The sequence below is a fragment of the Silene latifolia genome, chromosome Y, assembly GCF_048544455.1.
Source record: "Silene latifolia isolate original U9 population chromosome Y, ASM4854445v1, whole genome shotgun sequence".
Lineage (NCBI taxonomy): Eukaryota > Viridiplantae > Streptophyta > Magnoliopsida > Caryophyllales > Caryophyllaceae > Silene > Silene latifolia.
In genome coordinates this window covers 383,384,768-383,443,541 of record NC_133538.1, presented here as the reverse complement: position 1 = coordinate 383,443,541, position 58,774 = coordinate 383,384,768, and the positions used below count along the sequence as shown (strand labels likewise).

At 41.1% G+C, this 58,774-nt stretch overlaps 1 pseudogene; it reads left to right on the top strand.

Moving 5' to 3' along the window:
- The first annotated feature begins 9,573 nt into the window (after nucleotides 1–9,573).
- Nucleotides 9,574–40,991, top strand: LOC141631976 (U-box domain-containing protein 45-like; annotated as a pseudogene).
- Nucleotides 40,992–58,774: the final 17,783 nt, after the last annotated feature.

Below are 58,774 nucleotides of genomic sequence, written 5' to 3'. Positions count from 1 at the left end.
GAACCCATTCGGGTCATCGCGACACAGTTTTGAAGACTCATGCAATGAACCTCTTTATGAAGACTATTATTTCATTACCCTCTCCCCTTGAGACATGCCGGATGAATACACTTCTTGATTTGATGTCTCTCCGACTTGTAAAAGATTTCCACATATTATTTATATTTACTTGTATTTGTCCTTTTTTGTTTGCAGGGATGCAACTCGCAATGGACCTGACTCGTCGACTCCAAGAGAGTACGAGTCACTCCTGGATGGGTCATCTTGGGTTCCCTTTGGAGTTACCCTGCAATGAACTCGCTCGTCGATTGTAAGGAAGTTCCAAGCCTTTATGTGCCAGATTGCTACATCATTTCATCACCTGTATGCGATGTGACCCTCTTTTTTAAAGATCTATCCAAGGCTAATCGTGAAGCATATAGTGTAAAGACCGTGCTCAAGCAGAACTCATCGTCGATTAACATGGCCTTGCTTTTACAACCTTGGTTGATGATTGACTGTAATTTTAGCCGTACACAGTTTAAACTCTTGCGGGCCAGGAGTAATTATTTTGCTGTAATTTTTTTTGGTTTTTTTTTTTTTTTTTTTTTTTTTTTTTTTGGGTGTGGCTGCACTTGAACAAAGTGTTTGCTCAAACTGCCTACGTACTCGCAAAGCTACCAAGATGACAACTTGCAAGATCAAGCCAACGTAGTTCAAGAGAGGGATTTTTTTTTTTGGAGGGGTGGCTGCACTTGAGCTACATGTTCACCCAAGTTGCCTACGTACTTGTGAAGCACAAAGTGTATTTCACAAGAGCAAGCCGACGTAGTTCATAAAGGAAGGAAGGAGTATTTTTTTTTTGTTTTTTTTTGTTTTTGTTTTTTTTGTGGAGTCTTTTTGTGGAGTCTTTTTTTTATGGAGAATTTTTTTTTTCTTTTTTTTTTGACTTGCAGTTTAATCTCTTGCTTAGGAGCTTGGACTTGCAGTTTACGCTCTTGCTTAGGAGCCTTGACTTGCAGTTTACGCTCTTGCTTAGGAGCCTTCACTGTTGGGATTTAAGAATAGTAACGCTTCAAAAACTTCCCATTGATTGGGCCTACTCGAACGCCGTCTTCATCCACAATTTTGTAAGCACCATTTGTGTAGACCTCCCGTACCACGTATGGACCATCCCACTTAGAGGTGAATTTACCAACTTGCTTGTGAGAGGAAGTGATTGGTCTTCGTACCGCAAGGACAAGGTCTCCTACATGGAAAGAACGAGGGCGCACCTTTTTGTTGAATGCGCGTGACAACCTTGCTTGATAGCACTGGAGTTTTTGTTGAGCTTCTAATCTTTTTTCATCGAGAGCCTCTAACTCTGCTAAACGCAATTTGTCATTTTCATCTTCTGTGAGCCCTTCCTGAATGGCAATGCGCAAGGAAGGGATATGCAATTCTAATGGCAACACGGCCTCTACTCCATACACCAATGTATATGGGGTTGCCTGAGTTGGTGTTTTGTATGTGGTACGATATGCCCACAATGCCTCACCAATTCTTTCATGCCAATCTCGTTTTGACTTTGCTACTACTTTTCTCAACAAGTTGCAAAGGGTTTTGTTGAAGGCTTCAGCCAAACCATTTGCAGAAGCATTGTACATGGATGACTTGTATTGTTTGAACTTGAATTTTTCTCCGAGACTTGTCATCAGATGGTTGAAAAATTATTTCCCATTGTCAGTTGTGATACGCTGAGGTACACCATATCTGTAAATGATCTGGGTTCGAATGAAGTCCACAACATTTTCTTTCTTCACTTCCCGTAGCGTGATGGCTTCCGCCCATTTTGAGAAGTAGTCAGTGGCAGCGAGGATATAATCGTGTCCATTTGAGGCCTTTGGAGTAAGAGGTCCCACAACATCAAGTCCCCAAGCTTCAAAGGGCCATGAAGAAACAGTATGACGCAACGGCTCCGACGATTGGTGTATGAAGTTTGCGTAGAACTGACAGGGTTCACATTTTTTCGCAAAGTCCATACAATCTTGCACCATGGTTGGCCAGTAATACCCCATTCTCTTTACACGATCATGAAGTTTAGGCCCAGATTGATGAGCAACACAAATGCCAGAATGAGCTTCATGCATTGCTTCAGTAGCTTCGTCCTTGCTTAGACACCTCAACCATTGGCCTGAGAAAGAACGTCTGTAGAGTGTCCCTTTATAGTGAATGAACTTTGTAGCACGTCGACGTATTTCTACCTTGTGTCTGGGATCATCGGGTAGTTTTTGGTGGTCCAAAAAATCAATGATAGGTTGACGCCAGTCATCTTCATCAACTGTGTAGACGCATATCATGTTGGTTGTATCTACATTTTCCTCTCCTTCAAGCAATGATACTACCCAACGATTGCGGATCGGGACTTGCATAGACTCTTACGCCCTTTGAGTGCCAAAGTGGCTGCAAGATTAGTAAGCGCGTCAGCCAACTTATTGGCACTCCTTGGCACATGACCAACATGGATATCCTCAAGTTGATTCAGCAGTTGTAATGCCTGTTGATGGTAGGGAATCAAGTCTTCCTTTTTCACTTCATATTCACCAAGGACTTGGTTGACCACCAGCTTTGAGTCTCCATATATGTCCATATCCCTGACACCTATTTCGATCGCAATTTGAAGACCGAGTATGAGAGCTTGGTATTCTGCCATATTATTTGTACACAACTGAGTGAGTGTAAAGGCATATGGCATAAGATGATTTTGTGGAGTTACAAATACAACTCCAGCTCCAGCTCCATCTTGCCTTGCAGCACCGTCAAAGTACATTTGCCATGGAGGTAGGACGTCCACATAGAAAATTTCTTCTCCTGGGAGGTCATCTGAAATTTCCCACTCTGCTGGCACTGGATGATCAGTAAAGAAGTCGGTGATAGCTTGACCATTCAAAGCCTTTTGAGGCACGAACACCAAGTCATACTGCTTAAGCAACATTGCCCATTTCGCAAGTCTTCCAGACAAGACTGGTCTTGAGAGTATGTACTTGATTGGATTAGCTTTTGAGACCACATGTATGGTATGCGCCTGCATGTAGTGCCTCAACTTCTGGATGGCAAACACCAAAGCAAGACATATCTTCTCTATGGGCGCGTAATTCAACTCAGCTCCAACTAAGGTACGACTCAAGTAGTAGAGTGCTCTCTCCTTACGGTCTTCAATTTCTTGAGCACACATTGCCCCCAGTGAGCGTTCTTGTGCTGCAATGTAGAGGACAAGTGGCCTTCCTGGAATTGGTGCCCCCAGCACTGGCGCGCTGGCCAAGTACTTCTTGATGCTATCAAAAGCATTTTTGCATTTTTTATCCCATTGAAATGGAGCATCCTTTTTCATGAGATGGCTAAACGGCTGGCAATGCCCGGCGAAGTTAGAGATGAACCTTCGGATGTATGCCAAATGTCCTTGCAATCTGCGCAACTCTTTCAATGTCTTTGGTTCCGGCATTTTGTTGATAGCTTTGATTTTTGTTTGGTCAATTTCAATGCCTCTATGCCTGACCACAAAACCTAAGAACTTCCCAGATGTGACTCCAAATGCGCACTTGAGTGGATTCATCTTGAGTTGACATTTTCTAAGTCTTTCAAATACGGTTCGAAGGTCTTTGATATGGTCTTCTCTTTTCTTTTATTTGACAACCACGTCATCAACATAACACTCTATTGTTTTATGCAGCATGTCATCAAAGATCTTTTGCATTGCGCGTTGGTACGTAGCGCCAGCATTCTTCAATCCAAACGGCATGACTGTGTAGCAGAAGATCCCTTTTGGGGTTCGAAAACCTGTTGCTTCTTGATCTTCAGATGCCATATGTATTTGATTGTAACCAGCAGTACAATCCATGAATGAGAGGGCTTCATGACCAGTGGTTGCGTCAATCATCAACTCTGTAACTGGCAAAGGGAAATCATCCTTTAGGCATGCATCATTAAGGTATCTGAAGTCGACACATATGCGCAGTTGTCCATTCATCTTTCTGACTGGGACAATGTTTCCTATCCAGGTAGCATATTTGACTTCTCGAATGAAACCTGCTTCAATGAGTTTATTGACTTCCTTTTCAATTTCAGGTACAAGCTCCGGCCTGAAACGACGTTGAGGTTGCTTTTTGGGATTGGTGCCTTTCTTGATTGCTAGACGATGAACTGCAATTTTTGGGCTGACTCCAGGCATCTCCTTATAGCTCCAAGCAAAGACATCCTTGTACTCGACCAACAACTTGTAGTACTCCTCTTCTTCTTCCTTAGTCAGCAGAGCACTGACATAAATGGGGCGAGGATCTTCAGTAGTTCCCAAATTGAGTTCCTTGAGTTCATCCACAGTCGATTGCCCCCTGCCTTCAAGTGTTTCAGGGGCCTCATCGGCCTCAACTTCTTCATTCTTGTCAGGTATCTCTTCTACTATGATGTGATATGACGACGTTGTAACTTCTATATCTCCTGGCTTCTTTACACCAGAAGGACGTTAAGATGAAGGAATAGGCTCAACATTTTTTGACTGGCCTGTGAGAACTAGTACGCGCCTCCTTGCTTTAAGTGGCTCATGCTGGATGATATCCACTACTTGCATACGCTTCATGCGAGATGGTATTGCGCTTCTCAAGTCATCGCTTACTCTTACTTCTTCTTCATTTTGTGTTGTAGAAGTTGAGAGGGGACGACCTTCACCGCTATTCTTCTTGGGAGCCCCTAGTCGACTGAAGACTATTTTTGATGGACCGCCCAAGCGTTCATGTATTGCACCCTTCTTGTGTGTGCGCAACGAAAGTGTTGATACTTTGACTTTACTTTCTCCTTGATTGCCAAGCCTGGTAAAGACAGAAATGTGTTTGGTTGAAGCACTTGGTCTCCCTAGCCTTGTAAATATAGAAGGACGACACTTCTCTGCAGGTGGACTTATTCGATCGAAGACTGAAGATGGATGCATCTTTTCCTCTCCTTCATTTTCTTCGACCTCTTCTACTGTGATTTGCTGAGAAGACGCAGTAGCCCCTTTTCTACGAGCACCAATCTTCACAGGCACAGGAGACTCATATCCGAGCCCGGCCCTGATCACCATGAAGCTCCCATCTTCCTTGAACATTTCATGTTGCGCTTTGTTAAGACCGTACGGCTCAACTTCTATAACTTTGCCGAGAGGAGTCGGATTTGTAAAGTCATATCCAGCCTTCGCAAGTAGCTTGTAAGCATTGGAATCAAATATCCCCTTGTTTCCCTCCCTTGATAATTGACTGGATGAACAGACGAAACCATTCAGAGGAGGTCTCACAATCTTCGTTTGAGATGAACTTGGTACAGGTGTAACGACTTTGGCCACCCATTCCTGCTTGAACACCAGACTTGACTTTTTATCCTTAGGCTCTATCTTTGGTGTTAGACACTCTGCAAAAGGACTCTCCCCATCTTTGCGGTGAGACTTTGGGATGTAGCGTAGTACTGGTTGTGTAGTTTTCTGCGGCGTCTCTTGCTTCTTGGGTGACGCAACAGGAGTAGTTGTTTTGCTGGCCTTGTCTACATCTTTCTTAACATCATTTTCTTTAGCAGGACTTGCAGCACTATCTTCTTTGATGATGTTCTTTTCCCGCTTACCCCCTTTTCCTGTTGAAGAGATGGTGGTTGGCATGAACTCACTGGAAGTACCATTCTCTTAAAAGAATTTTGCATCAGCGAAGAAAGAGTCGACCTTAGAGAAGGGTTTGGCGTCTCCGTCTATCTTCCTTTCACCACCACGATAATATTTCAAGCATTGATGGAGGGTTGAGGCGACAACTCCATTTTCGTGCTTCCAAGGTCGTCCCAACAATAGTTTGAACGATGTCTTGCCATCCATGACATGGAACAATGTGTCGGAAGAAATATCACCCATGGTAAGGTTCACACGGATCATGCCAACCGCACGCTCCCCATTCAAGTTGAAACCATGAATCATTGTTCGACTACTGGAGAGTTCATCCATCGTGATCCCTAATTCGTTCATGGTAGCTTTTGGCATGAGATTGACTCCTGAGCCTCCATCTATTAAAATGCGCTTGACCTTTTGCCCCCGGATGTACCCAGACACATAAAGTGGCCTATTGTAAGGTTTGGATCCAAGAAGTAAATCCTCATCTGAAAAACTCAAGGCTGCGTTGCAGGAGACACATCCAGTTGATTGCTCAAGAGGCTCAATTTTTTCTTTCATCTTGCCCGCATACAACTCGGGCTTCTCAAGTCCTTGAATTATCAGCTGACGCTTCTCTTTAGGTAGATGAAAGATTTGCTTCCATCCCATGTTTGTAGGAAGGGCGTCAAGAGCAGCCACTATTTCGTTCTCCTTTTCAGAACGCAACTGTTGTGGCAATACCGCATCATCTGGGCCTCCTTCCTCTATCTTCTTTTTATCATCACCACCTTCCCTAGCTGAGACGGTGCACACGGTAACCTTTTTTAAGAAGTCTTGTGGGAAGAATTCTTTTAAGGTGACGGGACTCGGTGGTTCTTGCTCAAGTACATCGATAGGCAAGACATGTGGTTTGATCACTGTTTTGGGCTTTTTCTTTCCCTTCGTCTTGCGAGGTTTAGTCTTCTTTGATTGTTTTCTTCGACGGTGAACAGGTTGCGCTATCTGTCTTGTTTGTTTCTTTTACTTCTTGCGCGTAACCAAAGTCCAACCTTCATCGTCATCTTCATGCTTCTTTTCCTCATTCTTATTCTGAGGAGGTAGTTTTTCTTCCAATGACATTGGAGGTAGCGACGGCAATGACCCTTGGATCTGTAATGCCACAGGCTCAAAACTTCCGAACTGCAACATATACACACATTGTCCTTGCCATATAATTGGCTCGTCAAGTTGCTCCAGGACTACAGCAGTTTGATTTGTGGTTACTGTGTCCTCCAAGTCAAGAATGATCTTCCCTTCCTTGGAGAGCTGCATGATCTTCTCCTTGAGTGTTATACACTTTTCAATAGGATGACTCACCAGCCTATGATAACGACAGTAATTGGGATCGTTTGTCTTGTTTGCTTGCTCAGGGCGCTTGGACTCTGGCAATTGTATAACCTTCTTTTCCAAGAGGTCATCAAGCATTCCGGACAAGTCAGAATCTGGGAATGGATATTTCTTAGCCTGCAACTCTTTCAATGTAGGCTTGTCTCATTGGTAGTTGTAAGAGAATGACTCTTTCTTCTTTTCATACTTAGGCTTTGACGAGATTTTGACAGGTGCACTGCTGGTTTTGACGACCATTGATTCCTTTGTCGACGATTTGGAGTTCTTATCAGTTTTCTTGAACTCCTTCTTTTCACTTGGCACCTTAGAAGAACTTGGTCGAGCACTACCATGTTCTTTGATTGTGATCTCCATATCATGGGCGCGGGTAGCCAGCTCTTGGAAGCTCTTTGGCATGATCCCTTTCACGATGTAAAGAATGTCCTATTTCATCCCGTTGACGCACATTTCAACTGTTGATGCTTCACTTAAGTGATCCTTGCATTCCAGACTCAGCGCACGCCACCTGTTGATGTAATCGACGACATGCTCATCTTGCCATTGAGCTGTCTTTGTTAATTCGCTCATGCTGACGACACCTCTGGTGCTGTAGAATCTGTTAAGGAATTCATCTTCCATGTGACCCCAGCTGTCAATTGACTCAGAGTCCAGATCTGTGTACCAGTCGAATGCGATCCCGTTGAGCGAACGAACGAACTGCTTCACCAAACGATCACCTTCTGTTCCAGCGTTGTTGCATGTCTCGACGAATTGGGCGATGTGTTGCTTTGGGTTCCCCTTCCCGTCGAACTGTTGAAATTTTGGAGGCTGATAGCCAGATGGCATGCGCAGACTGTTAATCCTCTTAGTGTAAGGCTTGATGTAGCTTCCAGTACTTGTCGAGCTATCATCCAACTGACACTTGATCGTCTTGGCTATTAAATCCTGCAGCTTCTCTTCAGTGAAGTTGCTGATCTCATTCTTTCGCTTTTCCCTATCCTCGCCAACTTCTCTATCGCTATCAACATCCCTATCGATGTCACCATGCTCGCTCTCGGCCTTCCTGTCACGGAGTGCCACCACCTCTTTTTGGAGCTCATCAATTTTCTTGTTCATTTCTTCACTCTCCTTCATCATCTTTTCAAGGAGATCATTCATTTTCTGCATTCGATCCTCAAGAGTATCGCCACTTATCACCATGACTGAAGCAACGTTAGGAGTTGAGGTTTCTTTTTTCTTTGGCGACGCTTTGGGTTTGCATGGAGAAGCCTTCTTGTCAATCTTAACACTTCTAGTCTCCTCGCGTGAAGGAGAAGAGGCGGCCAGGAGCGCTATAGCAGCAGCAGCTATGGAGGCGACATAGAACTTGCGCGGCCTAGTTGGGACGTGTGCAGAGCGTAGACTGGCAGCAGCAGCATTGACAGCAGCCTTCTTCGCCATTCCTCTTGTGGAGATGCCAACTGACTGCGTAGCAGGGGAGGTAGCAGCAATGAGGGTACCCTGTAGGATATCTGCGTAGGTCTTCTTGGATGGACTGGAGGAGGTGCTTTGCTTGGTAGACATCTTCTTATTTTGGTAGACTTGAATAAAACAGCAGTAGAGATGAGAGGTAGAGATTTTCACGTCGGGTTCACCAAAATTTGTAACAGCAAATTTTGTATTACGATAACTGAAATACAAAACAAGGAAACAATTAAATTTAATTAATAAATATAAAAAGTACGTGTACAATCTCTAATATATCCTCTGATTCTAATGTGCCGTAAGGGGTACGTGTACGGGGTACACGTGAGGGGTACGCGTGTAGACAAATTTAATTGCTCTACGCGCGATGTAAATTTGATTTCTTGAGAGGGTCGCGATGACTTGAATCTCTCTTGAAGGTTTGAACTTGTGATTGAATCTTCAACGCAGGCGGCACGATTTGATGTGCTTGTTGACTGCTTGCAATGATTTTGACAGAGAGGATTTGTAGGAATTTGTACCTTGTTCTCTCTAGCCCCTTTGCAATTATGAATTTCCAACCCTTTGAATGAATGAGGAGAACTCTATTTATAGAGTTTCAAATCTCCTTGTTGGACTTTGGTGGTCACAGGCCCATTTGTGGGTTTATTAGCAACCTTGGCCCAAGTTTGATTCTTTCTGGGTTTAGTGATCCGAATAACTCCTTTTGTAATCCGAATCGACCCACATTTCATTTAATCGGGACAAATTAATTAAATTAAGTTAAAATTTGGTATTAACTCAAAATAATTAATTCATTTTATTTATTCGGCACATTAATAAATTTTCCGTGCCTACAATTGGTTGTTTCCTTATCTTCTAGGATGGTGACAATATTATCATACGGCCATAGATTCGTTTAGCAATGGAACCAACCTTCTACTTCTAGCTTTTCTTGAACCTTCTCCTTTCACAACTCAATAAAATTATGGATATTTTGTGCACGTAAATGTCAATTGAAAAAAACTATAATGTGTTTTATTAGATTGCGAGAGAAGGTAGAGGGAAAAGGGTGGTAGCATCACTCCAATTCGTTAAAGCAGAGGTTGTTCGATGATGGTGGAAAACAAGTCTTTTGCTTTTTAAAGATGATGGCAAAATTTGCTTTTCATGCTGAATTCATCTATTTGTCTCGTAAGGGACAGACTCCGTTTAACTATTAACCTTCTCCATTTACCCATTATTCCACGGAGTTGAAGAGGAACTTCCTCAATTGTTTCACTTAAGGGCTATTATTAACCTTCTCCATTTACCCATCATTCGTCTCATGCGATTTTTTTTTTTGTAAATTCAGGATTTAGTGATCTTATTTTAGTCTTGAGGACTTCATTGTATATTTCTATGTGCATAAACAAGGGATTTTCTCGTGATTATGTTTTGTTACTCTAGATAAATCGATCTGGTGCTTATATTTCTATCTTCGTCTCCCAGCTGAGCTGGGCCTGTGCAAAAGTTTATCCCAAATATACGGTAAAGTAATGAATATCTTTCCTGCCCTGGAAGCAGCAGGCCCACGAAGTAGGTCAGGAATTCAGGCATTATGTTCATTGCACGTAGCTCTTGAGAAGGCAACAAATCTATTACAACATTGTTTGGAGTGCAGCAAACTGTACCTGGTATGTTTTGTTGAGGCACATGAAGGTTTTCCATTATTTTGGGCTGGGAGATATTGATGGTGTGTGTTAGATATTAGCTTGTTTGAACGAGTCTTGTTTGTTTCATATTGTTGTTAGATAAGTCCTTGTCTTTAGGGAGTCTAGTTTGTTTCCTATTCTATTTCCTATTTACATGCTTGTTGCTAGTTAGACGTAAAGTTTGTTGCTGGTAAGGCTATTTATAGTCCATTTCTTTGATGAATAAGGTATTCCTTCCACATAATATATTTACTTGGAAAATTTTTTGAGGAGCAAGGAAATGTGGAGTTTGGTGGAGGAAGGGATCCCTGCTGCGTCAATTGGAACATCACCGGCGAGTGGGACGCAGCGAAAGTTAGTAGAAGAAGCTAAACTCAAGGATCTAAAGGTAAAGAACTATCTGTTTCAGTCTATTGACAGAGAGATTCTGGAAACGATCCTTGACAAGAAGACGTCAAAGTCTATAGTCCATGAAGCAGAAATATCAGGGGTCCACAAAGGTGAATTGAGAAGGGAGTTTGAGTTGCTTGCCATGAAAGAGGGAGAGAAGGTAGACACCTTTTTGGGACGGACCTTGGCTATGGTAAATAGGATGAAGTCCAATGGTGAGACAATGGACCAAAGTACGGTGGTAATTAAGGTACTTAGATCATTGACTAGCAAATTTAATTATGTTGTTTGATCTATAGAAGTGTCTAATGATTTAAGTACTTTGAGCATTGATGAACCCCTTGGGAGCCTGCTTGTCCATGAACAAAGAACACAGGGCTGCCCAGAAGAGGAGCATGTATTGAAAGTAGTACATGATGATAGGACAAGTAGAGGAAGGGGTCGAGGCATGAATAGAGGAGGTCGAGGCAGGGGTAGAGGGAGACAACCTGTCAACAAATCTCTTATTGAATGTTACAATTGTCACAACTTAGGACATTTTCAATATGAGTGTCCTAACTGGGATAAGAAAGCAAATTATGTTGAAGAAGAGGAACTTTTATTGGTGTCCTACGAGGAGCCTCTTCAAACAAATCAAGAAGAAGTGTGGTTTCTTGATTCGGATTGTAGTAATCATATGACAACACTACTGCAGATACAGGCTATAACAACGGTTAAAAACCGTTGTTATATAAAAAAGCGGACGTTGTTAAAGCGTCCGTTGTTAAAGGTTTTAACAACGGTTGGTTTTCCTAAGAAACCCGTTGTTAAAACTATTAACAACGGTTTTAAGTATAAAAAACCGTTGTGGAAAGGGTGACTAAATTTTGGTGGGAAAGTTATAACAACGATTACAGTATAAAAAAACCGTTATTATAACTAAAGAAACGGTTTTTTTTAAATAACCGTTGTTTATTTTTTTTTAAAAAAAATAAATAAATTATATATTACTAGATGCATGCATTATTATCCCCTTAATTATAATTCCGATGCAGCATGCATTATTACTGCCAAATCCCTGTATGAAAGGACAATAATATATGGAATGAGAAGGGTTATAAGATTTGAAGCATATATTATGGCAAAACTTCCTATACAACTCAAACGACACATTACTTAGTATAAATTCATGCATTATCTCCATAATTAACCATCCATTCCATTATCTCACTATCTCCAAACCCTAAACTGCTAAAACAAACTCCAAACCCTAAATCTTTCAAACAAACTCCAAAATTCCTCAACAATGAATGATACCATCCGTAAGACTGTTACTATGACCGAGTACAACAGGAGTTTCATCCGCCGGTTGCTGGACATCGAGGACAGGTTCAGGAGCAACTTAGATGAAATCGATCCGCACTCAAGGACGCCAAAAAAATGGCTTGACAGAGCAGCAGTTGTTGCAGCTATATGACGATATAACAACTACTAAACGAAACCTCCAAATAGCAAAGGAGGAGAGGATGGATATCATAGAAGAGAATAAGACTGTCTATGCATATCTAAGAATTGCATTTTTATCAATGTAATTCGTTTTTTAATTTATGTATTTATATATATATATATATATATATATATATATATATATATATTAATATATATATATATTAATTAATTAAGTTTATCATGCATTCCTCTCTATCATCTTGCTTCTTCTTTGTTTTATTTTATTTAATTTGTCTTACAAGCTAATAAACGCAGAAAAACAACAATGACAAAACTAATTAAGCGAATAATACTTAGAGAAAGAACATAATGATCGATAAAAACACATGCAAATGAAATAATTAGAGAAAGAAAATAATGACTGAGTTGACAAAACCTAAATTAAACCATGCATATTTACATGATAATTAGAGAAAGTAAGAGACAATGAAACCAACAGTGACGGCGAGATGATAAAGCGACGATGAGAAAGAGAGAAAGAGACGATGAGAAAGTGTGTGTTTGTGTTTGTGTTTGTTTGTGTTTGTGTTTGTGTTTGTGTTTGTGTTTGTGTTTGTGTTTGTGTTTGTGTTTGTGTATGTTTGTGTTTGTGTTAGGTTTGTGTTTTGTGGCTGTAGCTGATCTGTGTTTGTGTGGTTTATAGTATATAAAGTATTGACAACGGTTGTTAAACAAAAACCCGTTGTCATTACAGAATATATTAACAACGGGTCCATAGTAAACCGTTGTTAAAAAGTATTAACAACCGGTTTATAAATAACCGTTGTAATTACTTTTCACTAACTTTGCGCCAATTTTGCGCCAAATTATTAACAACGGTTGTGCATGTTTGACCCGTTGTTAAAACCTATAACAACGGTTATCGAACCATAACCGTTGTAATTAATTTTAGTAAAATTCGCGCCATCCGTTCTACAACGTCTTATGGTGATTTTCGTGAATAAGCGTTGTTAAAGGGGCGTTGTAGTTGCCTGGATTTGTAGTAGTGCGAGGAACAAAGAATAGTTCTCTAATATGGAAGAAAATTTCACTCGGACTGTGACACTCGGGAATGACACAAGAATGGCAGTCGTAGCAAAAGGAACTATAAGGGTGCAAGTAAATGGCTTAATCCGGGTAATATCCGATGTTTACTATTATATTCCTGAGCTTAAAAGTAATTTATTAAGCTTAGGACAACTACAAGAAAAAGGATTGGCTATTTTGATTCAAAATGGAATTTGTAAAGTGTTTCATCCAAGTAGGGGCTTGATTATGCAATCGAATATGAGAGCAAATAGGATGTTTTGTGTGTTAGCATCAATGCCACATAAAAAATCCATGTGTTTGCAAGCTGAGGATGTGTCGGAGAAATAAGCACACATGTGGCATTGTCGATTCGGGCATTTGCATCATAAGGGGCTTCAAACATTGTCTTATAAAAAGATCGTCATTGGGTTGCCGCTCCTGAAATCTCCTAAAGAGATATGTGTCACTTGCTTGGCTGGAAAACAACACAGGGAGCACTTCTCAAAGAAGAGTTTATAGAGAGCATCAAAACCACTTCAACTAGTGCATTCCGACATTTGCGGCCCTATCAAACCTGCGTCTCACAGTGATAAGAGGTATATCTTAAGTTTTATCGATGACTTTACCCGTAAAACTTGGATCCATTTCTTAAATCAAAAGTCAGAAGCATTTGCAACTTTCAAAAATTATAGAACTCATGTTGAGAAAGAAGCTGGTGAATTCATTACTTAAGAACAGATAGAGGTGAAGAGTTTACCTCAAATGAGTTGGGAGATTTTTGTATGTCACAAGGTATTAACAAGCAACTTACAGCAACTTTCACACCCCAACAAAACGGGGTTGCCGAAAGAAAGAACCGAACAATAATGAATGTTGTAAGGTCTATGTTAATTGAGAGAAAGGTTCCGAAAGTTTTCTGGTCTGAAGCTGCAAAATGATGCGTACATGTACTAAATCGATGTCCGACTGTGGCAGTTGCAAATAAAACTCCGGAAGAGGCATGGAGTGGAACAAAACCGGTAGTGGAGTATTTTCGGATTTTTGGATGTGTAGCTCATGTGCACATCCCAGATCAGAAGGAGTAAGTTGGATAACAAAAGCAAAAACTGTGTTTTTTTTGGGGGTTAGTGTTGAGTCCAAGGCATGGAGGCTATATGATCCAATCTCCAAAAAAATTATTATTAGTAGGGATGTTGTTTTTGAAGAAGAAAAAATCTGGGATTGGGGAAGAACTGAAGAAGAAATTAAGCACGATATATTGGAATGGGAAGATGAAGATGAAATCAACGAGATTAATGAAGAAATCAATGAATTCCAATCCAATAATTCAAATAGCAGCAGTCCAAATAACTCGGAAACTCCGATTATTTCGTCGTCAAATGAGTCAGATGATGATGATGAAGGAACTGATGATTGCAGATTAACTCAAGGAAGAGTTGTTCGAGAAAGACGAGCACAAAGTTGGATGGCTAATTATGTACCAGGAGAAGAATTTTCCGATGAAGAAAATATGAGTGCTATGATGGTCATTGACAGTGATCCAACTTTGTTTGAAGAAGCAGTAAAGAGAAAATAATGGAGAAATGCAATGTTATCAGAAATAGAATCCATTGAGAAAAATCAAACTTGGGAACTCATTGTAGCACCTAAGGGAATCAAACCAATTGGAGTTAAGTGGGTGTTCAAAACTAAACTTGATGAAAATGGTGATGTGGAGAAATATAAAGCAAGACTAATAGCAAAGGGGTATGCACAAGAACATGGAATTAATTATACAGTAGTATTTGCTCCGGTAGCGCGACTTGATACCATCCGGACAATTATTGCTATCGCTGCTCGTTTTAATTGGGAAATTTTCCAACTTGATGTGAAAAGTTCTTTTCTTCATGGGGAGCTCAAAGAAGAAGTGTATCTGCAACAACCCAAGGGATTTGTGAAACAAGGAGAAGAAGAGAAAGTTTATAAACTAAAGAAGGCGCTATATGGTCTTAAACAGGCACCAAGAGCTTGGTATAGCAGAATTGAAGCTTACTTTCTCCGAGAAAATTTCGAGCGATGTCCAAGAGAGCTCACATTATTCAGAAAGTCAAAAGGAGGTCAGTTATTAATTGTAGGTCTTTATGTTGAGACTTAATTTTTACTGGAAATGATAGAAACATGTGTGATAGTTTAAAAGATCAATGATGGCTGAGTTTAAGATGTCTGACTTGGGGAAAATGAAATATTTTCTTGGCGTAGAAATAAAACACTGTCAGGATAGAATTTTCATTTGTCAAAGAAAGTATTCTAGAGAAGTATTAACAAGGTTTGTGTTAGTCAACGTAAATATTGTAAATATTTAGTTACCTTATCTTCTTTATTCTTGCCTAGTATTAGTAATATGTATCTCGTAAATATAGGCATGTATATCTCTATATTGGTTATGTATCTTTACTATATAATGAATAGATATGAGAAACCCTAGTCAAGGGATTAAGCAATCTGACATGGTATTAGTGTTAGGATAGTATTTTGATCTATCCTGACCTCTTGCCCTGTGCTCCCGCCGTTTTTCGAAGCCGCCCTAGACCTCCTGCCTCACGCTAAATCTACTCCCAGTTGGTGAACGACATTCCCTCGCCGTTATCAAAACCCACCGGCCTCCATCCCGTGTTCACCGTATCAAACATTCAGCATAAAATTCATGTTCTCGACGGCACGAAAGTGACTTATGCATCATGGGTCCGTCTCTTTAAGCTTCATTCTCGCGGATACAAGGTCTTGTCTCACATCGACGGCACGCCTACCCCCGCTGACACCGATGCTTCCTACGACTCTTGGTGTGAAGTCGATGCTCATGTGCTACAATGGATTTACGGCACGCTAAGTGATGAACTTCTTCCCCGGGTTCTTGAAGATGAATCCACGGCCCGTGCGGCTTGGGTTCGGGTTTAAAACATCTTCAATAATAATAAGGGTGCTCGTGCTGCCGCTCTCGAGCAAGAATTCAACGCTTTGCGTGTCGAATACATGCCCTCTCTCGAAGCCTATTGTCAACGCCTTGGTGAGTTGGGCGGTATGTTAAAAGATGTAGATGCCGTCTCCGACCGTCGTCTTGTTATTCAATTGGTCCGAGGTCTCCCATATGAATACGACACCGTTGTATCCTACATCAATCAGACACTTCCCAACTTCAAAACTGCTCGGAGTATGTTGGAATTAGAGGTTCATCGCAAGTCGGGTCGAGAAGAACCTGCTGCTGCTCTTGTTGTTCCTGTTGCGGCAGCCCCAGAGCCATCCATGTACTGAACCTGCTCCTAAGGCACCCTCGGGTCCACCTCGTCAGTCAAATTAGTGTAATCAGCGCTGCCAAAATAACAATGGTAACAATTCTAATTCGAAGTCTGGTTCTCGCAATAATAATGATGCTTTTAATTTTCCGAATCAGAATGTTCCTAATATGCAACAAGCTGCTTCAACATGGCTTACTATGCCTTGGCCACCTCCGTGGACCCCACCACCTTGCCCCTATCCCACTTACCCGGGCTGGGCTCAACCATGGGCTCTACAGGCCTCAATCCCATCTCGTCCTCCACGGTTTCAACGAGGACAATCAAGTCGGTCTCAGGGTCACGCATATATGATGGACAATGAAGCACCTCAGCCTACTGATTTAGCGTAAGCATTCCAGACCCTCTCGGTGCAACAAAATAACGAACCATGGTACATGGATACAGGGGCATCGTCTCATTTAACCTCGGATCTAGGTATGATTTCTGCCCCAGTTAATAGGAGTAAAATTCGTTCCATTTATGTCGGAAACAGCCATAGCATTCCAGTTTTAGGCTCCGGCACAACCCATTTAAATTCCAGTGACCGCACCCTACACCTTCGCCATATACTACATTCCCCAAATATTGTTAAAAACCTGATCTCCGTTCGATAATTCACTAAAGATAACAATGTTAGCGTCGAATTTGACCCGTTTGGCTTTTCTGTGAAAGATATCCCAACTGGGAAAATGATTTTACGGAGTGACAGTAATGGCGAGATCTATCCTGTGTCCGGTAACCCGACCACCAACCCATCAAGTTCCACGCCTCAAGCCCTCCTCATTCACGGTACCGACATTTGGCACTCCCGACTTGGGCATCCCGGATCCTCTATTTTGAATTTATTAAAGTCATCAAAAACTATCAGTTGTAATAAAACTCATGATATTTCTCTTTGTTCCTCTTGCCAAATTAGCAAAAATAAACGTTTGCCTTTTTATGACTCGACTTCCCAAACCCTCGCCCCTTTTGATATTATGCATAGTGACTTGTGGACCTCCCCAGTAGTTAGTCAACATGGTTATAAATATTATATGGTATTAATTGACAACAACTCACAATTTGTTTGGATATACCCGCTTAATTTCAAATCACAAGTTTTCGATAAATTTGTGCAATTCCATAAATTTGTTCAAACACAATTTAATACCAACATCAACCCCTTCCAATGCGACATGGGTAGAGAATTTGACAACAATTTATTCACTCAATTTGCCACTAAAAACGGTCTTGTGTTTTGATTCTCGTGTGCCCATACCTACCCACAAAACGGTAAATCCGAACGTATGACTAAGCGCCTCAATGAAATCACTCTTGTTCTCCTTCATCACGGGTCCGTACCTCCCTCTTATTGGGTCGAAGCACTACCCGCAGCCACCCATCTCCACAATATACTCCCTACATCCAACCTTCGCTTCAAAACTCCCACCTCCGTCCTCTACCTCAAACACCCCTCATATGATCACCTTCGTGTCTTCGGTTGTGCATGTTACCCAAACTTATTAGCTACCCGTCCACACAAGCTAGCTCCACGTTCCATTAAGTGCATCTGCTTAGGCTACCCTCCCAACCACTATGGCTACCGTTGCCTCAACCCCGTCACCGGTAAAGTTATAGTGTCTCGCCATGTCACGTTCGATGAGAATCAATTTCCTTTCGCCGACACGCCAACACCCACCCCTCACTCCTACGCCTTCCTCGACCCCACACCCGACCACTTGACACCAGCCTACCCCCCGACCAGCAATAACCACCTGACCCACCTTCACCTCACCAGCCACGCACACCCACACCACCCAATACCCCTGTCCAGAAAAAAAACCCTACCCACGATAGCCCACCCACCACCCCTGCTTCCGCACCCTCTCCTCCACCACCTCCCCCACCGCCACCACCACCACCACTCCCACCCACACATAGCATGACCACTCGAGCTATGAGTGGAATTTTTAAGCCGAAAGCTTTCACCGCCACCTCCGCCATTTCCCTTATCCCGAAATCACCCCACCTCGCTTTAAAAGACCCGAGCCGGAACAATGGTATGAAGGACGAATTTTCCGCATTACGAAAAAATCATACTTGAGACTTGGTACCTCGTCCTTCTAATGCCTCTATTATTCGTTGTATGTGGCTCTTTCGTCATAAGTTTCATGCAGATGGCTCCCTCCAGCGTTACAAGGCCCGTCTTGTCGTTAATGGTAAGACTCAACAGGTTGGGGTCGATTGTGACAAAACGTTCAGTCCCGTGGTTAAGCCTACCACTATTCGCACAGTTCTTAGCCTCGCTGTTTCTAAATCCTGGCCCATTCACCAATTGGATGTCAAAAACGCATTTTTACATGGTGATTTGGAAGCAACCGTCTATATGCACCAACCACCGGGATTTGTTGATAAGGTTACTCCACATCACGTGTGCAAACACCGGAAGTCACTTTATGGCCTTAAGCAACCCCCTCGAGCATGGTACCACTGTTTTGCAACTTTTATTATTTTTCAAGGATTCCGCAGTAGTATTTGTGATTCTTCGTTATTCGTGTATAAGACACTTACTGAAACGGCCTATTTGTTACTCTACGTTGACGATATCGTTCTCACAGCCTCGGATCCTAAATTACATCGGTCCATTATTGCTCGACTGTCATCGGAGTTCGCAATGTCAGACCTTGGATCCCTTCACCATTTCTTGGGAATTGCTGTCACATGCACATCTGACGGTCTATTGTTGTCACAAAGTCAATATGCTAAGGACATTATTCACCGTGCCAACATGGGCTCCTGCAAGCCCAGCACTACGCCGGTGGACCCTAGTTCTAACCTCAGTGCTGGTTCCGGTCCCCCCGTCGATGATCCCTTGCTCTATCGAAGCTTCGTTGGTGCTTCACAATACCTGATTATAACTCATCCTGATATATCCTACACCGTACAGCAGGTATGTTTATTTATGCATGATCCTCGAGCTTCGCATTTGCAATTTTTAAAAAGGATCATACGCTACATTCAAGGTACTGTCACCCACGGTCTAACCATACGCCCTACTCGGTCATATGCTTTGACTGCCTACTCTGACGCAAATTGGGGTGGTTGTCCTGATTCTCGTCGATAAACTTCCGGGTATTGCGTTTTTCTTGGTGACAATCTTGTGTCTTGGTCCTCCAAACGGCAGCCAACTGTGTCCCGTTCTAGTGTTGAAGCCGAATATAGAGGTGTTGCCAATGCCATCGTAGAAACTAGCTGGTTGCGTAACCTATTACTTGAGCTTCACGTGCCTATTAAACGCTCCACTATTGTATTTTGCGACAACATTTCTGCAGTCTACTTGTCCGGGAATCCGGTCTAACATCAGCGAACCAAACATGTTGAACTTGATATTCATTTTGTTCGCGATAAAGTAAGACTCGGTGAAGTCCGTGTTCTACATGTCCCATCCGAGTTTCAATATGAAGATATATTCACCAAAGGACTTCCCTGGCATTTGTTTACCCGTTTTCGCACCAGTTTGAGCAATCAGTCCCCTACCGCTCCAACTGCGGGGGCGTGTTAGTCAACGTAAATATTGTAAATATTTAGTTACCTTATCTCCTTTATTCTTGCCTAGTATTAGTAATATTTATCTCGTAAATATAGGCATGTATACCTCTACATTGGTTATGTATCTTTACTATATAATGAATAGAAATGAGAAACCCTAGTCCAGGATAGATTAAGCAATCTGACAGTTTGGAATGGAAAATAGTAATGCGGTAAAAAACCCTATTGTTCCGGGTACAAAGTTGTGCAAAGATGAGAGTGGTGGAAAAGTCGATGACTCACAATTCAAGCAATTGGTTGGATGTCTTATGTATCTCACTGTAACTAGACCCGACTTAATGTATGTCGTCAGCCTAATATGAAGATTTATGGCTAATCCTATTACGTCCCATTGGCTAGCAGCAAAAAGAATTCTACGGTATGTAAAAGGTACGACTACTCTTGGAATTTTCTATAGAAAAGGGAAGAATAATTTGAGGCTCATAGGATTTACCGACAGCGATTACACCGGCGACTTAAATGATCGAAGAAGCACTTCCGGGTTTACATTTATGTTGGGTTCCGACGCCGTTTCTTGGGCTTCAAAGAAACAGCCCGTAGTTGCACTCTCCACCACGGAAGCGGAATATATAGCAGCAGCTTTATGTGCTTGCCATTGTATTTGGCTCAGAAGGGTCTTAAAGCACATCAAGGTTGAAGAGAAGAATGAGACTATGATCATGTGTGATAACAACTCCACAATACAACTGTCCAAAAATCCTGTGTTTCATGGTAAGAGCAAACATATTGATGTGAAATTTCATTTCCTGGAATTGTTACGTTGAGCTACTACAACTCTGAAAATCAAATTGTAGATACCAAGACGAAACCATTGAAGTTGGAGCCATTCGAAAAGCTTCGAGGCATGCTAGGAGTAACTGATGTTTCTGATATAAGCTAAATTATCCATTATTAGCTTAAGGGAGGGAATGTTAGATATTAGCTTGTTTGAACGAGTCCTGTTTGTTTCATATTGTTGTTAGATAAGTCCGAGTCTTTAGGGAGTCCAATTTGTTTCCTATTCTATTTCCTATTTACATGCTTGTTGCTAGTTAAACGTAAAGTTTGTTGCTTGTAAGGCTATTTATAGTCCATTGCTTTGATGAATAAAGTATTCCTTCCACATCATATATTTACTGAAACTGTGTTCATGACATGGGACAAGGGGAACTTGTTTGAAGACAGCTTTACTCTTTTACATATTAGTAGTAGTAGTTTTCTAACAATGGCTTGCTTCTTATAGGCCATTAGTGGAGATTCTATTGTTTGAAGTTTGAAAAGGCAAAAGGTGCACTTTTAGACGGTTTAAGGCGTGTTGAAGATATCGTTCCACAATCAATTGGCTGTCAGGTTCGTCCCCTCTTCTGACTTGTTGTTCCTAGGTTTAATTTATATCGCTGGTCAATTCCCAATTTCACATACAGTTGTGTTGCTTGTGGAACAATTGTTTTTGGCTGATTTTGTTGTTCTTCCATTTTCAGTTGTCCCACTTTTTAGTTTCCTTATATACTTTAGATTGGTTTTTATTGCACTATATGTTTATATCCTATCTCTGATGCTGAACAATTCATGTGAGTTCCCTTAGAAAATGAGCAAAATCTTCTAGATTATTGATGAGTTATAGGTTTATGATTCATTATGTTATGAGAATTCTGCATATGTGATTGTAAGTTCTTGCCATAAGCTACCCTTTCTGTTATAATTTAACATACTAAATAACCTCCAACAGGTTCAAGAGATTATGAATGAACTGAACGGGATTGCTTTCACCCTCAATCCTTCAGAAAAATAAATCGGTGATGACATTATTGCATTGCTTCAACAAGGTATAACATTTGATGACAATTCCCATGACAACAACGAGCTTGAATCTTTCCACCAAGCTGCATCTAGACTAGGCATTACATCTTCACGAACTGCTCTTGCTGAAAGAAGATGTCTTAAGAAGCTTATCGAGAAAGCTCGTATTGAAGAAGACAAACGAAAAGAATCAATTGTTGCTTACCTTTTACATCTTATGAGAAATTATTCCAAGTTGTTTAGAAGTGACCTTGGTGATGATCAGGATTCCCAAGGCTCTGGACCTTGTTCTCCGGCCGTCCAAGGATCTTCAGAGGATGGAGGGCTTCAATAGAAGGCATTTGACCGTCATTTTTCTAAAATTGATTCCTTTAACTTTAAGCCATATCTTGCTTTTAGGGCAAACTGTAGGCGGTCGGAGCAGATACCCATTCCACCGGAACAGCTAAGGTGCCCGATCTCATTGCAGCTTATGTATGACCCAGTAATCATTGCCTCTGGACAAACTTACGAAAGGGTTTGCATTGAGAAGTGGTTCACTGATGGGCATAACACTTGCCCAAAGTCTAAACATAAGCTTTCTCATCTTTGCTTAACCCCTAATTATTGTGTAAAGGGCCTCATTGCCAGTTGGTGTGAGCAGAATGGTGTTCCTATCCCTGATGGGCCTCCCGAGTCTCTTGATCTCAATTACTGCAGATTTGTGTTGTCTGATAGTGAGTCAGTGCAGTCCAGGTCTATAGATAGCAGCAACTCAGGCAAGTCGAAAGAGGTGAAAGTTGTCCCACTAGAAATCGACGTGATTAAAGAGGCTGAAGGAAAGGATAGTGAGTTTGTAGTATGGGAACTAAGTGATGAAAATGTCATTGAAAGATGCGAGTTCATTTTTGCGATTTTAGATGGAGATGAGGACTTGAGTACAAAACTGAAAGTCGTCGAGCAGATAAGGAGATTGTTAAAAGATAATGAAGAAGCAAGAGAGTTCATGGGTGATCATGGGTTTGTTGAAGCACTTGTTCATTTTCTGAAATTTGCAGTTACTGAAGGGTATAACTCGGCACTGGATGTAACACCCCGGTTAATAAAAGAAGCCTTCGTCAAGACATTCCCTAATAAACCGGACTGTTACCATCTCGGTTTCCCGAGGTAGTGAATAACAAATTAAACTCCAAGGCAATTTATATAATTGTTTTTAACTTAATTATTACAAAACTTCTTTTACGTCAGATTACAAGAACTAACATAAATAAAAGTGAAAGTCTTCTAGATGATGATCTAGCTACTAAGTCGTCAGATCCAGTGTCTCACGCCCATCCAGCTCCCGCTCTATCTCTTAACCTGTCAAGTCTGCTCGCCAATATTTGGGTCATCACAGGTGTTCATGAATACACAGGGTCAACCACGAGGTTGAGTAGGGAAAACAATTAAACAACAAAATATGATATGCATGATCCTCCGTCACCTCCATCTCCATCTCAACTCGTATCTCATATCTCATTTCTCATATCTCATAACCCGGACAACCCAGCCATACCGATCCCCGGTAGACTATATATATCGACCGTAGCCGATCCGCACTCGCTTGTTGAGGACACCAGGGCAAGTCTGAGAACCCTTCCGGGCCTTATCACAACTCACATCGTATCTCAACATCGTCACTCCTACACCATCCTCCAACTCCAATGCATATGAAATGCTCAACAGAAATTAATGCAACACAATATATATATATAAATCACTGAACTGATAAATCATAAAATCATGCCGGTTACTCGATGTTGTGATATCATACTCAATACGATCAATTCAGTCAATCACCTTCCCATATATGAATCATAACGTAAATCAACAACCACGAATCAAGTCAACACAATTAAACAACAACGATAATAAGTCAAGTGTATTTCCCTACCTCAAGATCGATCAAATAGTCGGGTGTCCAAAGAATATTCCACAACAATTCGCCCCTGAAAGATAATTAAATGATAACAATTACTTAACTATTCCCGTTCCCAAAATAGAGAGTTATTAAAGATAGAATTTCCTAAAAAATGGAAACTTTCCCGATATAGTAACTTTTCTATTTAACCCGTCTCTAATTAATTAATTATTATTAATTATCATTTTATTTTAAATAACTCGAAACTAAAACCAAAATGATAATTAAAGGATTAACGAATTATACGATTAAGAAAACCCGAATCAAACAATTGAACAACTCAACAACCCGACTCAAAACCCGTCTTTAATTATTTAATTAACTCGGGAATTAAATTAATTAATTAAGAATACGACCAAATAACGAATTATAATGATTAAGCTATGAAAAACCCGTTTCAAAACTAAAAACAACCCGTCATCAACTATCATCCCTTCACACGCACTCCCACACTCCCACGCGCCACCTCTCCACCGTGTCAGCCACCAGTCCAAACACCTACTCTGACCCAGCCACCAACGACCACCCCCACTGGGGTCGACTGTCGCCGGCGAGTCAAACCAGGGGCCGTCTTTTGGCTGGTTCAAAGACCGTGCCTCACCAAACACCCCTAATTCTCAACCTACAACCACCGCAACCAACAACTACCCCCTGCCAAACAACCACCATCCTACTCACCGTCAGCGGTGCACCCCAGAGCCATGGCGCGCCGGTTCGACCTCCCCGAGTCCACGGTGGCGCCACCCCAACCTACCCATTCTAACTCGCCCGAAAACCACAAACTTAAACCCGTTTCTACTCCCCCGACGCGCGCTTTGCCTTTCACAGCCACTACTACCACCCAAAACCACCCTAACCACCACCACTACACTCGTCACATACCACCCATTACCATTACCCCGACACCAACCACCAGGAACACCTCCCCTAGTCACGAAACAACAACCAACCCACGACAGAAATGCGAAAACAGAGGAAAGGGGGTTGACTCATACCTTTTTCTGCCGCCACTACCGCCACCAGGGCCACCCACGGTTGTCGACCAACGGCCTAAGGCCTTCCTTGCTGCGCCGTCGACACCCAGGCTCACTCTCTCTCTCTCTATGCATGAAAGTTGATGTGGAAGCTGATGAAGGAGGGAGGCGTGAGGGAGGCGGGTTGAGGGAGGGATTTGGGTAGTGTTTAGGTTAATTAGGTTTAGGGTTTAGGGTTAATTGGGCTTAGGGTTAATTGGGATGAACATGCTATTGGGCCACTTAAATGGGTTAGCTCACATTTCGAATTCCATATAAACCCGTCTCAATTAACTTACGATAGCTTAACGTAATTATCGACTCACCATTAACTCGACTTAATTAGTAATATAAATGTATAATAACTAATATATAATAATATCCGTTTAATTGATTATATAAAATACGGGGTATTACAGTCTTCCCCCCTTAAAATGAACTTCGTCCCGAAGTTCGCTCCCATACTCAAACCTCGGAAGGGTATTGTATATCGTACTTACGGACGTCACGCATTTCTAACACGGCTAACACACTTTTGACACATCAATTAAACCTAACAAATACGAAATGTTACATTCTGCCCTCCTAAAAATAAACTTCGTCCCGAAGTTTAGCTCGTTTTTATTTAACCCACTAACTACAACTACTAACTACCTGAGAACACAAATGTATAACAACTAAATATTCATCTGAGAACACCGTCATCTTCCATCTAAATTCCGATCTCAAACTCAAGTAACTCAATAACCAAGGTCTCTTTGGACCAGAACGTAACTTGGCACAAAGGCCCCACAACTCATAACTCAATACCGGTAGTTTAACTATACTCTCCTTTTACACCTCAACCAACTAATGTAGTATGAATAAAACATATAGAACTCATTTGCATAGGTACCCCACAACGAAATATCAACTTGATCAAAACTACGATCTACAAACAAGTGCAAATTAAACATTAAGATTTTACAATCCTACCCAACTAAAAACATGGTTACGTCCTCGTAACCTTCATTATTATAACTAAAGTTCTCAAACTACTGCTAACAACTGAAAGAGGATAAAATATTCACAACTCACGCTTAAGTTAACTAATCCTTACCAAAGACAATCAATATACAAGCTCTCTCAAGGAAGCTACCGTTGCAAAAAATCATTAGTAATTATTCATTTCACCAATCATTGTAATCTCATACCTTAGAAACATAGGGGATCAATCAACATAAGAAAAGAATTAGGGTCAACACTTTGATAAATCGATTTATGAAAATTTATAACCTAATAGGTCCAGTCTGACTTTCCTTTACTTAATTGCATGATTTAGGTCCGCATACGTAATCACCGAAAAAATGAAGATAACCGGTTTTTATAAAGACTTATCATCCTAGAAATATTTTTAATCCTTATAACAAGGGTTTGGGATTTATTCACGAATGACGAATGCACATTGATTGACAAATTTTTACAACTTATTGGTCGAGTCAAACAAGCGAGTAAACGGCGATATTGGAAAGTTAACATACAAGACTATCATACATAAAATTTCGTTCTTGGTATTAAATATATTTAGACTGCACCCAACACCATGACATAAAAGATTAATTGTATTTAACTACACCAATTTTACAAGTGTTCCTTACATATCATGCTAATATAAATCATACCATGTTAACACATAACTCACTTAAATCACCCCATTACATTTCCCGTTTTGACATTCGTAACTAACCACAACCCACCAATTCGCTACATGAACGAACAACCTGACTAAATTAACCCACTACTTGTGACTCCGTTCTAGTTTCATTCCTCCAACTAGCAAATATCATGGAACCATACCACCAAACATTGGCTGGAAATCTCATTCCGGATTTATACTCACACGACAAAATTTAACTTCATTTTCAAAACTTTTACTTTCATACCTGACGGTGAATAACTTTCCTAACATAAATCTTATAATGAGCCGTCCATAGAATCCATTTACGACTTACTACGAAACTCAAAATCGATAAACTTAATTCAATTCCTTCAAACAAAACGAGCTTAGGTGTCGACTCATATATTTGTAATTTACAGGTTCATCTTATTCATTTCAGTCCTATCTTTACTAATGAACGACTATCGTTGGAACCCATGCATATCATGTGAATCATCAAAGGGTTATCCCATTATAATTGGCAATATAATTATCATAAACAAACTTTATTAAAATATAATTGATAGTAACGACTCGAGAATATAGATATGTCAATTGTCATGTTATATCAAACAGTCTCCTTTATATCATGCTCATACAATTGCAAGAATCACTTTAGCATTTTATGACGATATAATAACGAACATATCCGATAAGAAATAACGCACTGTTTGTTATCATGTCATAGGTTTAGGTTTAACTGAAATAATTTAATGCGATGAAGGTAATAAATATAACTATGGGCACTCAACTCATATGAAAGACATTAGAACTCAGATGCATCCTACATGTGTGAACATTTAGACATACTCATTACTACCATCCATGTGTAAACATTTAAACATAATTACTATAAATATTCATGCGAGTGTATTAGAACAATCAAGTTAACATTTAACGCCACCAACTTTACCAAGATATGACAATATAGTTTTATATTTATATATATCCGACCATTATGCAAATATGATGAACACGCGTAAATGTTACAACATGCCAAATGTATATAACGTATGCAAACAACTGGACTCGTATAAACATTTCACCCTCGATTAAGAATCCAATTAAGCTATCCCATTTTACTCATACTATCATGCCAACAATGTTATCAACTAAGTTTTAATTTTATCACTTGTTAAGATACATAATTACTGAACATGCGTGCTACTATCGTCATATAAAACATTATAAATTCACGTTACTAAAGCTCATGAATTAACCAAACAATTGTATGAAAATTCAACATAGAACGCACAATTTAAATGTTTTGATTCACGTTGTAACTTTCAAAGATCACGAATAAATAACCGTTCGATTAAAACTTGATTCATATTATTTTTATAAAACACGGAGAGTTAAAAACACAGGGGAAAAAGAATTAGGTCTAAAGTACAAGAATTCCATTTTTAAAGAATTTTACAACTCAGTTGGTCCAACAAACATGTGACAGCAATTGGTCTGAAACTTGGGTCAGTTTGCAAAACTTATTATTTAATATTGAGACATCAAGATTTTTCGTGGCTTATTAATTTGAAAACATATGCGAATATTCGGGTCGATGGAGTTGGAATTATGCAAATATTATTAGTATAATTTAAATGAGGATTTTTACAAAATTGTTGGTCAAAACATCACCGCACAGGAACTTCCTAACCACAGCTCACTAAAATATTTATTACTCCTAATCCGTATATCATATAAGCATAAAACCAACGCCATATGGACACTAACTCCCTAGGCTATCTCTCATATAATTTTCATCCATAGGCAATAAACAGAAAGGGAATGGCAGTAAGGTCAATTAGAGAGTAACATCAACCAAAACGAGTTTCATCACTAAGTCATTCATTTTCTATGTTCCAAACTCTTACCACCATACTATCGATACTAACCCATCCTAACTTAAATCTCACACAGTACTTACGTAAACATCTACCCCATAGAATCCCTTCACATCTCGATCTACTCCTTACATCTAAATCACGATTGCTACGACTAAAACATATAATTCAATAGTGTTTCTAATTACTATCACAAGACTATACTAGCATGGCTTTGGGATCACATAACCGCATATTCGTAGACATAATAGTACTATCAACACATCATTCATACAAAATACTTACCGTAGCGTTGTCCTGCAGAATGGTTAGAATATATGGGTCTCAAGGTATACATCAACTCTTTTATGCAATAATCAAGGTATCAATCAGTTAACACTTAGGCAACGATATATGAATTTCATGCTCAATCTCAAGCAACTATTCTACCCTTTCTCTCATATACACTCAGGGTTTCCGGGTCAACTGAGAGGGCCACTGGTTCGGTGTGAGGGGGCCCCTAACTCATACCTTACCTTAGTGTGCTCCTAACAGTTCTATCCCGGGGTTCATTTTATTTAGACACATCCTATGTTCATTGGGCTCATTAGTTTAGGCCTGAGGATCGTTCGCTCTGATACCACTTTGTAACACCCCAGTTTATAAAAGAAGCCTTCGTCAAGACATTCCCTAATAAACCGGACTGTTACCATCTCGGTTTCCCGAGGTAGTGAATAACAAATTAAACTCCAAGGCAATTTATATAATTGTTTTTAACTTAATTATTACAAAACCTCTTTTACGTCAGATTACAAGAACTATCATAAATAAAAGTGAAAGTCTTCTAGATGATGATCAAGCTACTAAGTCGTCAGATCCAGTTCTCACGCCCATCCAGCTCCCGCTCTATCTCTTAACCTGTCAAGTCTGCTCGCCAATATTTGGGTCATCACAGGTGTTCATGAATACACAGGGTCAACCACGAGGTTGAGTAGGGAAAACAATTAAACAACAAAATATGATATGCATGATCCTCCGTCACCTCCATCTCCATCTCAACTCGTATCTCATATCTCATTTCTCATATCTCATAACCCGGACAACCCAGCCATACCGATCCCCGGTAGACTATATATATCGACCGTAGCCGATCTCACTCTGAATGAGGACACCAGGGCAAGTCCTGCAGAACCCGCCTGGGCCTTATCACAACTCACATCGTATCTCAACATCGTCACTCCTACACCATCCTCCAACTCCAATGCATATGAAATGCTCAACAGAAATTAATGCAACACAATATATATATATATATATATATAAATCACTGAACTGATAAATCATAAAATCATGCCGGTTACTCGATGTTGTGATATCATACTCAATACGATCAATTCAGTCAATCACCTTCCCATATATGAATCATAACGTAAATCAACAACCACGAATCAAGTCAACACAATTAAACAACAACGATAATAAGTCAAGTGTATTTCCCTACCTCAAGATCTGTTAGTCAAATAGTCGGGTGTCCAAAGAATATTCCACAACAATTCGCCCTCTGAAAGATAATTAAATGATAACAATTACTTAACTATTCCCGTTCCCAAAATAGAGAGTTATTAAAGATAGAATTTCCTAAAAAATGGAAACTTTCCCGATATAGTAACTTTTCTATTTAACCCGTCTCTAATTAATTAATTATTATTAATTATCATTTTATTTTAAATAACTCGAAACTAAAACCAAAATGATAATTAAAGGATTAACGAATTATACGATTAAGAAAACCCGAATCAAACAATTGAACAACTCAACAACCCGACTCAAAACCCGTCTTTAATTATTTAATTAACTCGGGAATTAAATTAATTAATTAAGAATACGACCAAATAACGAATTATAATGATTAAGCTATGAAAAACCCGTTTCAAAACTAAAAACAACCCGTCATCAACTATCATCCCTTCACACGCACTCCCACACTCCCACGCGCCACCTCTCCACCATGTCAGCCACCAGTCCAAACACCTACTCGACCTTGACCACCAACGACCACCCCCACGGGGTCGATTGTCTGCCGGCGAGTCAAACCAGGCCGTCTTTTGGCCTCGGGTTCAAGACCGTGCCTCACCAAACACCCCTAATTCTCAACCTACAACCACCGCAACCAACAACTACTCCCTGCCAAACAACCACCATCCTACTCGCCGTCAAGCAGTGCACCCAGGAGCCATGGCGCCGCTGGTTCGACCTCCCCCGAGTCCACGGTGGCGCCACCCCAACCTACCCATTCTAACTCGCCTGAAAACCACAGCTTAAACCCGTTTCTACTCCCCTGACGCTGCTGCCTTTCACAGCCACTACTACCACCCAAAAGCACCCTAACCACCACCACTACACTCGTCACATACCACCCATTACCATTACCCCGACACCAACCACGAGGAACACCTCCCATAGTCATGAAACAACAACCAACCCACGACAGAAATGCGAAAACAGAGGAAAGAGGGTTGACTCATACCTTTTTCTGCCGCCACTACCGCCACCAGGGCCACCCACGGTTGTCGACCAACGGCCTAAGGCCTTCCTTGCTGCGCCGTCAACACCCAGGCTCACTCTCTCTCTCTCTCTATGCATGAAAGTTGATGTGGAAGCTGATGAAGGAGGGAGGCGTGAGGGAGGCGGGTTGAGGGAGGGATTTGGGTAGTGTTTAGGTTAATTACGTTTAGGGTTTAGGGTTAATTGGGCTGAACATGCTATTGGGCCACTTAAATGGGTTAGCTCACATTTCGAATTCCATATAAACCCGTCTCAATTAACTTACGATAGCTTAACGTAATTATCGACTCACCATTAACTCGACTTAATTACTAATATAAATGTATAATAACTAATATATAATAATATCCGTTTAATTGATTATATAAAATACGGGGTATTACACTGGAAGGGGGAGCGATGGCTCTGTTCAACCTTGCTGTTAACAATAACAGGTATGCTCCTCTCTTTGAGCTTCATAAAGCTAGAAGTAGTCCATTCATATTTTGATGATATGTTGGAAGCTTGGAGAATTACAAAGTTTTGTACGGAGTATATGTTACCTGAGGCGAATAATTATCAGTAATCAATTGATGAAGGTCTTAGATTAGGTTGCTTAAAAAATTTGGACTTGAAATAATTTGTTATAGGCTTGCTGCTCAAGGGAGTTTGATGAGCTTTAGTTTTCTATATAAGCTCAAGATTTTGATGATTGTCATAGAGAATGTATTGGAAAATGAAGTTTTTGTGCACTAAATGGATTTTCCTTGCACAAAGAAATGGAGCAAGAGTGTAAGACTCCATACACCCAATGCCCTTCATCTTATCATAGGCGGATTCCTTTTAGGAATTGGACTAATATTGTTGTGCATTAGAGGAAATTGTTTCCCAAGTGCTTATTCCTTGTCCGTTGGAGACAAAGACTCGTTACCCTTTAGTTCTGGATTATGATGGAATAAAGTAAAATGGCTCGCTAAAGTGGATGTGATTCTTTCTATTGTGAAGTATCAGTCTTTCGACGCAATATTCTTCGTGGGAAACAGCCTCTTTGTGTTGCTAACACAAGGGTAAGGCTGTTTACATCTGATCTCCCCTTACCTTGCAATTTGCGGGAATCATTGAGGCATTAAAGTTGTTGCTCTTTTGTCGAATTCTTCTTGATAAAATGGTTCAGGATTTACATCTATTTTATTTTTATCTTTTTCAGATACAAGGAACTGATGTTGAACGCTGAAGCCGTCACTGTGCTAGAGTAGATGATGGCTTATCCCAATTCTTATGGATTAATAGCTGCCCTTTATCTTAACCTTTCATGCCTCGAAGCAACAAAACAGATAATAGGCTCAAGTAAAGCGGTTTCCTTTCTAATTAAGCTTCTAGTTACCAAAACCTACTCACAGTGTAGGCTTGATGCCCTTCATGCCCTTTTCAATATCTCCACTTACCCATCCAATATTCCGAATCTCCTTCAGTACGACATTGTCAATGGTCTACTACTACTACTTCTGGTGGAGCCCAGAGACCCGACATGGACCGAGAAATCCATCGCTATTCTAATAAACTTGGAATCAAATAACACGGCGAAAGAGGCCATTATATCAGCTCCTGGTCTAGTTGGCGCTCTAGCAGGAGCAAGCTGTGTCATGTCTTCTACTATTTTGCCAAGGGCACAAGAAATGTAGTCAAATGGTTCTTCAGGAAGGTGTAATTCCTTCACTTGTATCCCTCCAAGTAAATGGGACCTTTCGACGTCGTGATAAAGCACAGAAGCTTCTAATGTTGTTCCGGAAGCAAACGCAGTAGGATTTGTCTCAACGTGTTATTCGTTCTCCTTCGGTCAGCGAATTTTAAGCCCCCCCCAAACAGCGACTGTAATACTACGTATTTATGAGTCTCTGGGTACTCTATCGAGTAGGCCTTACTCTGTCGAGTAAGGGTGAGTTGCAGTTTAAAATAGTTTCTGACCTGTTGAGTAGTCGATCGAGTAACGTGGATACTCAATCGAGTAAGGGGGCACTCGATCGAGTACCTAAGCTACTCGATCGAGTAGCCGGTTTACGGGGGATGATTTCTCGGGTTTTGTTGATAATGCGATTTGAGTATATATTACTTCCGTCATTGTTCTTTAAACACTTTTTAAAACCTAATTACTGTGAAAAGAGAAATCAAACTACGTCATTCGCTTTAATCGCATTGTTGGCAAATTCCGGAGCTTGGAAGGTCGGATTTTACCTTTCTTGATACCTTTGTGATCCTTGTTTCGAGGGTAAGACCTACGTACCGTTTTTATAATGTTTCCTTAAAGTTGGTTAAACCCTAATATGGGGATTTGGGGGTTTTGTTGTTTTGTATGATTGGTAGTGATTATATGTTTGTATGTTAGGAGGAGGATTCGTAGAGGAAGCGTTTTGATATCAGCTGTGAGATCGTCTGATTGTGTTGTGCTTTCCAGGTAGGGTTTCCCTACTTAGTATTAGTCCCATAATGCATTGTTGGTGTTGTGTAATTGCTGATTATTATCGTATTGGTTTTATGACGGTTGTTAATTGATTTTGTCAAGTGTAAAAGAAAAGAATGAGGGGAGTAAAACTAGGAAAATGTTGACCGGGGTTATGTGACATAAAATTAAGGAATCGTCGAGATGTATGATACTATCAAGAGTAAGTAAATTAATGGTTATACAGAAGTTTCAGGACAACATGATTAATCATGAGTTTCGAGGAATTACGGGAGTAAGAAGTTGGTAGAATATCTGCATGATATGAGATTTTGGTGGTGAGTCGGGTGACTATACAATTAAGGATAGTATTGGGAAGAATGTTGAGGTAATGTTGTTGATGGATTTGATGTTCGTTATTTGGGATGTTAACCACAGATAGGAAAGAAATTGTGATGTTTAGAGATGAGTGTAAGAGGTTTGATGCCCGGACAGTGGTAGTGTTATGGTTTGCGACTAGTGGTTAAGGGTGATGGTATATTAGAAAGGTAGCAATTCTAATGAGGTTGATTTTGTAGAGGCCGGATTGATATGTATGGTTGTAAGTAAGTATAAGATGTGGTCAGATGAGGCGGGTGCTAATAGTTGAATAGTAATGGTATGGTTATACTTGGCATGAGGTGATGATTATGCGAATGGGGGAATATGTTATGGGGGGCATATGAGTTAAGCTCGGGCGACAGGTAACCTTTATCGAGTGGTAACTTACGTGATCAGGACTGACTAGGTGGATGTGTTTACGTGTCTATGATGTGTATAAATGTTTGTGCGAGGTTCCGAACTCACGGGAAGTGGTATGGTGTGATAGTTATAAAGCTGTTATCTGAATGTTATGTGATATATGTTGGACACGGTAATTTAATTGAATGATATTCAATAAGTAATCATTTGATTGATCTGGCATGACTGGTTATACTTGTATGTATTCATGATATATGTTATTCTGTAATGTGGTAAGGGGATGATGTTCATGAGGTTATTATCTGTTTAATTCATATAATATTTTGCTTTGTGATTTAGTAAAGTGGATTTGAGTAAGTTTTTTCATGTCCGAGAAGTCATGTTGAGTCAGTGCTTATGGGATAGTGTAAGTTGTGATGACTATCGATGTGGTTGTGGTGCCTCGGGTGGTGATCCGGGCACGATATTTAGTGTTGTGATGCGGGTATTTTCGCACTGCGGTGTGGCTGTTGGTGGCGGTGTTGCGATGCCGTCACCGGTTGTGGTGGAGTAGGCGGGATGTTTATGATTCGAGTTTCGAAAGTACATACCAGTTACACATAAATTGTTGTTTTGTCTGATGTGGCTTCCTGTGAGTTCCAGTTTATACAGATAGACAGTTGTTTTGTTTATTGATGTTTCTTACCAGTTAAGTTTTGGAATGAGGGTAGAGTATGATATGAAAGGGAGTTGTATATGTTTTCGTTGTTGTCATGGTATAGTGACATTCTGTTGATGGGACAAAGTTGTGAGAAGTTGTTACAGTAATTTTGATCTTATTTTAAGATGAGGCATCGGTAGTCATAGTCATGGCAAGTGATTCGTGGAACATGTGTTGTAATGATCTGAAAGCGGCAGGGTTGTTCATAATGTTTTGTTGAGATAGTGAGTGCAGGGTATTGGGATTTGGTGTCATGTTAAGTTATGTATGAGTTTTGTGGTAATGAAGGAAAAGAACTTGAGGAGCTAGTGTGAGTGTACGTAATAAGTGTGGATCATGAGTTATGCTTTTGACGATGGGAGTTTTATATAGTTTATATAGAGAGGTATGTAGTATTCCGGTAATGTGGAAAAGTTGGAAGTTTTGGGTTAAGCTGATTTTGAGGTACAGGTTAGGGGTGTGACGAGTGAATTGAAGTATGAGAATTGTTTAAGTAAGAGAGCCTTGGATATATGCATGGCGAGTGCTTAGAGTATAGGTGGTTATCTATGACATGTGATGGTGATGAGAATAATGAGAAGATATAACTAAGGATATAGTATTAGTGAGTTACGAGGACGTAACATTTATCTTAAGAGGAGTAGGATGCGATAAAAGAGATTTTGATAGTTGTGCATATGGTAGTATATTCACAGTAGAGTGTTGGTGTAGCATAAAGAATGAAGTTGTATATTTTGTGGTTGATGTTGTTAAAAGGCCATGGCCGTGCTTGTAGTAGTGTGATGTTTAGGAGTCTGAGAATATTTCACTAGTGTTGACAGTTGGATGATGAGGTTATGAGTGTGAGTAAACTTAGAGGACGAAGTTCCTTTTAAGGGTAGTAGAATGTAACATTCCGTTTGATGTCTATGAGTGTCTTGATTTTGGATTTGGTAGTGGATGATATATTATGGAGCTAGCAGCGTTAGAGGATGGTAGTTGGTAGTGTATGGAGTTAGTGTCAGGAGAGTTTATGAGGTAGTTGATACGACATCGTGAGCGATGTGGGGAGGTAGGAATAGTTGGTGGAGTTGGTGTTAAGGGTTCATGGTTTCATGTTTTATAAGTTGGGGTTTTGTTTTGAGTTCTTAGTAGCTTTGTTGCGTCTTGACCAAGTTAGTATGTTTGTTTTTATGTACGGGTTGAACTTCGGGGACGAATTTCTTTTTAAGGAGGGAAGACTGTAATACTACGTATTTATGAGTCTCTGGGTACTCTATCGAGTAGGCCTTATTCTGTCGAGTAAGGGTGAGTTGCAGTTTAAAATAGTTTCTGACCTGTTGGGTACTCGATCGAGTAACGTGGATACTCGATCGAGTAAGGGGCACTCGATCGAGTACCTTAGCTACTCGATCGAGTAGCCGGTTTACGGGGGATGATTTCTCGGGTTTTGTTAATAATGCGATATGAGTATATATTACTTCCGTCATTGTCCTTTGAACACTTTTTAAAACCTAATTACTGTGAAAAGAGAAATCAAACTACGTCATTCGCTTTAATCGCATTGTTGGCAAATCCCGGAGCTTGGAAGGTCGGATTTTACCTTTCTTGATACCTTTGTGATCCTTGTGTCGAGGGTAAGACCTACGTACCCTTTTTATAATGTTTCCTTAAAGTTGGTTAAACCCTAATATGGGGATTTGGGGGTTTTGTTGTTTTGTATGATTGGTAGTGATTATATGTTTGTATGTTAGGAGGATGATTCGTAGAGGAAGCGTTTTGATATCAGCTGTGAGATCGTCTGATTGTGTTGTGCTTTCCAGGTAGGGTTTCCCTACTCAGTATTAGTCCCATAATGCATTGTTGGTGTTGTGTAATTGCTGATTATTATCGTATTGGTTTTATGACGGTTGTTGATTGATTGTTGTTGATGGTTGTGATTGTTGGTCTCTGGTTCTCGAGATGCGTTCTCGGCTGAGTGGGGTCACTTGCGGGAGTGGCTTCACGCCCTAGTTTTGCCCTTCATGGAACCCGCCACGAAAAGGGATGTGCACATTAATGGGACAGGGTTATCGCTCGGTATGATGAGCGGGGATTTGGTGGGTACGACTGCGGTCCCCCACTGGCAGGGCTTGTCCAGTGGGCAATCGAAGACGGAGATTGATTGGTGTGGGTGATTGTGTGTGACTGTTTGAGCTGTGTTGTTTACTGTACTGTTGGTTATATAAATTGTGTGACTAGTACTGACCCCGTTTTATATTTTAAAAACTGTGGTGATCCATTCGGGGGTGGTGAGCAGTTATTGAGCAGGTGTGATATGACGCGTATGGGATAGCTGGGATGAGTCATCACGTGGCAGTTAGAAGTCTTCCGCTGTGTTAGACGGTGTTTTGTAGCTTTGATAGTTTTAGCAGTAGACCGTCTGAGAACCTTGTATTTCAGTTTATCTGTTTTGGTTTTGATCATGTAATCACTTAAACTATGTTTACTTTTAAAGTTCGTTTCTTTATTGTCTTATGATTATCATTGCCTCGGGTAACCGAGATGGTAGCACTTCCATGCCTTAAGTGGTCCTAGTAAGGCACTTGGAGTATGGGGGTGTTACAGCGACGAAGTCACTGAACAAGTCATTAAGCGAAAAGTCAATGCCGGTTCTAGAGCCAAAACTTAGTAAAGCGGCTTCAAGAAGGAAGCTAGGCAAGACTTTCAGTTTCTTATGGAAGAGCAAGAAGGTCTTTGGTCCTCAGTCCTCGGGCTCTTCCTAGCTAGTTTGTTACACGGAGTTCACATATGTAAATTCATTCACCTTTGCCATGTTCTAAGATTAGCTTCCATTTTTGCTCTTTAAATCAGAGGATGTACGATTTCCCAGGTATAATTTTATGGATGATTTTATTATATTTTCCTACCTTTCGATCGGCAGAATATACATGTAGGAGCCTTGAGTTTCTTTGTAGCTCCTTTGTTCAAGTCATTCTAACTCATCATATTTTATACATATATCATACTTTTCAATGTCTTCGTAAATGATATTTTCGCCATTTAAATGCTTTTATATTTTCGCCGCAAGAGTTGGAAGGATTGACATCTTAGCGATTTATCCAAGGATTATAACAATCAACTTTCAATTGTACAAATTGCAGAGGCACGAGTATCCTCTGTCCCATTCTGTGTCCCACTCCATACACATTTTGACACATCGATATATATTGTATATTTTTTATTTGTAACAAGTGATGTGTCAAGATGTGTATGGAGTGGGACACAGGATGAGACATCAAATGGGACACAGGATCCTCACTTGGTCAAATAATGCTATTACTCCCTCTCCTTTGCTTCTTTCCCCCCTTTCGAACATCGACCGCGATCTCTTTGTGAGCACATCAGAATTCAGGTCATTAAATACAGTTATACAACTATCACTAATATGCATCACAAAGAGATTTATCTTTAAGCTTTGGCTGTCAAGTCTAGACATAAAAATTACTCTAAAATCTGCAAAACATATACACAGATATATGTTGTACTTCTACTATTTTATTCTAAGTGTATGATCGAGCGCAAGATAGTGAGTCTTGTGTTTTGGTTAAAAATTACCTACTATCGGTTTATATTTTTGTGAGTTAAAGCGAACTACTCATTTTAGCCTCGAAACGGGGGTTTTAATTTATATGTGATTTATGACGAAAGACGGACGAAAAATAAGCGAAAATAATGATGAAAATAAAGTAAAGTACGAAGTAAAAGAATAATGACGCAAGAGATTGGTGACGCGGAAAACCCAATGTGGGAACAACCGCGGGCGGGAGTCGGAATCACACCAAGTATGCACTATCATTCTTTAAGTAATATTCCGGTGGAAGTACAAGAGGAATGCTAAGAATAAAGCTCTGCAGGAACGTTTTATGCTGGATCATGTGCTGGAACATGAACTAGAGCCTCCGCAGGAACTTGGGTGTTCTTGATGAATTGGAGAGCGTTGTTCTGCGGATGTGGATGAATGTTGGTGATGATGATTATAAGGTGTGAGATGAATGATGGTGATAGGTTCTTTATTGTACGTTGTGATGCGCTATAACTTTTTGGGGTGCTGAGATGGAACGACGTACTGATATAATTATGGTGAAAATAAGGTATATAACTTATGGGTGATGGCGGTTGTTTATTTTCTTGAGTAGAGATTTTGTGAATGAGTGAATGCCCCCTTTGCTGTTGGACTTCTTATGGTATATATAGGCTTGATCTTTGGTAGGCTCCTCTCAACAACCCCCTCCTTTTTTTGCTCGACGGTTCCTACTTTTGTGGGATTTGTTTCTTTGACTTGTTGGCCCATAATTCACATGTGCTAATTTCTTTAACTTGTATAACAAACAATGGTCTTCTCTACCTTTACGCATGACCCTTCTCCCTTCACTCCAAATAATTGACCAATTATTGCCATGTCACCGGTCTATCTCACCTTGTTATAGCCACTCCTTGCATGCCACGCGTCGAGCCAAATAATGTAATTTTGGCCCAAACAATTGCCCCCCAATTTCTCTTCTCAACCTCGTTGAGGAGGGAAAGTAATCCTCTAGGTTTTACGAGCTGCTGGTAGAGCTGGCAAGTCTGACCCGACCAAAGTGACCCGACCCGATAGGACCCGAAAATATTGCAACCCGAAACCGAGCCGACCCAACCCGATGATGATTCGTAACCCGATACGACCAAATTATCAGTGACCCGAACCTGACCCAGACCCAACCCGATATTGACCCGACCCTATGCTGACCCAATTAAATTGATGACCCGACAATTATTAAGCTTAATTTTGATCAAAATGAAAGTGATTTAGTGTTTAGATTGATATGTTTGACTTAGTAATGATGTAATTAAACCAAATAATAGGTTAAAAACGAAATTTAATGGTAAAAAATTATAGTAATGCGATTAAGTTACCGGACCCGATAATGACCCGACCCGACCCGATACATCATTCGACCCGAAATGACCCGACCCGATAACGACCCGAACCCGACCCGACTCGACCCGAAAGGGTATGCTGACCCGATATGACCCGACCCGACGTGACCCGACCCAAACGCGACCTGACTGACCCGATTGCCACCTCTAGCTGCTGGTACTGTGCAGTTGCTATTCTGCTGGAACATGGTTCTGCTACTCTGCTGGAACAAGCTAGGCTGGAACAAGTATGTGTCTGTTGTGCACCTTGGACAATATCATGAACTCATTCCCTATAGTTTGTACCCCCTGAATTCTGGTATTCTGAGCTGCTCGTTCTCGTTGGACCGTTCCCTGTTGTTCTAGCTGATTTCTGTCTCCGTGTTCCTGTTGGTCTGGAAGTAGTGTCACTTAGATATTAGGCGAAGAAAACCTGCTGGTAGATGTTCATTGGGTGAGATTGACAAGCAGGCGAGCCGCCTTCTCCAGGTTCCTCCTAGCTCTTCACGGTTTTGAAGCAGACCATTGTAGTTGATGGAATTCAGGCAAGTATCAGCTGGGGAATACTCGAGGATGCTGGTGGAAGCTAGATTCCAACTCATGGATGCTCGAGGAGGTAGCCTCCTACTGATGTTACCATTGTGATCGCTAAAGGTGATCCTAGTAGCGGAGAACCTCAAGCAAGCTTGCTCATGCAGTGATTATTTTGGTGACACCTAAAAAATGTTAATGATGGAGCATATGTGCTCGCGAACAATTAGGTTCTGTTGTGGTAAGCACCTACGGCCTACGGGGGTGCAGACGGATTTTGTGTTATAACTTTTCATTTTCGTTTGTCATGTTTCTCGAGTACTTAATGTTCATCGTTTGTAGCGCGCTTTTGTAAATATTTGTATATAATCATTTGCTGATTTGGAATCCCAACTTTTTGCTGCTGCTGGTGAGAAGGAAACTGCACAGGCTCAGCTGGAACAAACTCGGGCTCAACTGAAAAAGGCTCAGAGCTCCAACTCCTCCTTGGCGGTTAATCTTGCTGCTGCTGAGGACCAGGTGCGGATTTTGAAGAAGTTGCTTCTGGATGCCTCGTTGTATACTACCTGGGAGTCCTAGGCCAAATGCATGCAAGAGTTTCAAGCTGCAAAATACCACCTGGGACCTGGCAAAGGAGGAGAGGCAGTTTGCTGAGGCTTTCCCCACGAAGCCTGACTTCAGCATCATTAGTAAGCAGATGGCAGATGAGGAAGAGGCTCCTACGGAGGTTGTGAGTGTTCGTGCTGAGGAGGTAGTGCATGTTGAGGAGGATGTTCCTGACTCTATAGCTACTCCCGTTCTTACTGTGATTGTTATATTGTTTTGTCATGCATGCATTGTATGTTGGCCGGCTCACGGTTCTGTTGAGGCGACTTTGGTGGTACTGGGAGTCTTCTGTCCTAACGGGATGCTCGGGTACCTGTCCGACCACGTGCATGATGTACTTCCTTCAGGAGGAACATTTTGCTAATCCTTTTACATCAGACTGGTGGGGGATTAATTACCAACTCAAAAGATTCTCAAAAAATCTTAAAAGAGAAAACAAATATCATAAATGGGAGTGAATTATAAAAGAAATCGTCTCAGAAGCGAAAAAATGTGCTTCTATGTAGTACAATCAAATTTTAAAAAGAAAATAACGTTTAATCTGGGCCATTTACAAAAAATCTCAGAGATGTGACTCCCATGTTTTATTCCTTTGGCGCTACCTACTTTGATAACACCAAAGGGTAAAAGAAATAAGAAACTAAGTATTTGGGAAGAATTTAAGAGTATAATTTAATTTTTCATCCCCTTAGCAGTGCCTGATAGATCCAAGGTATCTAGCACGTACGTTCTCAACGAGGTACCTTGTTGGGTGGATAGTGTTCCTGCTTTGGAGCTGTAAAAGCAATAATGTTATACTGTTCAGGCGAATAAATTAGAAATTGGTGCCATAACTTAAAGTTTTGGGTTAACACTTCCTCTGGTGTACTTGTTGAAAGATTAGACCGGGGTTCCGACGGGTTGATTCTGGGTGCTGTACCCTCAGGTGAACATTGTTTTATGGTAAAGAATCACAATAAATTAATTTAGGCATTGATGGTGCGAGTTTAAAGTTATCATTTGCGTTGTCATTTTCTGATGTAACTTCTGAATTTAAAACTTAGGGTCTAGTAGCTGGAACATAAATGTAGTATTTTTTCAGATGAATAATGTTCCATGGCTTATGTATAAGTTGCCCCATGGACATGAGTTTGTATGCTCGCTCCATTACCCACCACGCTTTCTACTTCGTAAGGTCCTTCCCAGTTGTAAGCAAACTTCCCTGCTCGCTAGTTCCTGGTGTTCCCGAATATCTTCATAAGCAACAGGTCCCCAACTTGCATGGTTCTGATTCTTACGTTCCGGTTGCAGATCCTAGCAGCAGTTAGATATAGGCTGCCATTCTGATCTAAGCGCTGGTTCTTAGTTCGTCCACGGTATCTAGACTACTAGTCATTTCACCTGGTTTCTGTCCTCCGTCATGCAGCCGTACCTGTGTGTTGGTACTCGTACTTCAGAGGGGATCACGACTTATGCTCCATACAGCAGGCTGAACGGTGTTTGCCCTGTTGCCACTTTGGGAGTGGTTTTATCAGACCAAAGTACCAGGGGAAGCTCATCTGCCCACTTACCCCCCATTTTCTCCAATCTCTTTTTCAGGTTCTCCATTAAAATTTTATTACTGGATTCCGCCTGCCCATTGGATTGAGGATTTTTAGGGGTAGATTTGAACAATCCAACGTTCCATCTGGCGCAAAAGGCCTCTAGTGCTTCCTTAGAGATCTCCAAGACCTCATAAGCCATAGTGAGCCACACTTGAAGCTTTTGCGCTTGAAAACACTTGAAAGAGATAGAAAGACTAACACTTTGAAAACGATTAAATGGAAAAACTGAAATGATTGATAAAGAAAATTTTTATTTTTTGAAAGTAGTTCAGTATCCTTTACCCCAACTGGGCTTCAGACGTAGTATTCTCTGAGGCAGATATTGTTCCATGATGTAGTCCCTATAGGGGGTTTGTAGTCCCTTCACGGGGATTGTATTCCCATTGGGGATGTTGCATTCCGTTCTGGGGTTGTAAATACCTGCTGGTGAATTATTGGAGCGACACCTGCCCCCATGCATGATTTTCACTGCTCCGCTACGGAGGGCAGGCAAAACAATCTTACTCATGTTCGTCTTTCTCCTACTGAGGAGCAACTTGCTAAATCACATGCAGATTGTAAAGTGCCCTTGGTTCCTACAGAAACTGTATGTTAGTCAACTTCCAGGTGTTTCTTCTGTCTGGAGCAATGTCACTTCTGTTCGTCCTTGGTGCTATAGGTTTGACCTACATGGACTTGCGAGACAACTAATTGATTTGAATGTTGCACCTAGGATGGCCAGCGCATGTGCCTATTCAATCTGGTTTCTTAGGGTCTACCTGACTGTAAGTTTGTGGAACTTGTTTGAGGGATTATCTCTAGGAACATGATTTGAAGAAATCGAGTTGTACCATATCTCATGGACCTCCATAGTGCTATGAAGGTTGCGTACAGGCGGTACATTGATCGAATTGCCCCCAAACCATGATTCATACCCTGCCATGGGTCACAACACAAGATGACGGACAACCAACTACCGAATACATTACCTCCTTGCTGATCCTCCAAAAAGTTTTCTTCCAGAATGTTACTCCGGTAGTAGATTTTTATGATAGATCTGCTGGAACTTCTGGCATGGTTACCTGATGGATCTGTTGGTAAAGTAAATTACTGGATCAGCAAGTATGATCACATGTCTAACATGGGGAGCGACCTGTCCAGCAAGCAGAGTGACATGTCCTGCATAAAGGGTGTTATGTCCTGCTGCTTGAGCATGCCCCCGCCAGTAGGTTGATCTCTTGTACGTCTTGCAAGAAATTTATTGCTAGGGTTAGTCGTTGGCGTAGCCAACGGCCCTCCGACGCTCAAGTCAGCAACTATTCAAAATATGGAAAAAGTAATGAAATTATGAAGTTACGAACTACCTCAGGTGTAGCATATATGTCTACGAATATGAGTCTTCTTTTAACCTAATTGTTACCATTGCCCTTACTTGAAAATCCTCGAAGGTATTGCATGGGTACCTGGTCAACTCTTCGTATAGGTTGGAGTCTGGGAGTAACCCTTGCCTGAAGGCCTCAATCGCGGTGGGGATGTCGCATCTAGAGATGTTCACTTTTTCCCTATTAAACCTGGACATATAATCCCGAGTAGGTTCATCATACCTTTGGATAATGCATTAGAGGTCGCTTGTCTGCTTCTCAGGCATGTGACTACTAGCAAACTGGTGGTTGAATACATTGACCAAGTCCGCAAAAGATGATATGGACTTGTTCGGTAGATTGATAAACCACTGCAGTGCAGCTCCATATAGGGTACACCAAAAGGCCTTGCACATGCAAGATTCTTTTTGCGTACTCGTTGCTGAGATTGTCATCATTCTCTGATTGTACTCGTTGATATGGTCATTGGGATCAGTAGTACCATCATATAACACCATTTCTGGAGGAACAAACCGCTTTGGTACTTCCACCAATGTAATTGTGTCAATAAAGGGAGAGTCTGTATAACTTTTTAGTGTTGTTATTTCCATCGGATGCGGTATTCCAGGTATAATGTTGAGCATTGCTCTAATTTCCTGAAATTGTTGTTCCACCAGAGTACCTGCTCCTGCAAGAGGTTTAGGCACAGGCGGAACGAAGCCAAAGGGATTACCTTCTAACGCTAGCTGCTCCTACATGGGTCTGCTCCATGGAGTAGGGTTGGCTAGCGAAGCTGCTGGGCAGAGGGGTGACGTTGATGATGGACATGTAGTGTTCATCCAGTACCTGCTGGCTGGTGGTACCTGTACTATAGAAGGAGTTAGTATCAAGGGAACCACTGGACAAGATGCTACACGGGCTAGCCTGCACGCTGGTCGGCATGAGAGAGTAGTTAGGTGTTAAAGCTCCAAGATCCATCATGGTGACAAACTCTAGGGGAACCTGTCGTCCTGGTCCTATACCTGCTGCTGACTCCTGCCAGAAGGTTGCTGGAACCATCGCCTGGGTATTCTGCTGGATGAGGAGGATACCATGGCTGTTATCCTTTCTTGCATATCCAGGTTGTTCTTCTGCAGGTCATCTACGGCTTTGTACAGGGTGTCTATCCTTCTCAGGATGTGCTCAAAGGTATCTGGTGGAGTTGGGCCTGACTGTCCCAAGGTTCCTCCACGTATGCTGCTCTGGACCTGTACGCCTGTGTTGAACATTCCCACTGATCCACCTCTTGTGGGTACAATGCTGGCGGTTTCTGGTAAGCTGGCCATTTTTGTTCCGGCAGAGGCTGGAGTAACTCTGAATGAACTTTAACAACCAGACCTACTGCAGAAGTCTGAAATTCTGGAGGAACTCTAACGACAAGGGCTACTTCAGTCTCTGGAGGAACTCTAGTACACGGATCTACTACGGAACTTTGGAGGAATTATGACGATCGGGTCTGTAGATTTCTAGGAGACACGGTGTTGGACGATTGACTCGAAAGGTAACTTCGCTATAGAAATCGATCACTTTGCCCCACGGTGTGCGCCAAACTGTTTTGGTAAAATATTACCTGCTATCGATTTATATTTTTGTGGGTTAAGCGATCTACTCATTTTAGCCTCGAAATGGGGGGTTTAATTTATGTGTGATTTATGACGAAAGACGGATGAAAAATAAGCGAAAATAATGATGAAAATAAAGTAAAGTACGAAGTAAAAGAATAATGACGCAAGAGATTGGTGACGTGGAAAATCCAATGTGGGAACAACCGCGGGGGGAGTCGGAAACCCACCAAGTATGCACTATTATTCTTTTAAGTAATATTCCTGTTGAATTACAAGAGGAAGGCTAAGAATAAAGCTCTGCAGGAACGTTTCCTGTTGGATCCTCTGCTGGAACCTGAACTAGAGCCTCCGCAGGAACTTGGGTGTTCTTGATGAATTGTAGAGCGTTGTTCTGTGCATATGGATGAATGATGGTGATGGTTATTATAAGGTGTGAGATTAATGATGGTGATGGGTGCTTTATTGTACGTTGTGATGCGCTATAACTTTTTGGGGTGCTGAGATGGAACGACGTACTGATATAGTTATGGAGAAAATAAGGTATATAACGTATGGGTAATGGTGGTTGTTGATTTTATGGAGTAGAGATTTTGTGAATGAGTGAATGCCCCGTTTGCTATTGGACTTCTTATGGTATATATAGGCTTGATCCTTGGTAGGCTCCTCTCAACAACCCCCTCCTTTTTCTGCTCGACGGTTCCTACTTTTGTGGGATTTATTGCTTTGACTTGTTGACTCATAATTCACATGTGCTAATTTCTTTGACTTGCATAACAAACAATGGTCTTCTCTACCTTTACGCATGACCCTTCTCCCTTCACCCCAAATGATTGACCAATACTTGCCATGTCACCGGTCAATCTTACCTTGTTATAACCACTCCTTGCATGCCACGTGTCGAGCCAAATAATGTAATTTTGGCCCAAACATCTTGCCTTTGGTATTTTCCATCCAAAGTCGAATAGTTCCAACAATTAATCTTTCTTGTTATCATTACCCTTTCCGTCCATGTCTTCTTTCACACCTTCGTGATTGACATTTTTCTCGACGATTTCCTCTGTTTTATCGTCTTCCTTCGCCCCTTTCTCCAAGGCTTCTTTATATGAGCACTTCATAGATGGCACTGCTATCCTATTATTGTTATGATCAATAGCCTCATATTGTGTCATTTATGTTGTATCATCCTTCTTTTTCTGCTCGTTAGAGCTTGTATCAACCCTGATTTTATTACGAGATGCTTATTCCAAATACTATTAGGATGACAAATTATGTGAAGAATTCTACTTATGTTAAGTATCCTAGTTTTGTTAAAGTTTCCGTTTCTTAGGAGAATTGTTTTTGGAAGTTTGTAATAGAATAAATAGGAATAAAGTTAATGGAATAAAGCAAATTGGATTTCTGGAAAATAAATTAGCATGGCATCAAGAGCAGGTTCAAATCCTCTATAAAATTCTTTAAAATTCTCTAAAATTCGCCTGTCATGGGAGATAAACCAGAGGCATCGTCACCGTCTAAGATGGATCCTTCATCTCCGTTCTTCCTTGGTACTCATGATCGATCTGGTGATCACATCACCGCTGTTAAACTTAAGTTGGATAATTTTGATGATTGGACTCATAATGTTCGAGTCGCGCTCCGATCATGAAGAAAATTCGGATTTGGTGATGTTTCAATAAAGGGTCCAGTGGTGTCATACAATCAGGATGATTTCGAGACCGTTCATTGCATGCTCGTCTCATAGTTGATGAATAGTATTTTAGCAGGGATTTCACTGAACAAAAACGTTCTGCCAGGGGAATTAAGAAGGGGTGATCTAACTCAAGTAGTTTGTCTGACTGATATTGCCAAGTAAATAAATAAGTAAAAAGTAAGGACACAAAGATTTTATACGTGGAAAAACCCTGCGAATAAGGGAAAAAACCACGGACACCAAGCTAGGAGAGATTGTTACTATGATTTTGAGTAGCCTGACAGAGAATTTATATATCAGGCGTGACAGGTTAAGGATATTGCTTAATTATATTTTAAATACAAGAATAAGAGTGATAGTACGAGTATGCAAGTGTGTGTGTGTGTTCTATTTTTGTCTTCTCTTCTATTTATAATAGCCTCAAGAGTGGTTTTTCCAAGCTTGTTTAGGGTGTCCTGGTAAATAGGACTCATGCCCTATTTACCCGGAAGTAGTTGATTGAGTTCTTCAACATTTCAGCCGTTACTCTTGACCCTTTTTTCTATTTTCTTCTTTTGAATAAGTTTTCCTTGTTTATAAGGGCTTTACTTATATGGCCTGATCGTGCTTTCCCTGTCACCTGTCCAGCTTTGATGGTGTTACCCTTATCCCTGACATGGTTTTCTTTCAGGCCAGGCCTAGTAGTTACATGTCCTGTGCTTCTCTCCTGCTTGGTGCATGCTGTCTATATACTCTCAATGCCTAACGTTAAGTATTTCCTGCTCAAGTCTTGGCCTTAAACATTGCCTGGTCTTTGTCAGGTCAGGCAGGATAATTCTGGGGCTAACAATTGCCCCTTATCTGCTTATTCCCTTATTGGGTCTGGCCAGGAATGAGGAGATAAAAATATGGGCCAAGCAAAAATTGTGTAGGAGTATTTAACGAATTAGGAGTTGTGTTTGGTTCAGCTTCTGTAACGGCTATATTGCCATAAAGAGGGTAGATTCACAAAACCCTAGGAGAGTCATGATTAAGCTTAACCACTTGTTTTCTTGCCCGTTTGATTTTGCGGCTATAAATACGCTTTGTTTTATCTTGCTTCCATATTTCAATATTCAAAATTCAAAATTCTCTTTCTATAATTCTTTTCTGCAAAAAATCAATCTTCATCAAAAAATAAAATATGGCTGGAGGTAGGAGAAAGACGTCTGCTTCTAAGGCTCCTGCTTAGGTTAAGAAGGTTTCTGCTGTTGTCGATGTCCCAGATATCATCCCTGACGACGAAGTGGTGGAGGTGGTTGCTCCCCCAGAAATTTTATCTATGTCATATAAAGGGGTTGCGTATACTCCTGTTAAGGCTTTGGCTGCTTATTTCCATGAGGCTAATCAATTGAAGCCAACCTTTGAGCATTATCTGAAAGGTAGGGGTCTTATTCCTGCTGATGTTGAGGTTTGGATCCTTGAGAGTGGACCAGTCAGGGCTAATTGGGGTAGTCCAGGCTGGTTCTGTATTTTTGAATGGGCATTTAAGGGTGGATGTCAGCTTCCCCTTTCTCCTTTCATGGCCGAAGTGATCAGAGCTATTAGGATCCCTCCATTCCAACTCATGCCATTGGTTTAGAAAATTATTCATTCAGTAGAGTAGTTATGTACCAAACATAAGCTGGTTATCACCCTGGAAGATTTCAAGAATGTCTACCACTTGAAGAGTCATTCCACTGGCCGGCTCAACCTTTGAGTTAGATCAAAGATGGCTCACCTGATTACTAAATTTGATTCAGGAGATGATAAAGGATGGGCTCAGACTTATATGTTCATCAGGGCTTATTCTATTGCCCCTGACCTGGATTACCTTAGTTATCCGGCTGTTGAAGGAGGTAATTTCTTTTTTGCATTGTATTTTGATTGGAGATGATATATTTTGGGAAGTATACTTACTTGCTCTTGTTTTTGTAGTAAATGATTGGGTGAATAATCCTGATGCTGAGGGTCGGCTGATCGGATTGCAGCTTTTATGGCATTGCCTGAGGAGGAGAGGACATGGCCTGCCTGTCTGGGGGAAGCACCTATGCCTCATTTCAAGAAGGCTAAATTAAGTACTTCCTCTGAGCTTTGTAAGCTGCACGCGGATGAGGAAGTGGACTCTCCACCATCTAAGGAGAAAAGTGGCGATGCTGAGGAAGGAGGAAATGAGGAAGAGGAGGAGGAGGAATAAGAGGAGCCTGTTGATGAGGGGATCGGTTCTACTACAGCTTCCAAGGCAGGCTGATTTATTTTTTGTTTTGTCGTATTTTGGTTTGTTTGGTTTGGCCTACCCAGGGGGATGTTCACTGGGCAAACAGTTTGTTTTTGGTCCATAAGGGATGTTTCCCTGGGCAATTTCATCATTTTGGAATATATCATTCTCTTTTCCCTTGACTCCTTTGAATGGATTGATTTGTACCTGTAAATAATACATTTGCCGTCTTTTGTTAGAGTAATGCTTGTTCGGAGGGCTTATGGCCCTCATTCCGTTTTTAGGAAATGATGGCTCTGTTGCCTATCAAGAGGGCTTTCTAAGAGGATAGGTGGTTTCCAGTCAGGAGGGCTTATGGCCCCCAGCCTGTCAGGAGGGCTTATTTAGACAAGTAGTCTGGTCTGTTTCACCATTGTACTTGTTTTTTATGTACTGTGCTCAGTTTAGTTTTTAGGTCGAGCAGGCAGGTGCCAAATTTATTGTAGAGCATTTCTGAAATGCTTTTCAGGTTGGGTGGAGTGACCCTCAATCCGGAATATTTGTTTAAGACTAAGTGTAGTATGTAACTAATGAAAATAAGGCGTAAAACAAGTTTTCAGGATTCAATATAATAGGATTTAAATAAGGACTAGGCGGTGGTTAAAAATAAAGGCATGTATTCGTGCAAATTGGCAGATAGCAGAAAGACATATTTTGTAGGGGATTTGCTATAAAATTCTGGTTTAAACATATAAGGAGTTGATAGTTTTACCTGTTTCTGGTTTAAACATGAAATAACTTTAGGTGGGAAATGTTCCAGAATCTGGGGATTATTTCCCCGTCCAAAGTTTGCAACCTGTAAGCTCCTTGTCCTACTATTGAATCATATAAGTATGGTCCTTCCCATGTGGGAGCTAACTTGTCTGCATTTTTCTCTCTGGTGTTAGGGAAGACTTTTCTTAGGATTAGGTCTCCTTCATTGAACACCCTGATGTTGACATTCTTATTGTAACTTCTGGCTACTGTTTGTTGGTAGGAGGCTATCCTAACCTTGGCTGCATCCCTCAGTTCTTCAATTAGGATTAGGCTATCTTGTAATAGTGGTTTGTTTTCCTCTATAGTATTCAGGCTACTTCTGGTGGTTGGTACATGAATTTCTCGCTGGGATTATCGTCTTCACCCATAGACCAGGGAATAGGGGTTTGGCCTGTGGTCGTTTAAGGTGTAGTTTCTGTCACCCCATAGGACTAAGGGGAGTTCTTCACCCATCCGCCTTTTCTCCTCTTTAACTTCTTCTTGTGCAACTAATTAATACTTTGTTACTGGATTCTGCCTAACCGTTGGCTTTTGGGTAGCCTGGTGTGGATGTGACCAGGTTAATATTCCATTGTGCACAGAAATTTGCTATTCTCTTTCCCACAAATTGTGTACCATTGTCACGGACTATTTTTGAAGGTATGCCATATCTACATATGATGTTACGTTTGATGAATGATATGACATCCTTCTCTTTGACTTGCTTGTATGAATCTGCTTCTATCCATTTGGAAAAGTAATCAGTCATTGCTAGCATGAAAAGTTTCTGTCCAGGTGCTTGGGGTAATTTGCCTACTATATCCATGCCCCATTGCATAAATGGCCAGGGGGCTGAGATGGAATGTAGTAGCTGTGATGGTTGGTGGATATAGGGGGAGTGAATTTGACAAGCTTCACATTTAGAGCTGTAGGCTATGCAGTCAACTCTCAAGGTTGGCCAAAAGTAATCTGTCCTGAGAACTTTACTGGCCAGGCTTCTGCCGCCTTTGTAATTTCCATAGTATCCATCATGTATATCCTCTATAACCTGTTTAGCTTCATGGGGTTCCAGGCAACGCAGGTAAGGTCCAGCCTGTGACTTTTGTAACAACATGTTATTGATAATGGTGTAGGTAGAGGCTTTGATTCATAGGGCCCACGCTTCATTTTTACCATTAGGGAGTATCCCCTGTAAGAACCAATCATAGTATGGTTTGGTCCAAGAAGTTGTGTCCTCATGGATGGGACAAGTTTGATCAAGCCTTTCTATGGTTGGTTCCAATAGGTGGACAATAGGTATTTTATCAAACACAACAGGGCTGAAGTTTGATCCCAGGCTGGCTAGGGCATCAGCCTGAGTATTTAGGTCCCTTGGTATTTGGTCAATGTCAATGGAATTGAATTTTTTGCAAAGGTTTTTGACATATTCTAAATAAAGTACCGTTTCTGAATCCTTTGCTATATATGTCCCTTTGACTTGATTGAAAATTAAGAGAGCGTCAGTTTTTACCTTGAGGTTTGCTACACCAAGTTCTATGCATACCTTAAGTCCAGCTATCAAGGCTTCATACTCAGCTTCATTGTTCGTAGCTTTGAATTAACAACTAATAGTCTGTGCAATTAGGTCTCCCTGTGGTGATTTCAATACTAGTCCTAGGCCAGTCCCTCTCATATTTGTTGCTCCGTCTACATGTAGGGTCCATTCCTGGTCTTATTTATGGGTGTTGTTTTAGCAGGATTTTCCTGAATGGATCCGGCCTGATGAGAGAGTAGTTTGGGTATCTAGTTCTATATATTTGGTAGAGATTAAGGAATAATTAATAAGAAAAAGACTTAAGTATAGATAATATTGCTTATATTATATGGACGAATTGAGTACAAATTTGTATATGAGATCGGTTATATTCAGAGTAAAGAAAGATAGAAAAAGTGTAGAATAATTAAAGTGTAAGTATTGATCCTCCATTATCTATTTACAAATGCTATATATAGCCCTCTTTCTCTACTAACGTTCTTATTATTAACGTTACAATGATCAACGTCCTCCCCAAATGTAGGAGTTATTGCCGGATTCATAGGGCATGCTCCCTATTAATCCGCTTGACTTAATCTTCCTTTAACGAATCCTCAGCTCTTCTTCTCCTTTCCACCTTGATTCATAGATGATAGGGTCTTATGGTTAGACTTGGTCTTCCTTGAGTATAGGACACGACTATTAATTCCCAACAACCGCATTTCTTGTTTATCTTTCTCAATCCAGCCTGTTTTAATGCTCTGCCAGGTTATTCTGTACTTACTATCAGGCTTCTCTTCTAGGATTTGGTAGCCTTCTTACTATAATATTCTTTTAATATCTCGAACAAAGTAGTTAGACTTGTCCGGTCTCGGGTTACTTCAATCGACTAATAAAGTCAAGGCCAGGTTGAGTCGACCAGCAACCGGGCCTAACAATTGCCCTTGACATTTTACCCATGCTGGATCGGCCAGGGGTGAGATGTCAACTTTACCGGTTAAACAATAAGAAGAGTCATATTTATTGAGTGACTCTTAGACTCCTAGTTAACGTTGAACACCGCAACGGCTAAGTGATGTCATCTTTGGGTTTTGCAATTTCTAGGGTTTCCATGCCGTTATACATCTTCTATAAATACGGTATTTGGGGCGAGATTATTCTTCACCAAATTTCCTCCACTTTATTTGCTAAATTTTCTTCTGAAATTCTCCCTATTTCTCAAAGAATCTTGTTTCGCCAATTTATACTTTTTCGATAATTTAACTTCATCACAATAAATCAAACAATAAAAGATATGGGATCCAAAAAACGTCCTTCATCCCAGAAAACTGCTGCTGATGCTGAGCCTGGACCCACAGATGTTCAGGAGGAAGAGGTGATGGAAGTTGATCCTCCTGCTCGTGCTGTGGCTTTTAAGTACGAGGACTCTGTGTTCACTGCCCTTCAATCTTTAGATCCTTACTTTCCTGAAGAGAACTTGTTGAAAACAAATTATGACAAGATATTAAGGGAGAAGAAAATAATTCTGAGTCGACCGAGGTATGGATCCTCGAATCATGTCCAATCGAGCTAACGGGTGTCACCTGGTTGGTTTTGTATTTTTGAATGGGCATTCAAAGCAGGCTGTAAGTTACCTTTTACCCCTTTAATGATTGATACCATTCGTGCAATGGAAGTATCACCTTTTCAGATTATGCCAATGGTTTGGAAACTTATCCATTCTGTTGAAAATTTGTGTGCTAAGCACAATCTCACAATTACCCTTAATGATATCAAGGCAATTTATCATATGAAAAATCCAGTTAATGGTCGTTTTAATTTGAGAATTAAATTGAAAATGTCTCCATTAATTACTAACCTGGACTCTGGAGATGATAAAAGTTGGGCAAAGACTTTCCTGTTTGTCCGGACTGAGACTTTGGGATTAGGCTTTGATTATCTGAGATATCCTCCTTTGGAGAGTGGTAGGTTCCCTGTACTCTTATTTTGCAATATATATTACATGAAATTAATAGATTTTGATTTTCACCTGTGTAATTTTGACGGTTTTTGCAGCTCCTGATTGGAGCTTTGATCCTCTTGATGAGGAAGCTGTTTCCAGGATAGAGGCTTTCCTTGCTATTCCTGAGGAAGAGAGGACCTGGCCAGCTAGTTTGGGCAGGGAATTGTTGCCCTGGTATATGAAGACCAAGCTGACTGGGGTCAAAGTACCCAAAGGCAAGCCTAGCTCTACTGCTCTTTCCTGTACGTCTTCTGTATGTCTTTATGTTAATGTTATCTTCTTGTCATTTCTCATCCGATACTTACGTATATTCTTTATGTATTCAGTATTTAGGTCTTCTGCTAGGTTGGCCGCCTTTTCGCAAAGGATTTGAAGGTGGGGTGACTAGGATTCTTTGAATGCAGTCCAAGAGCCAGGAGGCTAGTGGGAGTGACAAAACGCTTGATATTCTCGGTTTTCGATGTCCACCTTCTCAAGATCCACCTGTGCTAGTGTCACCGAGAGGTCGTCCAGGCTCCAAAAAGGAAGAGGGAAGATGTTATCCTCGAAGAGGAGGAGGGAGAGAAAGAGCCTATCCAGGCTCAGCCAATCAGGAGTATAAGGCAAGTTCCTGCTAGGATTGATGACATGGATGATGCCTGGGCACAGATAAATGAGTTTTCTGCAAAAATGAGTGGCCAGCTCTTGTCTGCTAGTACCCTTGAGTCGTCTACCACAGTGGTTTCTATTCTGACTTCTCTTGTAACAAAGGCTGCTGAACTTGCTTCCCAAGCTAAGGAGGTTAGTTGTAAAGGGATATTTTTAATTGTTCATGTGCTTTTTGTTTTGCCTTGTACTTGGCTGATTGATTTTATATATATGTAGGGATTGGATGCGGGTTGGCTATCGCTTGTCAGCTCAGGGATGCCCAGGCCAGGGTTACTAATTTGGAGGAAAAACTGGATAACCTTAACCGTGACCTGCATACATCCAGGAGTAATGAGGTAGTACTTCAATCCCAGCTGGGGGCAGCTAGAGAGGCAACTAGGGATGCTATAGTTTGTGAGGTGGCCGCAAAAAATGCTGAGAAGTTTGTCAGGCAAGAGTTGGAGGCTGAGAAGCAGGCAATGCAAGATCAGTTGAGAAAAAATGAGGAGCTTGCTGCTGAAAAGGAATTGGTGGAGGCGCGGTTGGCTGATGCTGCTCAGTACTTCTTCGGGAAAGGTTCGGTTGATGCTATGAGGGATCCGAATCGACCGGGCACTGGGTTCGGACCGGGATGAGACAAAGATTGGACGCCGATCCCGATTTGGCAATATCGGTCAAGAAGAAGAAGTGGATTCTCCTCCTTCCAAGGCAAAATCTGACGACCAGGAAATGGTGGATGGTTGTGAGTCGGTTACTGGCTCAAAAATAACTTAGATTTTTCTTTTAGGTTTTGGTCTATCCAGGGGGAATGTCCTTGGAATGAATATTTAGAAAAAAAATTTTGGCCCATCCAGGGGGGATGTTCCTGGAATGGATGATTATTAGGTGTGTGGTAGGGCCGACTATTTTGAATGAGTAAATATTTGGTCTTTGTTTGTTTCTTTTTGTGTTTTGACAAGGTACTTTTGTAATGTCGGATGTGCGCTGGATCTGACCAGTTATCTGACTGGATCGGGCCAGTTTTTGTGCTGGATCTGGCCAGTTTAATATATATATATATATATATATTTTTTTTGTTATGGGTGGGGTTGTTGCCTGTCTGGAGGGCTTATGTCCCCTGCCTGTCTGGAGGGCTTATGTCCCCTGCCTGTCTGGAGGGCTTATGACCCATTTATGTTATACAAATCAGGAAGGAGTTTTCCAGTTTTGTATGTTAAGTGGAGCTCAAGTATTTAAAGGTCTGTTTCGCAGAATCGAAATTTGGATATCAGTTGGATATTTGGTGGGGGTGGCCCCCAATCTTCAGGATTTGTTTTAGATAAAATGTAGTATGTAAAACAAGTATTGAAGATTCTACTTGGTAAAAGTGCATATGAGAACATAGATAAGTTTTTGGGTACATAATTTGAAGAAATCATATACGACATTTATTCATATAATGGCAAGTATCATACATGTAGTTTCATATCAAGCCAGGCAAGAAATGTTAAGGTGAAAAATTATACCTGGATTGAGAGATATATTTTATATGTGAAATAGTTTTAAATGTGTAATATTCCAAGCTCTTGGGATCATTTCGCCGTCCAGGGTTTGTAATCTATAAGCTCCTTGGCCAACTCACCGAGTCAATCGTAGGGACCTTCCAGTTGGGGCCAATTTGCCAAAGATTCTTTTCTTTTGTGTTTTGGAAGACTTTCCTGAGGACAAGGTCTCCTACCCTGAATACCCTGGCTTTGACAGTCTTGTTGTAGCTTTTCGCAACCCTTTGCTGATATGCTGCTAGTCTGATGTTGGCTGCATCTCTTAGTTCTTCTGTTAGGTCCAGGCTGTCCTCCATTAGAGGTATATTGCTGGTTATTGTGTTCATGTTGTATCTGGCTGATGGAATTTTTACCTCAGCCGGGATTACTGCTTCACATCCATAGATCAAGGAGTAAGGGGTTTGGCCTGTGGAATTTTTAGGTGTGGTTCACACCCCGGAGGACCAGGGGAAGCTCTGACCCATCCGCCTTTTCTTCTTTCCGACTTCTTCTTTATACCATTGATTACCACCTTATTATCGGATTTCGCCTCGACCGTTGGCTTTTGGATATCCTGGTGTGGATGTTACCAGGTTGATGTTCCATTGAGCACAGAAGGCTGCTGTTCTTTTTCCCACAAATTGCGTGCCATTGTCGCAAACTATTTTAGAGGGGATGCCATATCTACATATGATGTTATGTTTGATGAATGCTATGACATCCTTCTCCTTGACTTACTGTATGATTCAGCCTTCTATCCATTTGGAGAAGTAATCAGTCATTGCTAGCATGAAAACTTTCTGTCCGGGTGCTTGAGGTAGTTTTCCTACTATGTCCATGCCCCATTTCATAAATGGCCAGGGCGCGGATATAGAATGTAGTTCTTTTCGATGGTGATGGATATATGGTCCATGAATCGACAAGCTTTACATTTAGAGTGAATTCCAGTGCATCGGCTCTCGGTGTTGGGCCAATAATAACCTGTTCGAGTACTTTGCTTGCCAGGCTTCTTCCACCTTTATGATTTCCACAGTGTCCTTCATGGATTTCTGATAATATCTGTTCAGCTTCTTGTGGTTCCAGGCATCTGAGGTACGGCCCAGCCTGCGATTTCTTAAAAAGCACGTTGTTAATAATAGTGTACGAAGCAGCTTTTATTTTTAGTGCTCGGCATCTTGCTTATTTAGGGAAGGATTCCTTGTGTAGCCAGTCATAGTAGGGTTTTGTCCAAGAATTGGCAATATAAATTGGGAAACTTTCATCTTGTTTATTTATTGCAGGTTCTAGTAAATGTACGATGGGTATTTTGTCGAAGTCTAGGGGACTGAAGTTAGATCCTAGGCCGGCTAGAGCATCGGCCTGGGTATTCAAGTCCCTGGGAATTTGGTCAATATTGAAACTTCGAAATTTTCCTTTTAAAATTTGAACGACATCTAGATAAAGCATCATTTTGGGGTCTTTTGCAGTATATATCCCATTTACTTGGTTGGAGATGAGAAGGGAATCAGTACGTACCTTTAGGTTCTGTACACCAAGGTCAATACATACCTTTAATCCAGCTATTAGGGCTTTATACTCTGCCTCATTGTTGGTAGCCTCAAATGCACAGCTTATAGCCTGTGCCCCTCATGTTGGCTGCACCGTCGACGAATAGGGTCCATTCTAGGTCTGTTTGGTCGCTGGTCAGTTTATTCACTTCTTTTATAAGGTCGGGTTCTAGGGTCGGACTAAAATCAGCCACAAAGTCTGCTAATGCTTGTGACTTAATTGCTGTCCTTGGTTCAAATGTTATATTGTATGTGCCCACCGATCGACCATTTGCACATTCGTCCAGGATAATTTCGGCTTTCTAAGTATCTATTTGATAGGAAGATTGGTTCGACTATTATAGGGTGGCTTTCAAAGTATGGTCTTAATTTTGTGCAACTCATAATTAAAGCTAAAACATATTTTTCAAGCAGTGCCATACCGATCTCGCGTCTAGTAGGCTCTTACTTACATATATTAGATCGGGTTGTTGTTGTCCGTGTTCTTCTTTGACCAAGACCGCACCGACAAAGAAGCTGTGGATCGATGTGTATACTGTCGGGGGTTCATCTTTGACTGGTTTTGCCAGCAAGGGAGGAGAGGATAGATATATCTTTAGGTCTTCAAAGGCGGCCTGATGATCGGGGTCCATGAAAAGTCCTTGTTCTTTCTTAGCAGATTGTAGAATGATTTGCGGCTCTCTCGATGATCTTGAAATGAATCTGTTCGGGGCCGCTATTCTTCCGTCAGACTTTTGTATGTCTTTGACCGTCTTTGGTGGTTCTAGCTCTAGAATAGCTTTGATCTGTTCGGGGCTGGCTTCTATTCCTCTTTTTGTCACCATATAGCCCAGGAACTTGCCTCTTTGTGACTCAAGTGGCATTTTTGTGGGTTGAGCTTCATATTGAATTTCTCCAAGATTTGGAACGCTACTTCCGATCTTTGACGTGGTCTTCGCCTTTTTGACTTGACTACCATGTCATCTATATAGACTTCCATGGTGTCTCCTATCTGGTCTTTGAACATCATGTTGACTAGCCTTTGGTAGGTTGCACCTGCATTTTTTAATCCAAAGGCATAGCAAAGATAGCAATATATACCTCTTTCAAGTGATGAAAGTCGTGCTTTCCTGGTCCTGCAGGTGCATTTTTATCTCGATTGAATCTACTGGAGGCATCCATGAATGTTAGCATTTCGTGGCCTGCAGTGGCATCTACCATTGCATCGATGTGTGGCAGGGGAAATGGATCTTTTGGGCAGGCTTTGTTTAAGTCGGTGTAATCTACACAGACTCTCCATTTGCCATTTTTCTTTTGGACTACTACTACGTTTGCAAGCCAGTCAGGGTACATTACTTCCCTGATCATTCCCATGTCTAGTAGCTTGTCAACTTCTTGGTTGATGATTTCATGCCTCTCTGCAGCGAATTTTCTTTCTTTTTTTGTACAGGCTTAAAGGATTTGTCAATATTCAACTTATGAGTAATAACATCAGCATCTATACCAGTCATATCAAATGTGACCAAGCAAAACAAGACATTTTAGTTTTGAGAAAGCCGACGCATTTGGTCCGATTGAGTCGGGTGCATCCGTCCCTACGAGTACTTTATTGTCAGGGAATTCTGGGTCTAATATGACCTCTCCTGTTTCCATCTGTGATTGTGCTACATATTCTTCCCCGACAAAGTGACTTTAATTGCTATGCAAGGGACTTACCCGACTTTGAGGGTTTCAAAGCCCGAGTGTAACATTC